We start from the raw sequence: 72,089 nt of genomic DNA on the forward strand, positions 1-72,089 counted from the left end.
TATTTTTCTAAACAATTTTCAAAACTAAACGAGATAACCACTTTGTATACATTCATACAAGAATCATTACAAAGTTAAATTCTCTTTTCAAAACAATTTTCCAAACAATTCACAAACACTTTTTTTAGACAAAAATAATATAAGTGATCGAGCAATTAAGAGCCCATGGATAACCATGGATACAAAGGGTGCTAACACCTTCCCTTTGTATAATGTACCTCCCGAACCCAAAATCTAAATTAAGGTCTTTCCTGTTCTTTTCCACCTTTCCTTATTGGATAAAAGAAAAGTCGGTGGCGACTCTTGCTAACCGCGACATTGCGATTAAAACCACAAAAAGTCCAGTTCACCGTATGACAGAACTGGCGACTCTGCTGGGGAATATTTAAAAAGAGAGGTTACCTTAAAAACAAGATCACTTATTCAATTTGTCTGATTTATTTTTAAGGGATTGCTTGGGTATGTTATGCTTGAGTGAAAGATCCTACACCCGGATCTAGTGTACCTTAGGTAAGTAGCAAGAGATCATCGCGACTGTCCGGCGTATACTGGAATGGTCAAAATGATGGCTACGGTTAATGTGGCACTTTGGATGTCCTGATGTTCCTCATGTTAGTTGAGGAAATATTTGGCATTCGCGTGGTGTCATAAAAGCATTAACCAGACCTTTAGAACCCTAATTGACTCATCCTGGCCATTAGAAAGTAGTGAGATAACTGGCTTCGGTTCCGACTGGAGTTGGTTGAGACTCGATACTACACTCTTTGAGATTGGACTTTAGGGAAGCTTCGGTCAACCACTTGGTGTTGCACTGAAGTGGACTTAAGGAAAGGTCAATGATTTGAGATCCTTCTAGAACCCGGTTACTATTCTAAGACAGGTTGAACCCACCAAACTTCAGTGGGGAGGGTACTTACCTATGGAACTCATGCAAGCCTTAAAACCTAGGAATGATTGTTGTATGACTTGCTTATGCTTGTTATTTGTTTAATATCATAATATCATAACATCATAACATCATAACATCATAACATCATAACATTATGACATTGCACTAATCACTTCGAGGACTTAGGGATTTAACTTGGCTCTATTTTGTAAGGCTATGGCTCCCAGGAAGACTATCCGGATAAATTTTGTAGTCATCTCTCCTCAACTCAAGGATTTAGTGTCAGAACTTCCTGATCAGGCTCAGTTCATCAAAAAGCATGGTTCTCTCCTCGATTTGGTTACCACTGGTTTCAAAGAAGATATGATGAGAGTCCTATTCCAGTTCTTCGATCCTAAACATCATTGCTTCACATTCCCAGATTATCAGTTGGTGCCCACATTAGAAGAATTTTCCCAGCTGCTTGGGATACCTATTCTTGATCAAATACCTTTTAGTGGTTTAGAAAAGATTCCGAGGTCCGAAAAAGTTGCCGCAGCTTTACACATGACAAAGTCAGATATTGAAGCTAATTGGGTAACAAGAAGTGGAGTTAAGGGTTTACTTGCCAAATTTCTGATGAATAAGGCCCGAGAATTCTTAAAAGTCATGAATGTCCATGCTTTCGAGGAGATTCTAGCATTACTAATCTATGGTTTGGTGTTATTCCCTAATCCAGATCAATTCATAGACATGAATGCTATTCAGATATTTCTCGCTCGTAACCCTGTGCCTACCTTGCTCGGCGACATTCTGCATTCCCTTCACACTCGTACTATGAAGAGGCAAGGGACTCTCATGTGCTGCATACCTTTATTATCCAGGTGGTTTATTTCGCACCTTCCTCAGTCAGTCTTGAAGAATGAGCAAAGTTTGAGATGGTCTCAAAGGATAATGTCGCTCTCCCACTCAGACATCCGTTGGTGTCCTCATTTCAAAGAAAACAATATCATCATTGACCGTTGTGGAGAATTCCCTAATGTACCACTCATGGGGATAAGAGGAGGTATTACTTATAATCCTGCTTTAGCCCTACGTCAGTTTGGTTGTGCTCGAAGAGATGGTCCACATGAAATAATTATACAAGGCACGGTGTTTGACTATGATAACGATTCCCAAGGTCTCCGTCAAAGATTTGTGCGAGCTTGGGGCATGGTGAAAAGAAGTACTTTAGGACAGAAAAACTCTATTCCTATGGAACCTTATCTCAGATGGGTCCGCACAAGAGCTCGTGAACTTGTCATGCCATATCTGGCAGTCGGACCACTGATTGTTGAACCAGAAGCTGAAGGAGGTACTCCTCAGATCGTTCCTTATCCAGATATGCCTACCGATGTTGAAGAGTTAAAGAAGTCCTGGATCCAGTTGAGAGAGGAAAGGGATACTTTTGAAGCCCAGTTCTGTGCTACAAGGAAGAAGGTGTTAGAGCTCACCGGCCAGCTTAATGAGGAACGAAGACTCAATACATATCTTCGCCCAAAAAGAAGCCGTCCCTGGGAGACCTGAGCTTTTATTGTATTTTACTTCTTATTATAATGAATATTAATCAAATATTATTAATAAAAGTGGCTTTCTTTTTTGGTAGTTTATGCAAAATTAAATTCCAAAAGTCCTTGAAAACATTTCATACATTGCATAGCATAACATGACATTGCATAACAGGTACTCTAAAGGATCAGTATTCTCACGGTTTTCCTTCAAACAGAAAAATGGACCTCGAACAAACTGTCAAAGATCTCCAGGCTCAGAATGCTCAACTCCAGGAGATGATCTTGAACTTATCCAAGGGGCAGGAGGAACTAAAGACTCTCTTGCTCAAGAAAAAAAAGGACAAGAAATCTGTGAGGCACATTAACCCGGGAAGAAGGCAGTTTACGAAGATCAATATGACTTTAGCACAAGCACTGCAGGGTATGCTAAAAGTAAATTTAATTACCCTCAGAGATCCTCCTGCAAAACCCAACACTACTTCTCCTCGTTATAATCCCAACGCCAGGTGTGCCTATCACTCCGATAGCCCCGGGCATGATACGAATGATTGCTGGTCGCTGAAGAACAAGATTCAGGATATGATCGACGCTGGGGAATTTGAATTTGATCCTCTGGATATTCCTAATGTCATCACTGCTCCTATGCCCGATCATGACAAGACTGTTAATGCTGTAGAAGATGTGAATAGCGATTGCAACTTGGATAATTGGAAGGCTGAAGACACTATTCCAACTTCCTTTAGTCAGGAGTAATTGTTTGTTGTTTATTCAATGTATCAAATTTGGTTAAATGTTTTGTCATTCTCATAAGCATATTCATATTCAATAAATCAATGGACTTTTTGCATTCAAATATTGCGCTCTTTATCTTTCCTGTCATTTTTCAAATAAGCTATGCTTTCTTGCACACACTCACGTAACAAATTGCGTATCCACATCCACTCTGGATCCTGTTGATAATAGTTCTGCTACTGTTCATTATGACTTCGAAAATCCGATCTACCAAGCCGAAGATGGAAGTGAGGAAGATTGTGAAGTACCTGAAGAACTTGCCAGACTGTTACTGAAAGAAGAAAGGACTATACAGCCGCATGAGGAGTCAATTGAAACTGTCGATCTTAGTACTAAAAGTAGACAAGAAAGAAGTCAGAAGCCTCTTGGGGCACTTGAATTACATTGCCCGGTTTATATCCTACTTGACTGCTACTTGCAAACCTATCTTCAAATTACTGAGGACAGTCAAGATATGATGAATGTCAGGAAACTTTTGATAAAATCAAGAAGTGTCTCCAAGAACCTCCAATTCTGACACCACCAGTTGAAGGAAGACCTCTAATCATGTATTTGACCGTGTTAGAAAATCCAATGAGGTGTGTTGGGGCAACATGACGAGTCTGGTCGAAAAGAGCATGCCATATACCGCCTTAGCAAAAGGTACCGACTGTGAAACAAGATACTCATAGCTCGAGAAAGCTTGCTGCGCTTTGGCTTGGGCTGCTCGCCGACTAAGACAGTACATGTTGAATCATACCACTTTATTGATTTCTAAGATGGGTTCTATCAAATATCTATTCGAGAAACTTGTTGTCTCCTGAAAGAGTTATCACTGATAATAGTGCTAATTTGAACAACAAGATGGTTACTACACTCTGCACGCGGTTCAAAATAAAACACTCTAATTCTTCTCCGTACCGGCCAAGGATGAACGGCACCGTGGAGGCTGCTAACAATGTCCAGAAGCTTATACAAAAGATGACAGTAATGTACAAAGACTGGCATGAGATGTTACCATTTGCTTTTCATGACTATCGCACTTCAGTACGCACTTCGACAAGGGCAGCTCCGTTCTCTTTAGTCTATGGAATGGAAGCCATCTTACCAGTGGAAGTTCAGATTCCCTCGCTAAGAATCATGAAAGAGGCGGGCTTAGATGAAGAGGAACAGATTCAGACTCGACTCGATCAGATAAATTTGATTGAAGAGACTCGCGGCTGTTTGTCATAGGCAGATATATCAGAAACGCATGACCCAGGCATTCAACGAAAGGGTCAAGCGACAAGTGTATCAAATTGGCGACTTGGTAATCAAGCGTATCATGCTACCGCAAACTGATCCCAGAGGCAAATGGACTCCCACGTACAAAGGGCCATTTGTAGTTAGGAAGGTATTCTCTGGTGGAGCCATGATACTTGCTACAGTGGATGGCGAAGATTTCCCGCATCCCGTGAACGCGGACATAGTTAAAAAATACTACGCATGAAAAAGACCCGCTAGATCGACGTATCTAGGCAAAAGTAAGGGCATCCCGGCGAACCAAAAGGGTTCGGGCAAAAATTAGGGATATATAAAAAAAAATGTACACCCGGCAAGTCGAAAACCTGAAAAGGTGGCTTGGGCAAAAAAGGGTATCCTGGTGGACTGAAAACCTGAAAAGGCGGTCCAGGCAAAAATTAGGGATTAAAGCGTATGACTATGTCCCGTTCTCAGTCAACTTTCATCCAAGTTCAAGGGACTAACCAAGCCAATCACTTCTATCCGACAGCAGGGGATGAGATGCTTGAAGACATAATGGCAGTAGTAGACTTAAAATCAATAGGACTTTTTCTGCATAGCTTTCTCTTTGTTTTTGACAATTTCCTCTTACTAGGATTTCTGTCTCCTTGTACACAATTTGCCTGTTTATAGGCCTTCTTTCAAAAATCAATACAACCCTCTTTCAAAAAAGATGCTTTTGTTTTTTACTTTTTCTGTTTTGGTTGCGTAAATGTCCATTGATTTAATTTGAATTAATATGTGCATTTGAATATGACCAATGTTTACCAAAATACATGCATAGAATAGCAATAGCAATTACTACCCTACTTCAGGATCAAGGAAAAGGTCTAATCATGCTTCCAATGAATCCACTACCAATTCTCTTCCCCCCAGCAAGCCTGTTTTTTTCCCCAGAAGAAGTTGGCAGTATTCCCCGGCACAGCCAGCTATTCCCCAACAGAGGTCGGCATCATCAGACAGATTGATCATCTCATCCATCCCCAGCCAGGCTCTGTTGAATATCTCTACCATCAGACAGAAATCAGAACCCCCAGCCGAGAGAGGGTCCTCAACACGAATATCTCCAATCAGTAAATGGGGATTTATTTTCCCCAGTAGAGTCCCCAAGCAGAACTTCTCATACGCATAACTCATTCATTGCATCATTTCACAGCATACGCATGCATACAACATTCGCATTTATTTTCGAAAGCATAAAACATCTCATGCATCATGACATGGCATAAAGCTAACTTTTCTTTGCAGGTTAATTATCCTCCTGATATAGTCAAAGTAAAAGGCTCATTCAGGCAGACGCCTTTATCAATCACAGACAAGATTCAGATACATATTCCAGATGCAATTCATGGGAACATTCATTCTGACAACACTTCGATATCCTCCTAGCGATGGCATCTTTAAGCCCATCCCAGACATTTATTGCAAGTACAACGTATACAGATACAGCCTAACATACGGTTCATTCTGATTCAGCTCAACATATGACTCCTTCAACTCAGATACGATCTAGCATACGATCCATTCTGACCTTCGACAACTCAGATACGATCTAGCATACGATCCATTCTGACCTTCGACAACTCAGATACGATCTAGCATACGATCCATTCTGACCTTCGACAACTCAGATACGATCTAGCGTACGATCCATTCTGACCTTCTTCAACTCAGATACGATCTAACAGACGATCCATTCTGACCCTCAACAACTCAGATACGATCTAGCGTACGATCCATTCTGACCTTCTTCAACTCAGATACGATCTAACAGACGATCCATTCTGACCCTCAACAACTCAGATACGATCTAGCGTACGATCCATTCTGACCTTCTTCAACTCAAGTACAGTCTAATGCACGACCAAGTTAGACCTTCATCTGACCAGATGCTACCTTCGGACAGGTACATTTCTGGATGGTAGTCCAGTATACGGCTACTCCCTTTCTCAGATGCTACCTTCGGACAGGTACATTTCTGAATGGTAGTCTAATATACGGCTACTCCCTTTCCCAGATGCTACCTTCGGACAGGTACATTTCTGGATGGTAGTCCAGTATACGGCTACTCCCTTTCCCAGATGCTACCTTCGGACAGGTACATTTCTGGATGGTAGTCCAGTATACGGCTACTCCCTTTCCCAGATGCTACCTTCGGACAGGTACATTTCTGGATGGTAGTCCAGTATACAGCTACTCCCTTACTCAGATGCTACCTTCGGACAGGTACATTTCTGAATGGTAGTCTAGTATGCGGCTACTCCCTTTCCCAGATGCTACCTTCGGACAGGTACATTTCTGGATGGTAGTCCAGTATACGGCTACTCCCTTTCCCAGATGCTACCTTCGGACAGGTACATTTCTGGATGGTAGTCTAGTATACGGCTACTCCCTTTCCCAGATGCTACCTTCGGACAGGTACATTTCTGGATGGTAGTCCAGTATACGGCTACTCCCTTTCCCAGATGCTACCTTCGGACAGGTACATTTCTGGATGGTAGTCTAGTATACGGCTACTCCCTTTCCCAGATGCTACCTTCGGACAGGTACATTTCTGGATGGTAGTCCAGTATACGGCTACTCCCTTTCTCAGATGCTACCTTCGGACAGGTACATTTCTGAATGGTAGTCTAGTATACGGCTACTCCCTTACTCAGATGCTACCTAGTGTACGGTACATTTCTGAAGTGTAGTCTAGTGTACGACTACTCCCTTTTACCATCAGATTCAGCCTACTGGACGGCTCATTCTGCAACTCAGATTCGATTTAATGTACGATCCATTCTGAGCTCCAGCAACTCCAATGCGGTCTAACGTACGACCCATTCGGATCCTCAACTACTCAGATGCTACCTAGTGTACGGTACATTTCTGAAGTGTAGTCTAGTGTACGACTACCCCTTTCATCATCAGATTCAGCCTAACGGACGACTCTCTCTTCAACTCAGATACGATCTAGCGTATGGTCCATTCTGATCCTTTATCCCCAACAGCATATGACACACTCCGACTCCCCAGCGAAGTCGGCAGCCTAATGGATGACTCATTATTCGGTCTAATGTACGACCCAGTGTGGCACCCATGTCTTCATATTGGCCTAATGTACGGCTCGATCTGAAGCTTTCGTCATCAAACCTCCCGGATGGCATCTTTAAGCCCATCTCCATCAAGACCAACTGTCGATCCTCAAGTGCAAATTTTTGGGGCATTCTAGTGTTCAATAATCTTCCACCTCCAGACCACGAATGGCATACACGCCATCCTAACTCTCTCGGTTCAAGAATATTGAACAGGGGCAGCTGTCATACCCCAAAATTTACCCATCATTTTTCCTGAAAAAAAAAAAAAAAAAACGAAAAAAAGAAAAAAAGAAAAAAAATTTAATTAATTAATTAATTAATTAATTAATTAATTAATTAAATAATTAAAATAAATAAATAAATAAAATATAACAAATTATTTTGGACTTGGGTCTCCCTCATTCCAAGCCCATTACCCACAAAATTAGTCTATAAATACTGAAGTTTCAGTAGAGGAAAAGGATTGGGAGTTAGACTTGGAGTTTACACTGGGAGATTCACTGGAGAAAGAAGGAAGAGAAGCAAAACACTCTGAGATTTCCTTGGAACAAAACCTTGAGGAAAAAGAAAGAGAGAGAACAGAGAAGGACGGATAGAAACTTTGGCATAGGAACCCTGCCAACCCGGAGAATTCAGAATAAAGAAACCCTGAAGGCAGCTCATCCGCCCCGAAGCCATCGCCGCCCAATTCCCGCCGCCTAACTCATTCCGATACCACAAGTGGTCAATCCCTTCAACCTTGAATTGGCAAACAGGTTTGCGTATCTCTATTGTTTATACTTTCAATTGGCCATATCTACACATATAATGCATCATGATTAAATGTTGATATATAATTTGCTTTTGTATGTGAATTTAAATATGTCTGAATACCCTGAATGTTTGACCATGCTGTTCCTGTGATAAAATGCCATAAAGTTCAAGGTTCCTAACATGGGGCTGTTTTTCTCAAAATTCAAAATCCGTGGCCGTTCGCCTGGCCTTCGCTAGGCGAGGCAGAGGCGAACGAGACAGTACCTGATTTTTCTAGTCTGTTTTTTTTATGTTTTTATCATAGCCATGCATTATTCATCCTATCCTATTTACTGTTGCGATATTTTTCCGGTGTAATCTTCGATTGCACCCTGATTTGGTATTCTGACATGTTTCTTTTTGAGCTTCGAAAAGGTTCACATATCCCAGGAAAAGGTTATTGGCTAGGTATTCCACTTTATTTGTGGGATACCCTTGTGGAGTTTTCACCCTAAATTACCTAATTAATTTTGATGTATTAATTTTAATGTATTAATTTTAATGTATTAATTTTAATGTATTAATTTTAATGTATTAATTTTAATGTATTAATTTTAATGTGGGAGAATTCCTCCTAATCACCTAATTAATTGTAAAACTTTGCCTTTGAATAAGTGATCTTGGACCTCTCTTTGTTGCCTTACGATTACGATATTACGGTCATGTCCCGCGAATGTGGGGATACCCTTAGCAAAGACCCTTCGGTTAAATCATCATAAAATAAATTATAGTCCCTCGGATGTTGCCTTCGAATATACAACTTTGTCCCTCGATGACCCTCCGATGTTGCCTACGATTAAATGATGATAGTCCCTTCGAATGCTAAGGTATCCTCATAACTGTTGCCTTCAATGACCAATCGATGACCCTACGATGACCCTTTTACATCCAAAGGATAAAACTACTTATTTCTCAATAATAAGGACAGTTTTACCCTCATAAGGATAGGAAATGCCCGTAAAGACCTTGGGTCGGTATAACTCTTAATTGCTGGCTCACAACTTAAAACACTTTTTCGCACCTCACACCTTTCAAAATACCTTTAGAAAATCACCACTTGGTATACATTCATACTAGAATCATTACCGAGTTATATTTTTCTAAACAATTTTCAAAACTAAACGAGATAACCACTTTGTATACATTCATACAAGAATCATTACAAAGTTAAATTCTCTTTTCAAAACAATTTTCCAAACAATTCACAAACACTTTTTTTAGACAAAAATAATATAAGTGATCGAGCAATTAAGAGCCCATGGATAACCATGGATACAAAGGGTGCTAACACCTTCCCTTTGTATAATGTACCTCCCGAACCCAAAATCTAAATTAAGGTCTTTCCTGTTCTTTTCCACCTTTCCTTATTGGATAAAAGAAAAGTCGGTGGCGACTCTTGCTAACCGCGACATTGCGATTAAAACCACAAAAAGTCCAGTTCACCGTATGACACATGCGTCGGATAATTCTTCTCATGAACCTTGAGTTGCCTTGAAGCATAAGCTACCACTTGCCCCTTTTGCATCAGAGCACCTCCCAAACCCAACAAAGAAGCATCGCAATACACCACGAAGGTTTCTAACGGATCCGGTAAAATCAAAACAGGAGCCGTAGTCAATCTTCTCTTAAGCTCTTGAAAATTCGCTTCACACTACGAAGTCCAAATGAAAGCTTGACCCTTCCTAGTCAACTGCGTCAACGGTAACGACAACTTAGAAAATCCCTCAATGAACTTCCTATAATAACCAGCCAAACCAAGGAAACTTCGAATCTCAGCAACAGACTTAGGAGCTTCCCACTGAGATACAACTTCGATCTTCGTAGGATCCACAGAAATTCCACCGCTCGAAATCACATGTCCAAGAAAACTTATTTCACTCAACCAAAATTCACATTTAGAGAGTTTAGCAAACAACTTCCTCTCTTTCAACACCGATAACACAACCTTCAAATGCTCTGCATGATCCTCTTCGCCCTTGGAATAAATCAATATATCATCGATGAACACAACTACAAACTTATCCAGATAATCATGAAAGATTCTATTCATATACTCCATAAATACACCAAGTGCATTCGTCACCCCAAAAGGCATCACGGAGTACTCGTAGTGACCGTACCTTGTCCTAAAAGCAGTCTTCTGAATATCCTCAGCCTTTACACAAATCTGATGATACCCAGACCTCAAATCAATTTTGCTAAACACACAAGCTCCAACCAGCTGATCCATCAGATCGTCAATCCTCGGGAGTGGATACTTGTTCTTAATCGTCACTTTATTCAGTTGTCTATAATCAACACATAATCTCATAGAACCTTCTTTCTTCTTGACCAATAGCACAGGTGCACCCCACGGCGACACACCAGGACGAATAAACTTCTTCTCGAGTAAGTCTTCAAGTTGACTCTTCAACTCTTTCAACCCAGAAGTGGACATTCGATAGGGAGCCATCGATACAGGACTAGTTCCAGGAACTAAATCAATCGAAAACTCGACCTCTCGTTCCGGCGGTAAATCACTTATATCTTCCGGAAATACCTCCGCAAATTCACAAACTATTGGCAGTTCTTCGATCGTCCTCTTCTCCCGAATATCCAAAGTTGCCAACAACATAAACAACTCGGCACCATCTTGCACCGATTCATCAACTTGCTTAGCAGACACACACCAATCTTCCTTAGCATCAACCTCAGGAAAATTAATCGTCTTCTCGAAACAGTTGATATACACCCGATTAACTTTTAACCAATTCATACCCAAAATCATGTCGAGTTGCTCTAACGGAAGACAAACTAAATCAATTCCAAAATCCCTACCAAATATACCCAACGGATAATTCAAACACACATAGGAAGTAGAAACAGAACCCATAACAGGTGTATCAATAATCATACTTCTACGCATATCAGATAATATGAGATTCAGCCTCTTAGCACAATCCAAAGAAATGAAAGAATGTGTTGCACCGGTATCAATAATGGCAATCAAAGGTGTACCATTAATAAAGCACGTACCTTGGATTAGTCTATCATCGGTAGTGGTCTCCGCACCAGACAATGCAAACACCTTTCCCTTCACTTGCTCCTTCTTCGGCTTATCACATTGCGAACTAATGTGACCTTTCTCACCACAGTTGAAACAAGTTACGTTCGAACCAACTCTACACTGGTTTGCTCTGTGACCAATCCTGCCACAATTGAAACACTTCCCAGAATCTCTACTACACTCCGTAGCACGATGGCCTTCCACACCACATTTGAAGCACTTAAGTGGAATAGAAGATACTCCCCCACTTGGCTTCTTGCCAACACTAGATTGTCTCCTCTTGTCATCATATGGTTTTCCCCGATCTTGGTTTTTCCCCTTCAGACTCTTGTAGACAGAAGCACTCTCCCTGCTATCCTCGTCATAAATTCGGCTCTTGTTAACCAATTCTGTAAAATGAGTAATCTGTTGGTAACCAATGGCCTTCTTGATATCATGTCTCAAGCCATTCACAAACTTCAAACATTTAGATCTCTCAGCATTAGCAGTATTGTAATGAGGACAATACTTGATAAGCTCCTGAAATCTAGCAGCATAATCAGCAACGGTACCATTTCCTTGCTTCAATTCAAGGAACTCCACCTCTTTCTTCCCACGACAATCTTCTGGGAAATAGTTCTCCAAGAAGGTATCACGGAAAAGAGTCCAAGTAACTTCAATGTTGTCTTCTTCGAACCTCTGAAGAGTGTTATTCCACCAATCTTCAGCTTCCTCCTCAAGCATATGGGTACCAAACTGCACTTTCTGAGCATCAGTACAGTTCATGACTCTGAAGATCTTCTCAATTGCTTTCAGCCAAGCTTGAGCTTTCTCAGGTGCATGCTCACCCTCAAAGACAGGAGGATTGTTCCGCTGGAATCTCCCCAAAGCACGGAACTCATCATCATCTCCCTTTTGGTTACCGACATTCGCATTCGCTTTATGGACATTCGCTTGATGGACATTCGCTTGATGGATCTGACCCATGGATTCAGTCAGCATCCTCAGCGCCTCAGCAATGGCATCGTCATTCCTGCCTACAACCATTGTCCTAAACAACCCGAAACATCAAACAAACAGTATCGATCGTGTCAGATACACAAATCAAATACCACGGAAAACCTACTACTATTGACCAACTGGTCGACCATGCTCTGATACCACTATTGTAACACCCCTTTTTCTACCCCAAATTATTTAGCATATAATCAGAGTAAATAAGCACGCATATAAACAAAAGGGCGTCACATCGACGTTTTCAAAATTTTAAACTTTCAAAAACCAACAATACACCTGGTCATTTAAAATAACACATTTCACTCATCATGAATATTCAAGCAATATGCGTTCGCAGCGGAAAATAAAGAATACTCATGTATTTCATAATATGATCCATGTCCCATACCATGGTCATCTCTCAATAATCACTTCAAATAAAATAAAACAATTAATGACATAAAGCATATCAAAATAAGATATGAGTTCAATACCACTAATCTACCCAGTGTTACATGACCAGAGCATTGACCCATTACCTAATTTCAAACTAAATACGGAAACTCTCCAGCTAATCTTGAGCGAGCTACCGTCCACCTACTCCAGAAATACTACTCTGTAGTATCTGCACGATACCCATGTAAAGGTAACATTCAAACAGAAAGGGTGAGAATTCAAATCATCATGAAATAGCATAATAAGGCACAATGAATTAAAACACAATTTAAGAATTCATCACACTTGGTATAATATTAACCAACAATCATCTCACATATTTCAAACGTACATCGCATCCACATCAATACATGCATTCAATGATCACATAACTATAGACGACTCAATGCAAAACAATGTGACTCTATGCATGTGGTACCTCAATGTGAACTCAAAGTTTCACCGCTTTCCGATTCAATATCTAGAACCCAAGCCACGCTTCCGATCCGGAAAAGACCAAAGCCCTACGTCTGTTTCCAATGAAGGATCACCGCTTAATACTACGCCTAATCCCAATTAGGATTAACGTCTGCTCATGTGAACCCACAGTTTCACCACTTCCACAATGAAGTCAACCATGCTATGAATGAATGCACACATACCAACACATATGTAATTAAGACCATCTATACCGTCTTAACATTCCACATATCACCATAACTCACAATTGGCACATATACACATCCATCACCATACATCATTCATGATTACATATACACATCCATTACCATAAATTATTCACAATTCAATAATGGGATACATACACATTCATCCAATATATTATTCACCAATATAGGCCAATCATCAAATATGTACACATAGATTTCCTTCCAAAACGCACACAACATTTAAATATCAATTTTCCGCTTTTCAAACAGTGTTAACCGGTTAACGCCCTGGGTTAATCGGTTAACGCAAAACAGAATGCGCTTCTTGGCAATTTTTAACAGTGTTAACCGGTTAACGCCCTGGGTTAACCGGTTAATGCAAGACAGAATGTAATTTTTTTAATATCGTAACAGTGTTAACCGGTTAACGCCCTGGGTTAACCGGTTAACGCAAAACAGAATGTTGTTCCTGCGCTAACACGAAACAGAATGCAGATTTCCCCGCATTTTTCATCGTTGGAGGACTTCCGGACCTCCGATTTCGATTCCGTAAAAAGCTACACGTTCAGAAAATTATGACTCATCCAAATATATATTCATTCACAGTTTTAGCATAATTTAATTATCACAATTCAAGAGTATTTATCAAGACCTAATAATTCCAAACCATGCCAATTAAGGATTTCAACCTAAAACATGTTCCTACCCATTGACCCAATCATACTAACCCACAATGATAAGGATTTCCCCCCTTACCTTGTCAATTTGATGGAAACCCTGACTCCTCTCGTTTTTCCTCTCCTCTTTCTCTATTGCTTTCAGTGCTCAAGTGAATTCTAATTCTTACTCCCTTCACTCTTACTATTTATAATAGTATTCTAGTTGGGCTTAAATCATCTAATTTAATCACTAGGTCCAATAATACCTAATATTTAAATACCTCTATTTAAATTTAAATAATTAACCACTCACTATGCAACCAAGTTAATTAATTAATTCAATTATTTAATTATTTCTCATATCCACTAGATAATGAATTAATACACCAATTAATTAATTAATAATCCACATAATTAAATTAAAATATCATAATAATAGTATAATAAATAAATACTTAAAATTTGGGCTGTTACAACTATTGGTAACGATACTCTTCCCTCTATATCTGATGTTTTATATGTAGAAGGATTAATGCATAATCTATTATCAATAAGTCAATTAAGTGATAACGGATATGATGTAATCTTCAATCAAAAAACATGTAAAGCCATAAATCAAAGCAACGGATCTGTCCTATTCACTGGCAAGAGGAAAAACAATATTTATAAAATAAATCTTTCTGATTTAAAAGAACAAAATGTGAAATGTCTAATGTCTGTTCACGAAGAGCAATGGGTATGGCATAGACGCTTGGGCCACATTAGCATGAGAAAGTTATCTCAGCTAAATAAACTCGAGTTAGTCAGAGGTCTACCTAAACTGAAGTTTTCTTCAGATGCTCTATGTGAAGCATGTCAGAAAGGAAAATTTTCAAAATCATCTTTTAAAAAGAAAAACATTGTTTCTACCTCTAAGCCTCTGGAACTTCTTCACATTGACTTATTTGGTCCTGTGAAAACAGCATCAGTTAATGGAAAGAAATATGGACTGGTCATTGTTGATGATTTTAGTCGCTGGACATGGGTAAAATTCTTAAAGCACAAGAGTGAGTCTCACTCTGTATTCACTAGCTTCTGTTCCAAAGTGCAAAACGAATTTGACTCTAAAATCATCAGAGTCAGAAGTGATCATGGTGGGGAATTTGAAAAAAAAAATTGAGGAATTATTTGACTCTAATGGAATATCCCATGATTTCTCCTGCCCTAGAACTCCACAACAAAATGGAGTTGTGGAAAGGAAGAATAGGACACTCCAAGAGATGGCCAGAACCATGATCAATGAAACAAATGTGGCTAAGCACTTTTGGACTGAAGCTGTAAATACAGCATGTTACATTCAGAATAGAATCTCCATAAGACCTATTCTGGAGAAGACTCCCTATGAACTGTGTAAAGGAAGAAAACCCAACATTTCTTATTTTCATCCTTTTGGATGTTCCTGTTTTATTTTAAATACTAAAGAACATTTGAACAAGTTTGATTCCAAAGCACAAAAAGGTATTATGTTAGGATACTCAGAACGCTCTAAAGGCTACAGAGTATACAATACAGAAACCAAAATTGTGGAAGAATCAATTCATGTCAGATTTGATGACAAGCTTGACCCTGAAAAGTCAAAGCTAGTTGAGAAACTTGCAGATCTGGAGATTACTCTTGCAGGTTCTGACGAGAAGATTAAAGCTCCTGAAGCAACTGCCACTCAAACCTCAGAAGGAACTAAATCCCCAACAATCCCAAAGAAAGCTAAAAGTCTCCTCAACATATCTGAAGAGTTGATTCTGGGAAACAAGGACGAACCTATCCGAACTAGGTCTACCTTCAAGACACCTGAAGAAACTCCTCTAGGACTAGTATCTCTGATCGAGCTCACTTCCTGTGATGAGGCACTTCAAGATAGTGACTGGGTTCTAGCCATGCAAGAAGAGCTAGATCAATTCACAAAGAACTATGTCTGGGATCTTGTTCCTAAACCCAAAGGCACTCACATTATCGGAACCAGATGGGTGTTCAGAAACAAGCTGAATGAGAAAGGAGAAGTTGTCAGAAACAAAGCTCGACTGGTGGCTCAAGGGTACAGTCAACAAGAAGGCATTGACTATAATGAAACTTTTTCCCCAGTCGCCAAGTTAGAATCTATTCGCTTACTTGTCTCATTCGCTATAAATCATTCTATCAAACTGTATCAAATGGATATCAAGAGCGCATTCCTTAATGGTTATATATCAGAAGAAGTGTATGTCAACCAACCCCCAGGTTTTGAAAATTCAAATTATCCAGAACACGTTTTTAAACTTAAGAAATCTTTATATGGACTAAAACAAGCTCCCAGAGCTTGGTATGAAAGATTAAGTAATTTTCTTCTAGAACATGATTTTACCAGAGGGAAAGTTGACTCTACACTCTTCTGTAAAAACATTAATAATGATCTCATGATATGCCAGATATACGTTGATGATATCATTTTTGGTTCAGCTAACGCCTTTGTATGTCAAGAATTCTCTGAGCTAATGCAGGCAGAATTCGAAATGAGCTTAATGCAAGAACTAAAGTTCTTTCTAGGAATTCAGATTAGTCAAACTTCAGAAGTCACCTACGTTCACCAAAGTAAATACATAAAAGACATTCTGAAGAAATTTGAAATGGTTGAATGCAAACCTGCAAAGACACCCATGCATCCAACCTGCATTCTTGAAAAAGAAGAAGTCAGTCAAAAGGTTTGTCAGAAGCTCTATCGTGGTATGATAGGCTCCCTTCTCTATCTGACTGCTACTCGTCCTGATATTCTATTTAGTGTTTGTCTCTGTGCCAGATTCCAATCAGATCCTAGAGAATCTCATTTAATAGCAGTTAAGAGAATACTCAGATATCTGAAAGGAACTCCTAACATGGGCCTGATGTATGAGAAAACATCAGAGTATAGACTTTCTGGTTTTTGTGATGCAGATTACGCAGGAGACAGAATGGAACGAAAAAGTACTTTTGGAAATTGTCAACTCTTGGGAAAGAATCTGATATCCTGGGCCAGCAAAAGACAATCAACCATAGCCTTGTCTACTGCAGAAGTGGAATACATCTCAACATCACTGTGCATTACTCAGATGCTCTGGATGAAGAATCAATTAGAGGATCTGCAAATCTTTGAGAGTAACATTCCTATCTTCTGTGATAATACTGCTGCCATTTGTTTAAGCAAGAATCCTATTTTACACTCCAGAGCTAAGCACATAGAAATAAAACATCATTTCATTAGAGACTATGTTCAGAAAGGGGTAGTAATATTGAAATTCATTGATACAGATCATCAATGGGCTGACATCTTTACTAAACCCTTAGCTGAAGATAGATTCCTCTTTATCTTAAAGAATCTGAACATTTAAAATTGCCCTGAATAAAATATGCCTCTGAGTTTGTAAAATAAGATTCTGATGTAAACAAAGTGGATTCTGCCTCTGACTCTGATACTCCTACCAAGTTAGAAGTTATCTGAGTTAGAAATCTCCAGGAACCAATCTTTTGGTATTCTTGAAGATCAGATAGAGCAAACACGTGGAGTACCTTACGTCTGACCTTGGAACTTCTAGACAGTTGTCTAGCAGTAATCAAGGAACAGTCTCTTGAGATCTCCTCGAGCAGTGTATTGACTGTTGGGATTAGACATCATTAATGAGCTGTAATCATTTTCCCTCTAAACGGTCTTACTTGGTTTTTGTGCTAAACTCTATTTTGTGTGTCGTTTTGCATGTGCCCTAATTTGGGTATTTAAACACCTCTATTCACACATGCACACTTTTCACTCTCATGCACTCATAACCTTCTGCAAGTTCAGTTCTCAACAACATTCATGGATTCCCAACAACAATCAGTCTACAACTTCTCTCAACAAATGGATTCGAACGAACAAGCTCCAAGTTCAAGCAACCCAAACCCAGCGGTTACCGGTGTCGTCTCAACTCCCATCTACAAAGAGCCTCACATTCTTGATCGTGAGCCTCACGTCAATTTGGCAACACCATTTGAGAAACTGGAGGTGTTATGTGAATCTTTGGTGGACTTTGACAACATGCGCAGAAATGGTATTGACCTCACTGAAGAACTCAGGAATCAAGGTTGGGGAAACTACTTCAAACGTCTGTATGGTCCAGTTCACACAAACTTAGTGAAGTAATTCTGGAGATTCGCTGATGCTGATGATCACTACATCGTCTCCTATGTTCTGGGAGTCAAAATGGTGATAACTGAGAAGTCCATTGCTGCTCTTCTGGGCATGGAGAAAGATGGAGGAAGAAGGATCTACAACATTAATCCTAGGGCAAAATATATGTCCCATGAGATTAATCCAACCATCTTCAAACAGAACGCTGAAGGCAACCACTCCAAGAACAAGGAGTTACATCAGAACCTTCGGGTCTGGCTGAAGATCATATTGGGCACCATCCATCATCGCCCAGCTTTAAACTCTTCAGACTACATCAACACAGACCAGAAGTGCATCCTGTACTGCATCCACAAGGGTCTGAAGCTCTGCCTTCCAGCACTCCTCTTCAAGTACCTCAGAGATTCTGTACGAGATACAAGAAACAACATGAATCCCAGAAACTACATTCCTCTGGGAAGGCTAATCTATCACGTTCTGATTGAAAGTCGTCTCGTGGATCACCTGATAACATTCAGACTCATGGAAGACGTGATGATCGACACTGGAAGAGCTCTAAACGCCAAAAATCTGAAGAGCATGGGGATTCTGGATCAAGTCAAGTTCAAACCTACTCCAGACACCTCCTGGGAGGCTCTCAAAGATCAGAGGAAGATCCCAAATGGACTCTATCTGTTCTCAAAGATCGACCCTCAAGAGGTAATCCTTTATTACTTAGATGATCTGAGGAAACAAGGAGTGGATATCTCAGACTTCAACATAAGCCAGCTGCCAGATGAGCCTCCAAACTTCATGAAGCGTCCATGAGGACCCTCTAAGAAGGCGAAGCAAGCTAAGAAGGCAAGACTAGGAGAATCCTCCAGATCAAGACCTCCAACACCTCTGCCTGGACCTTCTGGTAAGTCTGTTTCTCTTGCTCCTTTTGTACAAACTCATCACATTGCTTCTTCTATCCCTTAACCAACACATATCTATACAAACTCAGAAACTCCTCCCTCAACCACCAGAACATCTAACCAACCATCTCAGAAATTTAACCTTGCCATTACAATCTTACCTGTTTCTGAAGCAGAAATGATGAATGAAACCACCTCACCATCTTCATCTTCTTCTCCAGAATCACCCCCATACTACAACATTTCCACAGATACAAAACACTCTGACCCTTCATCTCCCACTCTGGCCCAGCTCCAAACTCGAACTCTGGCCTCACAACAGCCAACACAACCCACACCTGAACCAGAGGTCACTTCATCACCCACAGAACAACCAAACCCAACAACATCTGACCCTCAACCATCTGAAACAACTCACGCTGAAACTCAACCAAACAACTCTGACACACACCCACCAAATACATTCGCTGAACCACAAACTCCCACACTCAACCTAAGCCCTCCCACTTCTCCACCCCTAGCCTCTGAACATGAACACACCGTGCCAACCCTTGAGGAAGCAATCATGCTGTTTGGAGAAGCATCAGTTGACAAGGTCAAGTCTCTGACCATCAACTCTGGCATCAATGATGATCCTTCAACTATAAGGACACACTGGAACAGAGTTATTGGCTGGATGACCGCTGAAGCCTTCAAACTGAAGGGCCTCTCTGAGCAAGTCCAAAACGACTTCATCAGAGACGCTGAGTTAAGACTATAGGAGCGCCTAGCCAGAGCAGCTGAGGAGCGAGCCCGCAAGGAAGCAGAAGAGAAAACCATGCAAGAAGAAATACAAAGAATCAAGGAAGCTGAAGCTAAAGCTCTAGCTGCTGCTGAAGCTGAAGCCAAAGTTGCCGCTAAAGCTGAAGCTCGTCTTGCTGAAGAGTTTGCCAACAGGGTAGAACCGAATGCTCTGACTCAGGGGGAGTCCTCCACCTTTGTCCCTCTGGTTCTCAAAACACTTGAAGATCTTCAGAAAGAGCAGAAGGAAGTCCGAGCCAGATTGGATCAATAGGATTCAGTAAACGTCAACATTCAGAATCTGCTGACCCAGCTGCTCCAGAGGATGCCTCCACCTCCAAACCCTTAGGCACCTAGGACTTGTTTTTTTGTGTTCTTTTGCTTGTTGATTTACTTTCTGTGTTGTTTGCTTGTTGCTTTCTGTTGTTTGTTCTCGCTTCCTGTTGTTTGTTGACTGTGTTTCTAACATATGTGAATATATATCCTTTCCTTCATTTATCTAAGTCTTTTTGATTCTGACAAAAGGGGGGGGGGGAACTAAAAACAGCTCTGATGAAAACATATCTAAATCCTTTCAGTACTCTGCAAACATTGTTTAAATATTGGTTCTAATCCTTTTTGACTTAGAAATTTGCAGAAGAGTATCTAGAAACATCATCTCATGAAAGCTTCGGTAAGAACTTCTAAACTCCCAGACTTATCTCAGGGGGAGCTCACTTCTATATGATCTAAAACTCTTATCTATAAATGTTTCATCTCTAAAAATTAAGATTGTTTTGTCATCATCAAAAAGGGGGAGATTGTAAGAACAAAATTAGTTCTACAATAGAATTCTAGGATTTTGATGATAACAAAGGATGAAACCAAAAATGGCACCCTAATGAAAATTCTCTAAGTGTGCAGGACTCTGAACAGCAACAAAGGAATCTGATCGCTTTATCAGATACAAACTATGATCAGATACAAAGCACTAGAAGATCAGAAGCATTTAAGGAAGAAGTGCGCTTAAGAAGTTCTGACTCTGAGCAAAGCAAGACAGTAGGAAGAACCAGAAGCTCTAAACATCCACGGGTCTTAGTTCTGATGATCTGAAAGACCAGTACTCTAAGAAGCTCTGATGTAACCTCAACGTTATCTCCTTCTGACGCAGAACTCCGAGATAACAAAGACTCTGATGAAGATTCACTAAATCCAGAAAGAGTAACGGAAAGAATTTCTTCAAATGGAAAGGAAGTATTTTTAGAAAGAAATCATTCAGGGAGACAAATTGGTTATGGCAAGAAACACAGAAGTAATGACATTGAATGCTCATCAAAAACAAATATTTTGTCATCACTCCAACGGTCCTTCTCACTACTATATAAAGGACAGCATACCTCATTGAGAGACACAACAACGCACAGAAAAATTCTTTACATTCTCTCTCAGTTTTTCACGAGCTGCTGCTCATACGTGAAAACGCCTGTTTAAATATTCTGCTGTAATATTTGCTTACTCTTAGAAGCACTCTCTATTACAAATTTATTTTGCTGAATTATTTGTGTTCCTCAAGTGACTCTGCACAGTCTGTATACTTGGGAGGACTAAGAGATCTTTCTCTTAGACGTTTGGTTGTATTAATCTTTCAAGATTAGTGGATTAAGTCCTTTTTTAAGGCGAAATCACCTTGGCCGGGTGAACTGGAGTAGCTTTGTGTTATAAGCGAACCAGTATAAAATTCTGTGTGTTCTTACTTTTGAAAAAGCTTTTAATTTCTAAAACAATTCAACCCCCCCCCCCCCTTTCTTGTTTTTTCACCTTCAATATATTTCTTGTATTTTAGTACGCAAAGAAAATGAAATATAAGTAGTTAGGATTTGGGATAACATGAGTAACTCCGAACACCCTACTAGGTAGGCTTCTTAACAGATAGTTCAAGGATTTCTACCTATAAACCCACTCATAGGATAATTTCTACATTTTTTATAAGGTTCCCAAAGTCATGGACCATAATCGTATCAACGTCATGCAACAGGCTAGTCGATTTATGACCAGAGTGATGAAAGGTCTCTTTTGAGCGGGGTTTTCATGTTGGATGCAAAAAGGAGAGGCCCTTGGAGTCCAACATTACGCAACCTCCAAAGCAGAAACCGGTTCTAAGAGGGGCTTCTAGAGTCATGGACCCTTCATGAATCAACATCATGCAACAAACTAGTTGTCTTATAATGAGATCTACAAACAGGTCTACTCTAGGGGAGTCTTTATGCTAGACACGCAAGGAGTGACCCTTGGGGACTAACACTACACAACTTCCAATTCTAACTTATGTGTTCTCTCTTGTTTTTCCAAAGCTCAGGCGTAGAGCTTTCTTCATGATATCAAAACCCAAAACCCACACATAGATATATATACAAATATAAAAATGCGATAAAGCAGAGATAAAGAAAACATATAACAAAGAAGAAAAAAGAAGCAAACAAAACTAACACACATACGAAAGCCTAACTAAACTAGGGTTGACTCACTTAGGTATGTTCCTGTCCCTAGCAGAGTCTCCATTTGTCACATCTCGAAAAATGAGAACATGACCTCGCAAAATGCAATCGCACGCTCACGGGATGGACCAAAGAGAGTCGTCACCGAAACCTATTTATTCCCAAATAGGAAAAGGGGAAAATATCGATAAAACCCCTAAAAGAAAGGATAAGATATGATAAATGCAACCAATATCAGGCTTCGGTAGTCGGTTATGCAAAAGGAAGGTATTAACACCCCTCACATCCGTTGTACTCAACGAGAACCGTTTATTTAGTATCGAATTGAAAGTTAGCTTATGTTAGTTTCTAATCTTCTACTTATTTGGGATAGAAAAAGAGAGAATAGAAACGTTTTTGAATTTTATTAATGAGAAAGAACCTAAAAAGCTTTTTATTCTTAGGGGGTCAAATGACTAAAAATGATTTTTTTATTAATGGGTCTGACAAGATTTCGCAATCCCGCTCCTACGTATCTCCAGGTGCAATAGAGAATTAAAGGTTTACGTAGTTATGGATAGAAAAATGTTTGTTTGTTGGTCGATTTTAGCGAAAGCTATTTTGTATTAATCGACAAAAAATATTGTTTTACCCAAAACAGATGAGGAGCGGATGTATACATCACATCAAATAGATTTATAAATCAACATTCGGAAAAATGTCACTTATCTCAACTTAACAATTGTGTATGAAGCATTGCTTTGCATCATCTTAAGGCAAGATGTCTTTCTTTTTGAAAAGGGTTTTGAGATCGCACGACGGCGAGAAAAAAAAGTTTGATTGGTTGAATGTTTTTTATAGGTGAATGAAGAATGTTTGATGAGAACGAGACTTGAGCATCGGGATCAATCATTCGGGGTTCCACCGAAATACTAGATTCTAACGGTCCTTTTTCATTCAAATTAATTGAGAATATTTTGATGGACAACAAACGCTTGATAAGAATCAATTGTTCAAAGAGTTGCGCCGGAATGCTTGATCTCAACGACTCTTATTTTGTCCAAGTTAATTAAAGTGTTTTAAGAAACGAAAAAAAAGAATGAAATGATAACCCAAAACGCGTGGCTCGGGACTGATCATTTGAGGGTTCCTATTCCAACGTTCCTCTTCTTTCGTGTTCATTTTGAAAAAGTTTACTGCATAGTAAAAATGATTTGAGAATGGTGAGATTTTGAAAACTAAACTTGATATTGATCAAGAATTCATTGTAAGAAGGCCCAAGAGTAAGTCACAAGACCGAAATAAACCGAAATCGAAAGCAACTGAATTTAACTTTAAGCTAATTTAGAGTGGATTCATGTAAGAATTACTCTATAAGAAGCTGAGCAACTGAATCAATGCGTCCAAATGATTTTCAGAAGTTAAATTAGATTTAAACTCCGAAATTGCAACACAATAATTAACCAAACATCAACAACTCAATATAATTAATTACGGATAGTTCGAATCCAATTTAATTTATACAATAATACAATAAAACAAAATATTTACAAATACTCGTAATGCCATTTGAATCAAAACGTAAACCAACATAATGCAAGCATGGTTAATACTCTAAACTTATTTATATATATATATATATATATATATATATATATATATATATATATATATATATATATATATATATATATATATATATATATATATATATATATATATATATATATATATATATATATATAGATCAAACATATAAACAAAAATAATTATAACAAAAATAAATAAATCAATACAAATAAATATATACAAATATTTGTCAATTATAACAAAAATAAAAATAAGTAAATAAAGATAAACACAAAACAACAATATATCAAGATATCAACACAAACCAAAATCAAACATAAACAGTAATAAAATAACATATAGAAAATAATTACTATGCAGATGCGATCATGACTATCCGCGATGAGATTGTGAGGATTCACTTTCAACAAACAATAACGCATGGTTTTTTTCCAAGAAGCAAAGTTCTTATGCTGATACTTATTTCTCCTCTTGGTTTAATATAGTAATGAGAGAAATCATTATTTCACTCTTCTTTTCTATGTACCATTTTTCTTAAATGAATGCCATAAGATATCGTGAGAGAAAGAATTAGATTGAATGATCATGAGAGCAACATTTCCTTTATTTCTATTTTTTTTACCTTCTCTTCTTTCATTTTTCATCATTTGAGAGATAGAGTGTATCATAGTGTGTATTGGTGCCGCTGGTGATGTTTTTTTTGTGTGTCTAGTTTTTTTCTCTTCATCTCTAACTAAGTGTAAGTATATTTAGTGTGAACGTTAGGGTTTTATTAATTTTTTGAAAATTCAAAAATGTCCATTTATATTTTTTAAGTGTAAAATAAATTGAATAAAATTGCACTAGTTAAAATAATTAAAATTAATTCGAAATAAAAACATAGAAAATTATATATATTTATTTCGAATATTTTGACTAAAAAAATAAATAAACGGATTCAAAATGAATAAAAATCGAGCATAAAAATGTTCGAAAAATTAAAATGAATGCACTAAAATGACCAACACAAAATAAATTTCTCAGAAACATACAGGTCTTGAATAAACTTTAAAATAAAAAATGACTGGTTAAAAGGCCCAGACTGTTTAAAATGCGATTGAAAAAATTGTCGAAAAATAAATCGAGCATGTCAGTTTAAACTACGTGAACCATAAATTAATAGTATTGGCATGTGCAAGCTCGATTTTGAAATTTTCCACCTACTTATTTCACGTACATTTGATGATCAGTTCAATCGGTTTATCTGTAAATTCGAAAATTATTCTGGCTGACATTTTAGGTATTAGTAAGATGAAATGCATGCTATGATGTATAAATGATGTAGAAGTCAATATGATTGCATTGATGAATGCATTTGTTTATTGAATGAATGGCAAAACTGGGGTATGACACCTAGCAGCGACAAAGAGGATACTAAGGTATCTGAAAGAAACTATCGACTATGGCATTTTGTTTCTTGCAGCCGATGAAGGAAAAGAATGCAAGCTAGTGGGTTACACCGATTCAAGTTGGTGTAGTGATGTTGAGGATAGAAAATCCACAACTAGCTACGTGCTTATGCTAGGTGGTGCACCAGTTGCTTGAAGTTCAAGAAAGGAACTAGTAGTTACATTGTCGTCGTGTGAAGTAGAGTACATATCTGCTTCTCTTTGTGCATGTCAAGCAACATGGATGGTGAATTTGGTCGAAGAGATTACAGGAAAGAATCATGGAGCGATTACCATGAAGATCGACAACATGTATGTTATCAATTTGGCAAAGAATCTGATAGCGCATGGAAGAAGAAAACACATTGAAATGGGGCTCCATTATCTTCGAGAGCAAGTAGTAAAAGCGAAGCTGAACTTAGAAAACTGCAAAACTGAGAATCAGATTGTAGATATCATGACGAAAGGAGTGCAGGTTGAAGTATCTCATGACGAAAGGAGTGCAGGTCGAAGTATTAAAAAAGTTAACATTTATGATGAATGTAGATAACTTAGACACAATAAATTAGATGGTGTGTTGAATTGTTATTTATGGTGTCGAAGCATGTTGCTGTTGAAACACCCTATTGCCGAGTGTCGAGGAGTTAATCTCGACATTGATTTTTTTACTAAGGCCCAATTTTGTAGTATTAGCAGAATTATGTATTTTGGGCTTTACTTGAGGAGCAAACAATCCCAAAATCTATAAATAGGAAGTAACCCTTATTGATTGTAAGACAACACATAAACTTGCAGTTGCAAAGAATAAATCTCAGTTTGAGAGCAGAAAGTTACTCTGCATAAACTCTTCTTCTTCTCCTTCCCTTACTTTGATAAAACCCTAATTCACTTTCTTCCCCAATTTCTCATCTTTTATTTCTTTCTTCAATTATAAATTGTGCAGCAGAATTTTACATAGGTTTTGGTGAATTTACAACAATGACTCCCATGGACAACCTTTCTTACATATGACTTTCATCCTCTTATTATCATTTTTCTTAAATTTCAGGTTTCTACCTGAATGAATAACATATGTTCTAACCGCCTCTTTAAAGTCTTCCTTAGTAACAAAATAAGTCCCCAATTCCCACCTCTGATCCTCCATTTTTTTGAGCTTGAATGCTTGAAAGTCATCTTTTACAACCTCTTTATCTTCACTATCATACTCTTGGGGTAACTCATCATTATCATATTCCTCAATGTCACTCAAATCTCTAAAGCTTTCCTTTGGAACCTCACCTTCATTCACATCACCCATTGAACCATTACTTTCAACTACTTCTTCCACGTCCCTTTGTTTCCTTGGTCTCCCAACCTTGGCTTTCCCCTTCCCTTTTCCTTTTCCTTTGTCCCTCCTCTTTCCTTTACCTTTGCCCACCCCCTTTCCTTTTCCTCTTCCTTTGCCCTTCCCCTTTCCTTTTCCATCCATTTTATCAACAATAATTTCTTCACCAATTCATATAGCATCCTCATCAGAATCCTTAAAGTTCACATTTAAAGCAGTGTCATCTTCACTACCACCACTATCTTTTTAGTTACATTCCAGTCCCTCATCTTCATCTTCGTTACAAATAAGTCCCTCAACTACATAATCTTTTTGAACACGTACCAGATAAGATGTTCCATCCAATATACCAGTTTCTTGATCATATATCATACAATAAGTGGTTCCCTCCAATGTAATGTTCATTATTGCATCCTCAGACAAAGTGACCCCCTCAAAATTAACACCCTGACATGAATCTTTTTGGTCAATGCCTTCAGTGGTCCCATCCAAATTAACATCTTCACATGAAGATTCTTGGTCAACTGCATCTCTATCTTCTACATCAGTGGTCCCTCCTTCATCAAACTTGTCACCTAGATTATTCAAATATTCAAAAGTATCAAAATCATCAAAAGTTCCTTTTACACCATTATTCAAATCATCTAAGGTGTCATCTTCCAAATTGTCTTCTTCTACACTACTTGGTCCTACATTGTTTTCTAGAGACAATATTGACTCTTTCCCATAAACTGGACGCATGACATATAAATGCACATTCCCATTAATCAGTGCTATCAATTTCATTCTATTTATTCCTGCATCATCTTTCAACAAAACTAACTCATTAATATCCATTGCATCATAATACCACAAACTCTCCACTTTTGGGTATCCTAAATCTTTTAAACCATTAAGAACCTCAAAATAACTACAGAAATCAGGGTCAACTTGTCAAACCTCCTTTAACCCCTTGTAACCTTATCTGTTAAACTCAACAAACATACCCACATGATGGGTAACACACTCAAACCGATCATTCATGACCTAATCATACCAAATAATATAGAAATGAGTCTTTGAAGAAGGAGAAAACTAAATGTTTGTCTTTTAATATAGTAAACACATAATCGTACCTTAGATTGGAAATGAACAATGGTGAAAGTAGATAAGCATCATCTTCTTCGTCACTCCAACTATCGTCGTCTTCATCGCTCAAACTGTCGTTGTCTTCGTCGCTCTAAATCTTCTCATTCGCAGTTAGGGTTTCAGAGAATGAGAGAGTAGAATAATGACCTAGGGTTCGAAGCTGAATAATTTAGATAGAAAAATCTGTTTTTGTTGGTAGGTGAAGAGTTCATAAATGATATTTCTATTTTTGGACCTCATAACACATACTTTAAACTAAAATATATTTATTAATAATTTCAAAAACTAAAATATTATGCTATGTCAATAGTTCCAATATACCACGAGATTTTGCTAATGTTTTTCTAATAGAATTTAATAAAAGGGACTTATAAAATTAACGTAGATGTTTTACGGAGTGGAAGTATAAAGTTTTTGAAATAAGAGACTAAATAAGAATAATAAATTAAGATAAAAGACTAAAAAATGAATTAAACATAAATATTATTATTTGATTGGATAAGAATACCATTATCTAACTAATTTAATGATATCGGAGTATTTAATAAAAAAATATAGGTTGCATCCTTGTGAATGGTCCGTTTGATTTGAAGTTTGAAGGAGCACTCAGTGATTCGTGCCCAATTTATTTGTGGAATTTTAATTTTAATTTTTTCCGTTCAATCAAACTGATGTAAGATTCTCACTCACTCCCCAGTCTACTGTTGCGTCGTAGTCATATGCCTTTTCCTTCCCCAAACCAACCCCTTCCTTTCATTTATTTTTCTTCTTCTTTTTAAATCAACACTCTCATTCCTTCACTTTTCACTCTCTCCATTCCCTTACCATTTTCAGTTTGTTCGTTACAGTTACCGATAAAGTCTGTTATGGCGGAGCAACCGCATACTCTTCCGCCGTCAGTAGAGAAACTAGTTAAACAAATTTGCATCGAACAATCACTGCAATGTCAACTTGAACCTATAGCCAAACGACGCCTAGTTGCAATCGGAGAACAACTAGCTATTGATCTTCTTAAGCAAATTTCCAACTCTAAAATTCGAAACCTTAATGCTCTCATTATGTACATGCTTAAACAACCTCCTTACTCTCTCTCGCCTTCAATACCTCCTACTCCGTCACGTCCATCACCATCACGCCGGTCACCCTCACCATCGCCACTTCTAGCATTTCCTCCATCTTCCTCTTCCGGTGTTCTAACGGCGTTAGGAGAATTAGAGTTTCGAAAATCCTTTCTGCTACTAAGTTATGCTGGAAGGTACTAATAACTAAAACCTCTTCAAAGTTTATAGTTAGTTTTAATAATAAATTTTTTAATTTAATTTGTGTTTTTTTTTTGTTGGTGATGTTACAGAAGGAGTATTGAAGATGTTGTGACTGCTGATTATGTAAGAAGCTTGAAGGACTTGCCAATGAAAACTTTCGAGAATGAGATATGGGAAGCTGTGGGGAAAAAATTCGTTGATCGTCCTAGTGATCGCCAACTGGTAAAAAATCATCTTATTATCATGAATGTTAAACAGTTATGGTAGTTCTAGATTTTGGTTTAGTAATGCTAGTGCTTTGAAATTGAGTGAAATAGTGTTAGGGTAAAATGATGTTACCGGTCGTTAGTTGGTCCAGTGGTGATTGGCGCTGGAGTTGATAGAAAGAACTACGGTTCCATAACAATTTGGGTATAAGTATTGTCATGGATAAAACATTATGACAAAAGTTGATTTATGTAGCAGATCTCACTTAGGAGGATAAGACTTGATTGTTGTTGTTGTTGATTTATTATAAAATAAAATATGCTGGTAAATGATGTTGAATAGATTTTTTACTTTATTTGAAAAACTCTTTTCGTTTAAATCTCAAACCCACATAAATAGATTTTGTTTTAACACTAGCACTTCAGCTAGCATGCGGCCACCACTATAACATTCACGATCACGACCACCACTTTGATCACATATGACCCGGTTTTAACTTGTCATAATATTGAATATAGTGGCAGTAATGGCGTTATATATCGAGTAGTTGAATTTTAATAAGCATTATTTTCCAAGATACACGATTTGTACAAAATATTGTAAAATAGTAGCCGTAGAAACGTAATAAGCATAGACTGATGTTTCCACGATCCAGAATTTAAAATGCTGATATGAGTACTCTGGAACTCACTCAACATATTCTTTATTGTTGAATACAGTTTGAGTGGGTCAAATTGCTTCAATAATGGGTCACACCAAATAAAAAATGAGAACTATATGATTTAGTGAAACTCATGTGATTTTCAGCCTCTATGAGTGTGTTAACAAATTCGTGTTGGAGATTGTGTTGCAACTACTGCATATTACCCGATCTTGAAACTAGATTCTAGTTATCTACTTTTAGGAGTCTTTCTCAATACACGATGCCCATAAGTGTCTGTTTTGTATTCAATTTTGACAATCTCGTGTTGACTATTTATAGCAGCAAATATTAACTCTGGTTTCTCTCTGCAGTATAATGAATGGGATTCTGGCAGGACACCTATATACCAGTGCTATGTTTCTGCAAATGGGAGCTTGAGCTTCAAGGTTTGTATGTCTTTCTCTTCCTTTTGATTTGTGTACTGTGAAATTTTTGTCTTTGTCATTGTAACTGTTTCGCTATTCATTGCCTTTGATGCTATGAACACTTTTTATTTTATAGAAGTATAATAGTATTAACAATGATAATAATTAATGCATTAGAGTTATTGTCCTGAATCAATAAACTTTATTCAGAATTTTACACAGTCAATATTTTAATTGCTTATTCAACTGGCTATTTTGATACTAAATGAGGTTTATTTTATTTATTGCCTTTGGTTGAATTATTCAGGGCCCTATTTTGCAACACACGCGAACACACCTGCAGAAGTCTCTAGGTGATGACAATGTTTTGCTTGTTAAATTCGCTGATCCTCAGATTGCAAAGAAATCAAAAACCAGTGTTCAAGAAGCTGCCAATCACTATGGGAAGTTTGGAAAAGAAGGGATCCATGTTGGGCTTCGTTTGTATCGATTTTTTGGTAATCCTGTTACTTTCTAGTTTTAAATCGATTTTTTTAGTAATCCTGTTAATTGCTAGTTTTAAATTTTTTCTTAAGCCTTCTTAGGGTTTCTACTTTCTGTGATATTGAATCCATGTAATTTTTTTATCTGATTAAGATGTAAATAGTTTGGGAAAATTGTATTTTTCATTTAGTATGTGCAACATATGGTCTAGGCTGCAAGTTTACAACCCGTCCAATCTGCTATTGCATCTGTTTTCCTCCCATGTTGTGATTCATTATACTCTCTGCGGATTTCTCTGTAGTCTTACACTTGTATAGTAATTTTTTTAAACACATTTCTGAATTTTGCTTGCTCAATAATGTTCTTTAATTATATGTGATCCAAACTATCATGCATTGAGTTAATTTGTATGGAAGCTACAACTCTATTGTGTACTTTATATATAAGTTTACATTATCACAGTCTCAAATTTGAAAATATTGTTCAATTAGATATAGTTATAGGTTCTGTAGGATTGCGTGTACTTCCTCAAGTTAATTTTTATGACTTGGTGAATATGCATGTCTTCACTTCTCTCAACCTTGCGTTGCTATAGGGTCATTTCAGTCATTGGCTGCGAAAAGCATTCTTCAATCATCACATTGTCATGGTCTTGTGAGATGCTGTCTCTTGAGATGTTAACGAAACTACTAGTGACATAAATACATGTTTTTAAATTTTCTACCGATTGAACAGTTTTCAAAGATGGTGGAAAGGAAGAGAAGAAGAAGGATTCAACAACTTCATCAGTCAAATGTTATTTTATTAGGACAGAATCATATTGTTCTGCAGATGAGAGGGCATCTTACCTTTTGACAAATAAGACAATGTTTGAATCTAGATCTTTATTTATGCATGCACACATGTTACCTAGCGTTGACAAGTATATGGCTAGGTATGATATTTGTGTTGATCCTATCTTTTAGAGTTTCTTTATGTTTTCCTTCATCCACTTCCTCAAAATAGATTTGACCCCATGACTAACCTCATAGTTAATTAGGTTCTCTCTCATTCTATCAAAGACCTTTAAGCTTAATATTGACTTGGCAACTGTGAGTGTCCAAACAATACCAGATGTACAATGCCAGGTATAGTCAATATTTAAGTCACCTAATAAGGTTTTATAATTTATGTCACGCTTTCATCAAAATATTTTGATTTGTTGTAATTTCTTTTTGCTGGTTTAGGATGGAAATGGCATTCCTGTCTCTCATAATGAGAAACCATGTATTCTCACAGACGGAACTGGGTTCATCTCAGAAGATTTGGCGGTATGCTGCCCTAACAATGTTGCAGCAGGAACAAACTTGAATAATACATATATTAAGGTCTCTTTTCTCTCAATTTTTCTTTTACTTTTTCTTTTAGACAAAACTTCATAAGTTTTAGACATGATTATGATTATAACAAAACTTATTTAGACAAAACTTCATTTCATCATAATCATTTACCGGCTTCTTTTACTTTCTCTAACTAACTAAGTTTTCTTGATTCTCATGTTTATACTACTCTTTTGCAAGGATAAATTATGAGTTTTGTCTATTTGTTGAGATATGAATGTGATTTACAAAATATTGGTGGATAATTATGGTTAAACTTTGATAACCACATGCTCAACAAGTCACTCAGTTTAAATATTATGAGTTCGTAATATAAAACGATGGAGAAATAGAAGGGGATGTAAATTGTCGAATTAAAGCTGAGTGGCTGAAATGGAGGAGGACTTAAGGGGTTTTATGTGACACAAAGGCACCACTAAAGCTGAAGGAAATTTTTTATCGAACTGCAGTAAGACTTGCAATGTTGTATGGGACAAAATGTTGGACGGTTAAAAATCAACATGAGAATAAAGTAAGTGTAGTGGAGATGTGGATGTTGCGTTGAATGAGTGGTAAGACTAAACATGATAAGATTAGAAATGACAATATCAGAGAGAGTGTTGGTGTAACACCTATAGTAGAAAAGATAGTGGAAAATAGACTTAGGTGATTTTGGGATGTAGAGAGAAGACCTGTACATCCTGTGGTAAGGAGAGTAGATCAGATGGAGAGGAGTCAAACAGTTAGTTAGAAGTAGAGGAAAACGTAGAAAAACTATTAGAGAAGTTATTGAGAAAAATCTCGAGATTAACAATTTGGATATAAGTATAGTCCTTGATAAAACATTATGGTGGAAATTGATCCATGTAGCGGACCCCACTTAATGAGATAATGCTTGGTTGTTGGTAATCTTCATGTTCTTTTCTGTTCATATACAATTGCACATGATAAAAATGACGAAAATGATTCTTCTACTGTACCTGCTGTCTTTTATACACTCAGAATTATTATTGCTAATCAATATTTTTGGACAAAATGAGTTATTTATAAATGCTATGCTATCTTTGTTAGTAAACCACTTTTTTCTTTTATTTTGCTCCTAAATTTCTCTCTATAACTTAAATTTCAATTTGCATGTGGTCAGATATATTTCAATGAAATTTATGATCTAATTACTTTTTTTCTTTGCTTCTGCGCTATATGGCTTCTCTCAGGACATCTCCAATCTGGTTGAACTTGGGGATACGAGTAATGCTACGGGAGAAACAGCACTCAGCACACATCAGCCAGTAGATGCTTTGTTTTCTTTAGCCTGTTTCTTATTTCAGTTACATGTTCTATATGCATACATTTGGAATATGCATGGACATCACTATAATATAACTTTTTATTTTTCCTCATCCTATTGTTAAGCCACTGCTGATTCAGTGCCGTCTCTTTCACATGGGTTGTGCAATGAAGGGTACTCTTTTGGTTAACAAAAAGGTATAGAAGTACATTTTGGAAGACCTAGTTTATTTCTAAGTTTGTGTTGACTGGTTTTGAAGCTTTCATGGTTAAGTTTTAAAATAATTATTTGTATTTTGTCATTATTTCTTTGTATTATATGGACGTCATCCAATATAATTTAGGAGCTTGGAATTTAGTATGGCAAAATGGATAAGATTAGCAATATGTTTATTTAATAATTAACACTATAATTTTGGTGGTCATTAGAGAAGTATGTGAGAAGTTTTGTTGAACTGTATAATCTAACATTGAACACCATAATGCATATTGGTCTGTATTAGAGTAGTATCAGTAACTACTGAGGATTAGTTACTGTGCCAGCTGTCTCTGACAGCTGTAAGTCTTAACGCTGTCCAGTAGATTTTTCTTTCAAGTTTGGGAATTACATTGATATCACAGAATTCTGAAATCTTTAACCATTTCAAGAGTTGATAATTCAGAAAGTTTTCGTCGTTTTGTTAATAAGCTTCTTTTGGACTTGTTTGTATTTTAGTCATTTCTTATTTAGCTATGCAGCTATTGACTATGATATTGCATCTTCAAATCTTGAAGCTTCCTCCGAGAACAATACAGGTTCGGCCTTCAATGATCAAAGTTGAAACAGATCCGAGCCTTTCAAATACTCAGAGCTTAAATTCGCTGGAGGTGGTAACTACAAGGTATTTCATCTTTTCAATTTAGCCGGGTTGATATCATCCACTCTTGCGGCTAGGGTGTTAGTTGGGGGAATGTATTGATCATAATAATACTTGTTGACATGATGGATTAAATTGATGCCTATTGAAAGGTGGAGGCATAACTTTGTTTATAATTACATAACACATTCTAATATCTGTATATGGGCTTTCTAACCTTGATACAATATCTGTTTAATTACATAATCTAACACAACAAATCTGCCTTCCAAAAATGATATACCGTCACGAATAATTCGCGATGGATCACTTTAGTTTTACATTAACAGGAGCATATCATTGGGTAGACATATGCATTTTCAGGTTTCACCATGCATGGACCAATTGCTTGTGCCCTTTAGTCTGGCATACAACTCACATGGTTTACCCGGTTAAAGCAGGAATCTCATAAGAATAAAATGGAATAGAAGGCATTTTTTATTTATCAAGAACCATTAAAACCTTTTCACATTAGGTGAGATCAGATACTTTGGTCTGTTTTTATCATCCGGAGGGAAATTTATGTGGGGCTATAGTTCATTTACTTCTCTTAGTAGATACGTTATCATTGATACTGATCTGCTGATTCTAAGTTGCCTAACCAACTTGTTTAATGCTAAAAGTTGTTTGGAGCTAGACTAACCTTTTGTATTCATGAGTGCAGAATGTTTTTTTGTTTGAGAAACAAACTGATATGAAGCCTCCTCCATGTTTCAGCCACAAACCAAATAGAGCATATTTATCTAAAAATTTGATCGCACTTCTAAGCTACGGAGGAGTTCCAAATGAATTCTTCATGGATGTACTTAAGAGTAATTTAGAAGATTCCGACCATATCTATACCAATAAGCGTGCTGCTCTCAGAGGTAGTTTTCTTAAGTACTTCTAGTTACCAATTATTAATGCACACTGGTCATATTTAAGATAAGATGCTGTTTACTGGGTTGAGTTTAATTGTTCTACTACCTAAAATTCGTCAAAATCCCCCTTAACAGTGGCTTTCAATTGTTGATGCACTCGCAGCTTCTGTCAACCATGGTGAGATGGATGAATACAATGCAGCAGGAATGCTTTTATGTGGGATTCCTCTTGATGAACCATTTCTTCAGCATTATCTATCTAGGCTTGTAAAAGCCGAAAAAAACAAGCTCAGAGGAGGGAAAATATATTTAGAAGATTGTTTCTATGTGATGGGAACTGTTGATCCCACAGCAAACCATTGCCTGAAAGAGAATCAAGTTTGTATTATTCAGTAAGCATGAATATCCTATCCAGACTCCTCTCTTCCACCTGTCCCCATTCTGTTATGCTCCCTCTTCTCATTCCCTCCATGTGTGTCCTTTCAATCATATTCAACCATGTGTACTAGTTAGCTTTTATTATGAAAATGATGTTTGAAACTCAAACTATCAGGCCTGTGTTGAGTGTTGACTGGTTCAACCTTTTTTTTTCTTGGTAGTGAAAATGGCCAAATTACTGGAGATGTGCTGGTTTATCGAAATCCAGGTTTACATTTTGGGGACATTCACATAATGCAGGCCACACATGTGGATGGATTAGAATCTTATGTTGGCCATGGCAAATATGCGATTTTTTTCCCATGTGTTGGACCCCGCTCTGTAGCAGATGAGATAGCTGGAGGTGATTTTGACGGTGACATGTACTGGGTGTCAAAAAATCCTCAGGTTTCAATTTCAGTTTTAAAGCCTTCGTTGCATTTTTATTTGATCTATTATTAATATCGAAAGAATTGTGCTTTATATATATATATATGGCTGTTAATATTTTTCTCAAATCCATGAAGACATTATACTATATCTTCTTATTGAATAGTATTGTCTAGCTTCCCCGGAACCATTTTTAAAGGCGTAATATATTAAATTGAATATGGTCATCAAACTCGATCTGTTTAACTTAGAATATTTGCCATCTTATAAATAGAGTTCAATTCAAAAAGTATATACTTGAATTTGTATCTGATTAAAGATTATTTTAGAGCAAGTGGCAATGTGGATTGCAATGGGGAAAATGACATATTGACTGTATCTTTATCCACCTATTTTCACCAAATTGTTGCTCATAATTTTTCTTCACGTACTTTTACATTACATTGAATAATTATGTTGACATCACCTTGTATTTTTGTTGTCTGATGTTTTCTTTGGAAATACTTAAAGCTGGAATTCGTAATTAATTTTACATCAACCATTTATCTTTTGAAATGTTTCAGCTGTTGCAATATTTCAAGAAGAGTGACCCTTGGAAGGAAAGTTCACCATGCAATTCTGTAAGATTGAGTTCTAGTGTTAAAAAGCCAAGTGAGCTTTTAGCCGTGGAACTTGAGGAAGAACTTTTTAAACTATTTCTGGAAACTCGGTTTCAATCAAGGTGGGTGTTACATTGTATATAAAATTCCAAAACTGTATATGTCTTACCAAGATTAAAGTAATTGTCGTATATGTCAAATTGATAGTAAGAGTTTTCTCAGTTTTAATTTTATGACCCATACCCGAATTTTTTTCCCTTCTCTTTCCAGTAGCACAATAGGTATAGCAGCTGACAGTTGGATGGCACTCATGGATCGCCTTTTGATATTAAGAAATGATAGAACTAAAGAAAGGGAGCAGCGGCAAGTAACGGAAAATATACTTAAGTTGATTGATATATACTATGAGGCATTAGATGCTCCTAAGAAAGGCGGAGCAAAGGTTAGTTCTGTATTATTCTTCATTTGCAATACACTCTGCCTCTGTATTATTCTTCATTTACATTTACATTTACAATCATCCTAGGAAGCATTGACACGAAAACGTATACCGGACATGACACTGTTGACACCGTTAATAATTTGAAAAAATAAAATAATTGTATGTAACTACACATGTCGGTGTCAAACGGTAGACACACCTTCAATTTGAAAAGCCAGTGCTACATAGCCATCATCACCTCTGTCTACCTTGAGTAATTCTTAGGAGTCCACAAATTTGAGTACCACTTTACCTAACTTGAACTTTCAACAACAGATCCAAGTCCCAAATGATTTGACTGTAGAAATGTACCCACACTATATGGAAAGGGACAGATCATTCACTTCAACCTCGATCTTAGGTTCAATATACGACGAGGTTTGCAGATGGCAAACTACTGATACGTCGGGAAATGGTGAGCACTCTATTACGCCCGTGCTATGCTAATTAATTACCAATCCATTTTCAAGTGTTTTTGACCTTTTTCTTCTTATCCATGTGCCATCAGAAATTAGAAAACTTCCCTGTTTTGATGTTGAAATACCCATGCATTGTATGAAAAAGTGGGAAGCATTCTATAAGGAGTATAGGAAGGACATGAGTATTGCCCGCAGTGACGTATCTAAGTCCAAAGACGAAGAGGCTGCTCAAGTCATTAAGATCTATAAGCAGGTAAACGTTTTTTGGTTAAAAAAAGTTTAGTCCTTATAAATATGAAAGCGACTAACATATTCAAACCATATTTTTTCAAATTTTCTTTCACTAGACATTCCCATTTTTGAGATGCTGATTGGAATCTCTTTTTCAGAAATTTGATGATGATGCTAACATAGAGGATCTTTCGAAGAACATTAGTGATATTTATAATGAGGCTTTGGCTTTGTATCACGTTGCTTATGACTATGCTATTCAAGTAAAAGATGTCGCTAGATGTGGCTTTGTTTGGAAGGTTGCTGGTTCAGTTCTCATTAGGTTTTATGCAGAACAACAATATCAAAAGACTTTGATATGTAATCCATTTGTATTGCGTGAGATTTTTGGTTCATGAAATGCATTAACTTAAGTTAGCTGTATATATTATAATTTTCTTCAGGGGTGTAAGCGGATCATGAAAAATCAATTAAATCGATAATCCAAACAAAATCGAAAAAAAAAACAGATTGTGTTTGGTTTGGTTCAAAAATCTAACCAAACTAATAAAAACCAATGTGGTTTGGTTTAGTTTTCGGTTTTAATTTTTAGGAATCGACAAATTGATGAGCCGAACGGATGATTATAAATATCTATTTTATCTTTTATCTAGTCCATTATTAAGCTTTTAGATTTCTTCCCAACCTTCTAATGTCAAGTGCCAATTTCTTATTCCATAGTGAACTTAATTCTTAATGCAATAAAAATGAGGAATTTCTTAACACACCATAGATACTTCTTAGCCACCACATGAAATTATTTAAATGTCTCCAGTCTTGGAGATGCATTTCCGAACGCACTTATTTTTGAATAAACATTGAAATATTTCGGAGATGCATCGTTAGAATAATTTTAAACATTCAATACAACCAACTCAAAAACCATTTACATTTGAATTGTACTGGAGATGCATATCCGTGGATATTTCGGATATACATCTTTGGAATGTATCAGAACAGATATTTAATGCTATAAGTTGTTTATTTGTGTTAAGATGAAGAATAACGTATGATCGAAAAAAAATTGACGTATATAATAATAAGAGACTATTACTGCGTGTGTCAAAAATAAAATAGCAATACATGTCAATCGAGATCCAAAATGTAGTAAGATCGTCAAAATAAAGTACAAACTATAGTACTACAACAAAACAATAAGAGACTACTATTGTGTGTGTCTGACAACATCTCCTCTACCTCTTATGCCTGCTCTATCTCCTCGGCCATCAATCCCCCTGTCCTCTGGTGATGTCTCTGGTACAACAGTGCCCCATGTGCCTCTGCCATGATGACATCTAGGACCCACCTGACACCAGACCCATCAGGGAAGATACCCTTGTCAATGCCTGTCCTCGCAATCTCCACAATGAGACGACACTTAGGCAAAACATCATCAGTATGATCTAGCTGAGCCTGGTCCTCCTCTAGTATCTCCTGATGAGCTGGTCTCGGCGGATCTCCTAAAGTAGTATGCATCATGTATGGATGTGACATCTTGAAGAACCATCTGATGTACCCTTCGACATAGCTCCAGTCACTCACAGCTATGGTAGCCCATGCCTCCTCTGATACTAGATGACTCTCATAATCAAACATCTCCTCCATCTGTCTACGAGTAAAGGCAGGAGGAACAGAGATAACAGGTCGTTTGAGAATGGTCTGAGTGTAGCCGAATTGCCGCATGACGCGCTCGGGCAGATGAGGAGCAGTGATACGCGATTCGCAGGCCAACCATCTAGAGTATAGCACTATCTCGTCAAATGGTCGCATCTTACAGTGATCAACGTAGCTGTTGAAGTGCATGTCCTCAGCAACCAAACTATCAAGATATACTCTGAAAGGCTCGACCGTCTGGTTCCCTCTGAGCGGGATAAAAACAGTAGCATGCGACATAACCCCAGTGTACTCATGCACACTCGCTCAGCCAGCGATGCGCGGGAAGTGTTGGAGGATCCAAGCCTAAAATAAAAAAGTTTGGAACACACGAATCATCGACAATGGTTTTACAAATATGAAATGAAAATGCCAAAAAACATTCAAAGATCAAGAATTATTAACATTAATAGTGTCACGTTGCATGTGACCTGCTTTGTCTTCCACAAACAACCCTATCTCAACTTCAAATACAGGTGTCGCATCACGCGAAAAACCGGCGGGAAACAAGAACAACAGAGCCGCCACCGTGCGTTATTTATCCCAAAAGAGGGAAAGAAAACGCTCAGAGTAAACCTGGGAAGAACATGGTCTCGCGACCAGAGAGAATGGGATCGGGAGTCGGTTATGCGAAGGGAAGGTATTAGCACCCCTACGCATCCGTCGTACTCGACGGGATCCACGCACAATAGGAAGGAAAATGGTTGCTAAAACACTGCTCAAACACACACACACTGGCTGGAAGAGACACAAGAAAACAAACAAGACTGACTCGGCAGGATGTCGCATCCTGGGCCTACTTAGTCTATCAGGCATAGACATCAGAGTCGAAGTAGTTCGGACTGGGGAAACGACCCATGCTCGCTAGGATATCGCATCCTATGCATACGTATCTCCTCGGACGAGAGAAGAATCAGAGCATTCGTAGCTCGGCTGACACGCACACAAACAAACACACAAAGGCAAACGTGGAGCCTGAATGCCAATCACTGGACTTACATCAGCATCCGAACCTAAACACACACAAAGAGGCAAACGTGGAGCTTGAACGCCAATCACTGGACTTACATCAGCATCCGAACCAAAACACACGCACACTGGAACCCAAATGCCACTCAATGGACTTACATCAGCTTCCAAGCACACAACAAGACAAAACAAAGACACAGGCGCCCGGAGAGATCTGCTCATCTCCTGCCTACGTACCTCATCTGGTATGAGGATCAGGGCGACGTAGTTCCCCTACAGAGGGATAAAGGACTAGCCTAACCAGATAACAGAGGGAGACACAACTAGGGAGACTACGACTCGAGCCTAGATGTTATCATGCAAAATCATCCCTAAGTTAAGGTTTCTAGCTAACTGGCACAGGGAGCCAGCCTATCCTAATCATGACTCGCACAGGAAGCAAGCCACACACACACTTAACTTGCACAGGAAGCAAGCCAAGCAAAACCTAACTTGCACAGGAAGCAAGTCTAAACTATCCCTAACTTGCACAGGAAGCAAGTCAAACAAACATACAAGCACAGATAGCACACACTATACACAAGCAAGTGGCTCAAACAAGGGTTAGGTTTTAGTCGAGGGGTCATATCAACCTCAACAAACAAACCTCTGGAACTGGGTGGATGTGCTCTTAACCTTGCCATTGAGGGGCTAAGGTGAAGCAGATGAAAGGTGAGTGAAGATAAGACTTCACAACTCTTATCCCTGGCCTGGGAGAGCTTAAGACAAGAATGTGTGGGTTCAGAAAGTGGGAACCCTTCTACACATTTAAAACTGACTCAACTGTACGATTGTACAAGATCTTGGGTTTGTATCTGCAATGCATCAACACAGTGGTGTGAGCAAAGCAGATGACACACAGAATAGCAGGGGATAGGTTGCTTATCCCTTGGTTCTGCCAATTGCCTCTTCACTTAGGAGGTCTTTGACTCTGTACAAGGACAAATTAAACATCCACAAACATTGCCTCTTAAGGAGGACTTCAGACAGTTGCCTGGCCAAGTAACAGGCCAGGTCTTCCAGACTACATGAAGTTAGGAAGTTGTACCTCAATGCAAATTGCTTATACAAGCAAAGCAAAGCAAAAGTTCACAAGGAACTGAGCAACTAAAAGCACCTGAAATCAGTCAAGCACAGTTAGTATACAAGTCAAAGTTAAATCAAAATGAAACAGATATCAACCAGTCAACACAAACAAGCTAAGTGTGCAATGCACAAGGCTCAAGGCATGTGAGCCAAGCAACCTACAAAACAAAGAGGTTAGCTCATGATAATCAAATGAACTCAATCAAGTTGTAATGATCTCTTTGAAGCATTTGTAGCTTAACCTGAAAACATGAACTCAAACATAAGCCACAGGACCACTAGGACGAGCCTAGGGTCAAAAATCAATGAGAAAGTCAAAACAGCAAGCAATGTCCAATCAAGATCAAATTCAAACATTTAGGAAGCAAACCCAATTGGTTTCATGTTTATATCATGCATCATCATCATTTCATAAGCAAAAGAAGTCAAAGCATGGCAAATGAGAGCTCATAGAAGTCAACAGCAAGACTTAACTCAAAAGCAATCTCAAACATTTCCAAAAATCATCAAATAAATCATGATCAATCCTAACACATAGCATGGTAAGCATGTCAAATTTCATCACATTTGGACAAGTGGAAGGCAGTCAATAAAAATCAGAAAGTCAAAGCAATTTTGAACATGCTTAAGGAAGTCAACCAAACATGCATCAACTTGAAAAATTCATAAATCAGTGATGGTGTATGATAAATGAATGGGACTAAACCCATGGCAAAGCTTAAGATGTCTAGTTATCTCATGTAAAATTTCATGTCCACCTAATAAAGTATGAGAATTTCACAAATGAAATGGGGACATGTGTCACAAAAAGTCAACATAAGACCAAACAGGGGAGAAAATCCCAAACAATTAGGAAATGCCACAAATAATTCCAAAAAAAATCACATGTGAACTAGACATACAAGAGTAGGTTCATGCAAAAATTCACATCAATTGGAGGTCAAGAAGCATGGTATCAAAAATCATGAAGTTGCACATCAATGGTGTGACACAAATTGTCACACCCTAATTCAAAATTTCATAACTCAACAACCAGCAATGATAAATTCACAAACTCTACACCAAAATCACCATGAATGTGTCTAGTTTAAGCACAAAAAATTTGGGGGCCATTGGATAAAGCATCATCATTTCACAAATGTTTTGGCAAAGTGTACAAAATATGAGCACATGTCACAAACCCTAATACCAATTAAAATCCATTGATCACAAAATTCTGGAAAAATTATGATAAAAAAGTAGATATCATGATGAAGATAATGCAAAAATTCCCACTGGATTTGGAATTAAAATGAACAAGTTATGAATTTTGCAAAATTGATGATCAAAGTGAAATAATATGTGAAATTAAAATGAATTAATTGGAAATATTAAGACCGAGAATGGCAATTGGTAATTCCGGGGTCACTTAAATGAAACGGTGCGTAGCACCCCCTGGACGTGGCAAGCAATGATTCGTCATGGGCCATGGCACAGTAACAACAACATGCATAAACGTCCAAATGCAGAAAAACACGATTCAAAAGAAAAAATTCTGGGTTTCTAGGGTTTTAGCACTGTAGCTTCATCCTCATTCAAATCATGAAGAACAAAATCTCCAGAAATCATGGATACGCATACCAATCGAACAATCAAACCAAGCACAGTCAAAATATAACAATCATATGTCCTGGATCGAGCTAACAAAAGAGTAACAAGCACAAACATGTTTCATCATCAAACTTAAACATAGCATAACTTTCAAAATAGCCAACCATTTTCAGTGGTTCAAGTTCCAAAATGACCAGCATAAAAAGCTCTACACAAAGCATTGCATGATTTAGAGAAAAGAGCGACTTGAGTTCTTACTTGATTTTGAAGAAATCAACGAAACAGTGTTGTTTGTGTGTTGTAAGCTCAAGCAGATGAAGCTTGTGGTTTGAAATGATGAATGGAGAGTGGTTTGTGGCTCAACAACCCTTGGAAATGCTCAAATCGGATTCCACCATTGATGTGTGCTTGGTAAAACAGAACATGAAGATGCTGTTACAGCAGAAAAACGAAGCTTGCCATGGTCTCAAGATTGATGGTAGATGGTAAAACAAACAAGGTAGCTCGTGGTTCTTTGGAAGTTTTGGCCAGAAAAATGCAAAATGAGAAAATGAGATTTTTTGAGAGAATGAGTTTTCTGTTTTGAATGTGTGGCTGCTAGGGTTTCATTTAGCAGAAAAATGATGTTTAAATACTCTGTTTAAAAGTACAAATCACAATCCATGAAAAGGTGGGATGTAGTTGTTGAAAGATGTACTTTTGTCCAATTTTCAAGCAACTTGGGAATGGCTATATGTACTGCACGAAAATGACTTGGTTCATGTCACAAATGCATTTTCAGAACATGTTTGGTTGGTAGAATTGATTAGAAATGGTTAATTTTGAAACTCACTTTTGTACCACACTTGAAATTAATTCATGCAAGTCCAAAAATGCCATTTTGATTGGTGAAGTTTTGGTACATGAAAATTACATTTTTGGAAAGAGGAGGTCAAATGTGACTTGTTGGAAAAAACCTCACCAAATTTGGCCAAATGGTTTGAGAGATATGGCCTTTTGAAGTTCAAGAATTTTTGAAAATGAATTGATCATAACTTGCCAACCATACATGGGAATTGAGTGTTCTTGGACTTTTTGGAAATGGGAGAACAAGATCTTCAACTTTCATGTTGGGCAAAAATTCATTTGAAGCTTGTATCATGATGTAAGTTTGAGGATCAAGACTTTCCATTTTTGGTAAGTTTCAGTTACAGGTCCAGTTTCCATTTTTGGAAATTTCTGATCTGGCTTCAAATTCTTCCATGATGGTGTTTGACATGATATATGAGGACTATATGGACATGAATAAGCTCTCTCAAACCAAATCCCATCATCAAATCACTGATTAAATGGACAGTTGACCAACAGTTGACTTTTAGGGTTTCTGACTGACTGTGCATTGACTGATGACTTCTGAACATCCAATCCTTGACCAAAACACTTCAAATGGATCCCCAAGTCATGTGAACATGTTGGACCAACCCTAGGGCCTTGGCTCCTTGAGAATTGTGCTTGCTTGCTTGACTGACTGATCTCCTGACCAGTTTGACCTAATTTCTTGATTGGCTTGCACTTGAGGCAAATGGGACAATGCAATGCTATGCAATGGACCATGATATGCTATGACCTAATATGAGAATGTATGTACAATGATAGGTGCAAATTTGAGGTGCTTCAGCTGCCCCTATTCAATCAACTGGGAACCCGAATGGATGAGAGCGACTGCTGTCAGACTTTCAGGGTAAACAGGGATTGAATACCAAGAACCGTAGAAATTTGCACTCTGCCGGATATGATACAAGAAGAACCACGTCATTTACTGATGACGCCTGCAATTGACAACTTCAGAAAAGCGAAACCATTTACCGATGGTTAGAAACTGGTAACTTGATATTTATCGATATCAACTTCAGCAAGACCATTTACCGATGGCTGCTGGGAAACAACTCTGATGTAAAAGGAAGCAAAACCATTTACCAATGGTGGCTTCAAAGAAACTTGACATTTACCGATATCAAATTCAACTCGACCATTTACCGATGGCTACTGCAACTGGAGATCTGATATTTACCGATATCGAAGAAAACGGGGCCATTTACTGATGGCGGATAAAACTGGGCATTCAATATTTACCGATATCGAAGCATACGGGGCCATTTACCGATGGCGTCTCCACTTGGGGAGGAAAAAAAATCTTTGTGGTGTAATCAGACAAGACGTTTACCGACGACTTCTGGGGATCTTGATTTTATCAACAAGGAAACAAAGAATGACCAGACATTTACCGGTGACTGGGATGAGACTCGATGTTTACCGACATCGAAAGATGATGTTTACCGACATCAAAACAAATGACCAGACATTTACCGATGACCGGGGAACACTTCACTAAGGGAAAAAACAAATATTTGCAACTGGAAACCAGATAGGACATTTACCGATGACTCTACTGGGGATCTGTAGCTGGGGAATTATCAGACATTTACCGATGACTGAGGAAAAGACTCGATGTTTACCGACACCAACAATGATGACCAGACATTTACTGATGACTGGGGATAATACCCGATGTTTACAGACACCGAAACAATGGTGTTTACCGACACCAACAATGATGACCAGACATTTACTAATGACTGGGGAGAATACCCGATGTTTACAGACACCGAAACAATGGTGTTTACCGACACCAAAAATGATGACCAGACATTTACTGATGACTGGGGAGAATACCCGATGTTTACAGACACCGAAACAATGGTGTTTACCGACACCAAACATGATGATCAGACATTTACTGATGACTGGAGAGAATACCCGATGTTTACAGACACCGAAACAATGGTGTTTACCGACACCAAAAATGATGATCAGACATTTACTGATGACTGGAGAGAATACCCGATGTTTACAGACACCGAAACAATGGTGTTTACCGACACCAAAATGATGACCAGACATTTACTGATGACTGGGGAGAATACCCGATGTTTACAGACACCGAAACAATGGTGTTTACCGACACCAAACAAAGAAACACACGCGGGTGCTGGCATGACACTTACCGGTATCACAAAAACGACTTTTTAGATATGTCAAGGCAAGGTTGACCACTTGCTGGGGGTCTCACTGGGGAGAAACAAACTTTCTGTCACCAACGGGTGAGGTAATAAACCTTTGTGGGGATATCAGTCCTGAATGCTGTCAAGAGCAACTGTAGCAAACTTGCTGTGCTGATGTTGAAGGAAATGATCCGCCTCTGCCGGGGATACGGTCTGGTGAGGTTAACACATGAATGCATATGTTTGAATTTTTCTATGGCGTAATGCTCCATATTGAACGGAAATGCTACGCGGTTTTGAGGATGCAATGATTACTACATGCAAAATGCAAAATGGTGAAAAACTCCGGCTGCGGAGCCAAAACTGATCGGGTACTCCAACTCTGCGGGGAGACTCTGCAGGGAGAGCAACGACTTCTTACTCATGTTGGAGAAAAGCACTGCTGCTGGGGGGAAGGTAAACTCCGCTGGGGATATCCTTCAGTCCACAAATAGGATAAATGTTGGAGATAAATTTCAATGACCCTGCCTCACTCGGGGAGGAAATCGGCAAATACAGGCCTGCTGGGAATAGGCAATCCTTAGATCTGTTGGGGAATAGAAGGCACTATCCACAGACGTCTCCGCAGGGGAACATAGCTCTGATAGCTTCCAAACTTGCTTGGGGAGAATATCTGCTGAGGAAACGTCCTCACAGATGCCAATCTGAAAAACAGCACAACAAAATGCCCCCAGGGGATACATGGACAAGATACGCTCAAGTGTCCTCAACATTCAAAATGATTTTCAAATGTTTCATCTTTTTGCACGTTATTGTGTAGCCTTCATGTTCTTATATGCAATGCTTATCAAAAATTCGGACATTTTTGCAAACAAAAAAGTAAAAACAAAAACAAGAGAACCATTTATCTGAATAACGACTTTTATTGATTGAGAATGTGCCTGAAGAGGCAAATACATTGGGAAGCAATTCCTAGAAAGAGGTAATTGCGCACAAAAGGAAAAATCTATCCTAATGGCAATGTGAACACGGCATCCACTATTTCCCAATTCTGTTATAACTCACAGATCATCAGTTTTCCTCCCAACTCCTTGCTTTCTGAGAAGAATGACTGGACGGATCACATCTCTCGAGATGGCAGACGACAAAGCTTGATGAAGTACAGACAACTCAGACCGTAGTCTTCGCTTTAATCCCTCTTTTGGCTGGATCGCCCTTTCGGGTTTTCAATCCACCGGGATACCCATTTTTGCCTAAGCCGCCCTTGCGGGTTTTCGACTTACCGGGTGTACAAATTCTTTTCATTTTATCCCTAATTTTTGCCCGAACCTTTTCTTTCTGTTTTTTTTTTGGTTCGCCGGGATGCCCCTTTTTTGCCTGGACTCTTTTTTTTCCAGCGGGTCAATTTATGCGAAGTATTTTTTGACTACATCTGAGTTAACAGGAGACGGAAAGTCTTCACCATCCATAGTTGTAAGCATCAAGGCTCCGCCGGAGAATACCTTTTTCACAACATATGGACCTTCATAGTTAGGAGTCCACTTGCCCCTGGTATCTGCACCGGGAGGGAGGATCCTCTTCAAAACTAGATCACCGGTCTGATAGCTTCGAGGACGCACTTTCTGATCAAAGGCTCGCTTCATCCTTCGCTGATACAACTGTCCATGACATACAGCTGCTAGCCGTCTCTCTTCGATAAGGCTCAACTCGTTAAACCTTGTTCGAATCCACTCGGCTTCGTCCAGCTTGACATCCAATAAAACTCTCAGAGAAGGAATCTCCACTTCAACAGGTAGGACAACTTCCATACCATACACAAGGGAGTAAGGGGTTGCCCCGGTCGACGTACGTACTGAGGTACGGTACCCATGCAAAGCGAAAGGCAGCATCTCATGCCAATCCTTGTACGTAACGACCATCTTCTGCACAATCTTCTTGATATTCTTGTTCGCCGCTTCTACAGCACCATTCATCTTCGGTCTGTAAGGAGAAGAATTGTGATGTTCAATCTTGAAATCTTTACAAAGCTCTTTCATCATCTTGTTATTGAGATTCGAACCATTGTCAGTGATGATTCTCTCCGGAACTCCATAACGACAGATGATTTCTTTCTTGATGAACCGGGTAACCACTTGTTTGGTAACGTTAGCATAGGAAGCTGCTTCCACCCATTTGGTGAAATAGTCAATCGCTACCAAATGAAGCGATGTCCATTCGAAGCAGTAGGCTCAATCTTCCCAATCATATCAATGCCCCACATGGCAAACGGCCAAGGCGAATTCATGACATTCAGAGGGCTTGGTGGTACATGCACCTTATCAGCATAAATTTGACACTTATGGCACTTCCGAGCATACTTGAAACAATCGGATTCCATAGTCATCCAGTAATAACCCGCTCTCAACAATTTCTTAGCCATTGCATGTCCGCCGGCATGAGTACCGAAGGAACCTTCATGAACTTCCTGCATTAACATGTCTGCCTCGGGTCTGTCCACGCATCTGAGCAAGACCATGTCAAAGTTTCTCTTATACAGCACATCATCCTGATTCAAATAGAAGCTTCCAGCTAGCCTCCTCAGGGTTTTCTTGTCATTCTTCGACGCACCTTCAGGATACTCCTGAGTCTTGAGGAAGTTCTTGATGTCATAATACCACGGCTTCTCATCAATCACAACAGACTCGGCTGCAAACACATACGCAGGCCTCTCGAGTCGATTCACCGCAACATGTGGCACATGATTCCACCAATGAACTTTGATCATAGACGACAAAGTTGCCAAAGCATCAGCCATCTGATTCTCATCCCGGGGGACATGATACAACTTCACCTTCTTGAAGAACGTCAGTATTCTTCTGGTGTAATCTCTATACGGAATCAAATGCGGCTGATTCGTATTCCAATCTCCATTGACTTGATTGACCACTAGAGCGGAATCTCCATATATATCAAGAGTTTTGATCCTCAGATCAATGGCTTCTTCTATCCCCATGATACAAGCCTCATACTCAGCTTCGTTGTTGGTGACGTCAAACGTCAATCTGGCAGAAAAAGGTATATGAGCACCTTTAGGATTGATCAATACTGCCCCAACACCGTTACCGTTCATATTCACAGCCCCATCAAACATCAGTGTCCATTTGTCATCCGGATCCGGTCCTTCCTCGACAAGAGGCTCTTCGCAATCTTTCATCTTAAGATACATGATGTCTTCATCAGGGAATTCAAACATCATAGGCTGATAATCTTCAATCGGTTGCTCGGCGAGGTAGTCTGACAGAATACTACCTTTGATGGCCTTTTGTGACGTGTACTGAATATCATATTCTGTTAGAATCATCTGCCAACGAGCAACGCGTCCGGTGAGAGCCGGTTTCTCAAAGATGTACTTCACTGGATCCATCTTAGAAATCAATAAGGTAGTATGGTTCAACATATACTGCCTCAGTCGGCGAGCAGCCCAGGCCAAAGCACAGCAAGTTTTCTCGAGCAGTGAATATCTTGTTTCACAGTCGGTAAACTTTTTGCTAAGGTAGTATATGGCATGCTCTTTTCGACCAGACTCGTCATGCTGTCCCAATACACACCCCATCGAGTTCTCAGTCACTGACAGGTACATTATCAGAGGTCTCCCTGGAACTGGAGGTATAAGGATTGGAGGTTTCTGTAAATACTCCTTTATCTTGTCAAAAGCTTTCTGACAGTCATCATTCCACTTGATCGCTTGATTCTTTCTGAGCAGTTTGAAAATTGGTTCACACGTGGCAGTTAGGTGAGATATGAACCTTGCAATGTAGTTCAACCTCCCTAAAAACCCACGGACTTGCTTCTCCGTTTTTGGTTCAGGCATCTCTTGAATAGCTTTGACTTTTGCTGGATCAACCTCAATCCCTTTCTCACTGACAATGAAGCCTAAAAGCTTCCCTGATCTCACCCCAAACGTACACTTGTTCGGATTCAACCTCAGCTTGAACTTTCTCAACCGGTCAAACAGCTTCTGCAAATTAACCAGGTGCTCCTCTTCTGTCTGCGACTTCGCAATCATATCATCTACGTACACTTCAATTTCTTTGTGCATCATGTCATGAAAAAGAGTCGTCATTGCCCTCTGATAGGTAGCACCAGCATTCTTTAGCCCAAATGGCATCACCTTATAGCAGAACGTGCCCCAAGGTGTAATGAATGTCGTCTTTTCCATGTCCTCTGGCGCCATCTTGATCTGATTATATCCGGAGAAACCATCCATGAAAGAGAATACCGAGGATTGAGCCGTATTATCAACCAATACATCAATGTGAGGTAATGGGAAATCATCTTTCGGACTCGCTCTATTCAAATCCCGGTAATCGACACACATTCTGACTTTACCATCCTTCTTCGGCACAGGAACGATGTTGGCCACCCATGGGGGATAACTTGTAACAGCCAAAAAACCTGCATCCCACTGCTTCTGAACCTCTTCCTTGATCTTAGTTGCCATGTCAGGACTCGTTCTACGAAGCTTCTGCTTGACCGAAGGACATCCTTCTCTAAGAGGTAATCGATGCACCACAATGTCTGTATCTAACCCAGGCATATCTTGATATGACCAGGCGAATATCTCCACATATTCTCTCAGCATCTCAATCAGCCTCCTCTTGACAGAGTCCTCTAAAGCAGCCCCAATCTTGATTTCTCTTTTGGCGTCCTCAGTACCCAAATTAACAACCTCCAACTCCTCCTGATGAGGTTGGATGACCCTTTCCTCCTGCTTCAGCAATCTGACCAATTCTGCAGGGAGTTCACAGTCTTCCTCGCTCTCCTCTTCAGCTTGGTAGATGGGATTGTCGAAATCATACTGAGCCATAACAGAACTGTTCATAGTGAATGCCATAAGATCGCTTCTGCATGTTTAATGCTTTGTTTTAGAAAAAGAGTTCAATAAAGTCACAAAAAACAAAAACATTGCCATTTTTATTGTTTTTGAAAAAGGATGAAAACAAAAAATAGAAAGACAGGGATCACAAAGTTTGATTTCAAAAAAATGTCCTTCATTAATGATAATCATTAAAACATGATGAGGCCCTACAATGAATCACTACGCCTTGGGCAGATCGTAGGATTTTCATGCAAAATGAAAAAACAACAGAAAATTACTCTGTCAGAAGAGTAACTTGAACCACTTCTTCAGCCGTCCAGTTGTTGATAGACCCCCCTGGTGCACACGGGCGAACCCAGTTGTCCAGATCACAATCACTGTCACAGTCTTCACTACCGGTTGCAGAGACGTCGCCATGATTCATCAGCCCAGCGCTGGTAAAGGTACTCGGACCCGCTTGACCATTCTGCTCTGCTCGGAGAGGCTCATAACCAACGCCAAATTTGTCTTCTTTAACCGGCAAATCCACCGTCTTGCCCCAGCCTTCAGCTTTGCCAGAATCAACAACCTCCTTAGCCTGCTTGTAAGAAGTAATTGAAGCACCTGGCTTCCTCTGCTCAGCGTACGCCACTTTCTCAAGAGCCACAGTCTCAAACGCCTGGCATAAGGTTTCGTGGATCTCGCCATCCACCTCAACATATTTGAACGAGGATAGATGACTCACCAGAATCTCTTCTTCACCGCACACGGTCACAATCTGACCGTTCCAGACATACTTGAGCTTTTGATGGAGAGTCGACGAGACTGCCCCTGCTGCATGAATCCATGGACGCCCCAATAAACAACTATAGGCGGGCTGGATGTCCATAACATAGAAGATGATATCGAATACCTCAGGACCTATCTTCACAGGCAAGGTAACTTCCCCACACACAGAACGTTTGGAGCCGTCGAAAGCACGAACGATCAGGTCACTGGGAGTAAGCACAAACCCTTCCACATCAATCTTCTTCAGAATCTGCTTAGGCAACACATTCAGCGACGACCCGGTGTCTACCAATACGTGAGACAACACTGCCCCCTTGCACTCCATGGTGATGTGCAAGGCTTTGTTATGGTTTCGCCCTTCAGGCGGTAAGTCCAGGTTGGTGAATCCTACACCATGCCTGGTGCTCACATTGGCCATCACACCCTCCAGTTGATTGACAGAAATCTCCTGAGGCACGTAAGCCAGATTCAACATCTTCAGCAAGGCATTACGGTGTGCCTCAGAGCACAACAACAGTGAAAGTATAGAAATCTTGGACGGAGTTTGATTCAACTGATCTACAATCTTGTAGTCACTCTTCTTGATTATTTTCATAAACTCCTCCACGTCCTTCTCAAATGACCCCTCGGGCGCTTCCTTCTGGACAGGTTCTTCCTCAACCACAGCTTGCTTACCCTTTGCTTTGGCGAGAGCCTCAGCATTATTGTCCCTCAAAGGCTGCGGTGCGAACAGACGACCGCTTCTGGTAAAACCTCCTGGACCCCCTACATTATCCACAGCCGGACCAACAGTTGCAGGAACTCTATTCGGTAAACCAATTGTCACTGGAGTTTGATTCACTGGTCTCGTCTGACTTTCAGCCCTTCTGTAACTGCGGTGAGCATTATCATACTTCCACGGCACGGCTCTACTATTCTCAACAGCCCTTCTTCCAGACGCGACGATAGTAGTTGGAGCACTGATGGTTACAGGCACGGAAATGGTAACTGGGGTACCATTTGTTGCAGGTGCACTAACGACCCTTTGTCCACGTCCTTCAGACGGTTTAAAGTAAATGGTGATAGTTGACACTGTTCCACGATCTTTTACAGCCCTACTGAATTGCAAACAACCCTCATCCATCATACCCTGGATACCGGCCCTTAACTGGTCGCAACCATTCTCAGATTCTGCACAGCCCAAACAATCCTCATCACAGCCCGAGTAGACACCCCCATTCAGCAGACGGCCCTTCACAACTAGCAGAGAAGTCTGAACATCATCAACATTAACAACCAGATCTTCAGCTTCTTTCCCCTCAATATTGTTCACTCTATGCCCACCATGCTGAGGCATAGGGTTGTTTACGACGTTAGGCACTGGAGCGAAGTTGATTGCTTTGGCATCGATCAAATCTTGGACCTTGTGCTGGAGAGCCCGACACTTCTCAGTATGATGCCCTGGTGCCCCAGAGTGAAAGTCACAACGGACGTTGGCGTCGTACCCAGGAGGCAATACTGTAGGCGGAGCCATTGTACGCAACTCAACCAACCCCAACCTGAGTAGTTCGGGCAGCAGTTCGGCGTACGACATGGGTAGCGAATCAAAACGTCGATCAGGCATCCTTTGTCTGGGCTGATACGGACGTTGTTGTTGTTGTTGTGTTGTTGCGGTTGTTGAACTCTTTGTTGTTGTTGTTGACGAGGTTGAGGTGCCGGAATGGTCACTGCAGCACTGACAGCGTTGACTTCTGTTCTGATCTCTGCGGTGTTGAACAGCATTAGTTTCACCCTCTCTTCGACGAGGTGCCCCAGCAAACGGCTTCTTAGAAGAAGAGGAACCAGCATCTTGGATCTTCCCAGTTTTAATCAAGCTCTCAGTCCTCTCTCCACAAATGACAACATCAGAAAAACTACCGAATGGGCAGCTCCCCATCCGGTCCATAAACACACCCTGAAGAGTACCGATAAACATATCTGTCAACTCCCTCTCCAGCATAGGGGGTTGAACTCTAGCAGCCAGTTCACGCCACCTCTGGGCGTACTCCTTGAAGCTCTCATTGGATTTCTGACATAGACTCTGCAGCTGAGTCCGGCTCGGTGCCATGTCCATGTTGTGTTTGTATTGCCTCAAAAAGGCCTCACCCAGATCCCTCCAACAGCGGATAGAATCTCTCTTCAATTCCATGTACCAGTCCAAAGAAGCCCCAGATAGACTATCTTGGAAAAAATACATCCACATCTTTTCATCATCGGTATACGCAGAGATTTTTCGATAATTAGCCTGCACATGGGTGCGAGGGCAAGAAGTACCGTTGTATTTATCGAAGGACGGTGCTTTGAACTTGTAAGGGATTCTCAAACCTTCTACCAACCCCATATTGGTAACATCAAAACCGAGAGAATTCTGACATTCCATAGCTCTAATTTTCTCAGCAAGGGCATCAACTTTACGATCCCTCTCATCAACCCTTCCCAGAACGTCTTCGTCTTCACTGAGCAGAGAAAACATATCCTCTTGTCTGTCAACAATCGGAGCAGGATTACGGGCCGGGGCACGGACTACTCTGGCATTAGCGGCATCTGGAGCAATAGGTTGACCGTTGATTCGAATACCCCCCAACTCATCACCTACAGCATAGTTGTTGATGGGTACAGCAGCAGCAACATTATTATCATTGACCGGGCCTCCCTCTGGCGGAGCATGGTTGACCGGGGAATTGCAGCCTCTTGTCTCTGAACCATGGCTCGAAGTTCTTCTTGACCTTGTGCAACCCCTTGCATCATATTCATAAACTGGGCCATGTTAGCCTTCATCTCAGCCAACTCAGCTTGAACTTGATCCATACCTCTCTGTTGATTCAGTCTTGTTGAGTAGCGGTGCGGACGTTGATCAGCTATCCTGCCTGAACAGGAACCAAGAGTGAGAAGTCACGACCAAGAACACCTGTTATGCAAAATGATATGAGTATGGTGCTAATGATGCGTATGATGCACATGATATGTTCATTCCTCAGGCATTCAAAGAGCCTGAGTCATCCTCAAAAGATGGCAACCTGCAGCAAGAACAACATAGAAGCACAGAAACAACATACACAAGAGTGATGAGTACAAGGTGAAACCAACAACCTCATCTATATGAGTAACAGGATCATACAACAAAGTCGACAAAGAAAATCCAAACAATCGGAGTACAACAATGAATCCCATCCAACAAGCCTGGAGGTGATTCTCAACATACATATCAAAGATACAAGCTAAGACAAACGGCCTCCCGGAATGAGAGTCTTCAAGTACTGACACTGGTCTATCAACAGGTCACATTCTGAACATTCTGGCAAAAGAGTGATCTTCTCCTTCAGTTGTCGTCTAAGCTCTACCACTTCTCCTCCAAGGTGGTTCTCTGATGCCTGTCTCAAGTCTACTTCCTTCTTCAACTGGATGTCTTTATCTCTGAGTTGCTTCTCCAAGTCTCTGATCTTCTTCTGATAGCTGGCCTCAACCCTCTGCAGCCTCAAGCACTCCCGGTGTTCTGCATCTAACATGCTCTCCATCTCCTCGTAGGATCTCTTCTTGCTTCTCAGTCTGCTAGCATCTTCTTCTCGCACTCCTCTGAGTTGATGAGCCAAGTTCAACCTATCAGCTTTGGCTTTGTACAACTCCATCTGGGTATCTTGCTCCTTCTCTCTCAAACGGCGATTCTCCATCAGGGCTTGCTTGTAGTGCTCCGCAGGCACACTCTCAGCAAGGATCAAAGGTGGTTGCTCCTGCAACGGCTCCATCCTATCGTAGGGTAACAACAAAGTTTCTACTCTCTCCTTGACCCAATCAGTGTAATCAGGCATAGCAACGGCAAACTTCTTCCCTAAGACAGATCCATCCTTCATACCAATAGACTTCCAAGCTCTCCCTATCTGCTCCAATCTGGCCGGGTCACTTTGCTTCTCAAAATACACACTTTCAGCTACCTCAGCCTCAAGTGGTCTTCCTTTCATCACAAACACCAACTGGCGAAGAGAAAGAACCGGGTTGTAATTGATGCAACCCCTAGTCCCTACGAGTGGCACATTACGGAATCCTCCACAGCTCATAATGACGTTACGCACATCCATCCGGTAAGATTGCCACCTGATATCATAGGAGGTAAGAGACATAACCCTCTGAGTCCACTTATGCGTGCTCTGAGCATCCACAAAAGGTCCACTGACTGGCAGGAGAGACAAGAACCATTTGAGCAAAAGCGGGAGACAACACCTGATAGCCCCACCCTTACCATGCCTACTGTGAATAGCATAGTAAGTGTCAGCTAATAGAGTAGGAACTGGATTTCCTCCAATGAAAATACTGACTGCAGCATAGTCAACAAAATTGGGCATACTCGGAAACAGGACGATCCCATAGATCATGACGGCCAACTGAGCATGAAAGGCTTCCCAACTTCCCTTCTCTGCTTCTTCTCTAGCTACCCTCAACAGAAACTTCAAAGGCAATCCTACAACATCCCCACTGGACTTCCAACTATCACTGACTTCCTTGATACCCAAATGGAGAGCTCTGGCAACAACTCTGAAATCAACCTCCTTGGGCACATCCAAGAAAGGAACCTGATACCGGACCGGGACACTCAGCAGAATGGAGTATCCTCAAGAGTAGGCGCCAACTGATAATCTTGAAAGGTGAAACAATGAAGCTCTGGGTCGTAGAACTGTAGAAGAGTCTGCAACGGCACCGGATCGACTACCATCTTCAACAGTGTCAGAATATCTCCATACTGGTCAACAAACCCCTTCTGGTTACCACTGGTCATAAGGTTGCTCAACTCAATCAGAGACGTCAAAGGTTCACGGTGAAAGCTGTAGGAACAAGTCTTCCGCTTCAACTCTGGGACTGTTGCCATCTTTATCAGTGAACAAGCTCTGGAATGTACCTGAGAAATGATATGCATGCAGGGATTAGTTTTTTTTCTTTTTTCTTTTTCCCTTTTTTTTTGTATCTCTTTTTTTTATTGCGTTTCTTTTGAAAAATAAATATGCTATGATGCAAATGATGCAGACTGGACTGGTTGGCTATGTCTCTCAGAACACAGGATCAAAGCTTCGGCTTGAACTCGGAACCACAAATTCATCTGAGACCCCAAACTTCTGAACCAATAGTCACCAACAGGATCACAAGTCACCAACAAGTCACCAACAAGTCACCAACTGTACCTGTAATAATGATCATTCCCTCCCCACTCACGGGTGTCATCTAGGCCAGGGTAAGGTCGAGAGAAACGCAACATAAATAACCTTTCGCAGAACATCATCATATACACACCCGAAGTATGTAACGATAATATCCCACCAGGGTCTGAACTGCTCGTGATATCAATGTTCCGCTAAGTGGCGCAATACCACCCGCTTCCCATGAATCACTCTATTCCTAAGTATCCTAGATTTCACTCATGGCCTGGGTATTGGGCCTTTTACCTCATGTAACTCCCACCCCAACAGAGAGAAACAGACAACCAGCCAGATGAACAATGAATGAATGCAAACATTAATGCAAACAATAAATGCAAACAGTAAATGCAAATATATACAAATGAATGCAATAAATAACAGCACAAAGCAACCAAAGCCCTAACCTAGAGAGCGTTAGGAGAGACTCGCTTAGGGAAGATGGACCAGCATAGGTCAACTTCTCTTAGTCCCTAGCAGAGTCGCCAGCTGTCGCATCACGCGAAAAACCGGCGGGAAACAAGAACAACAGAGCCGCCACCGTGCGTTATTTATCCCAAAAGAGGGAAAGGAAACGCTCAGAGTAAACCTGGGAAGAACATGGTCTCGCGACCAGAGAGAATGGGATCGGGAGTCGGTTATGCGAAGGGAAGGTATTAGCACCCCTACGCATCCGTCGTACTCGACGGGATCCACGCACAATAGGAAGGAAAATGGTTGTTAAAACACTGCTCAAACACACACACACTGGCTGGAAGAGACACAAGAAAACAAACAAGACTGACTCGGCAGGATGTCGCATCCTGGGCCTACTTAGTCTATCAGGCATAGACATCAGAGTCGAAGTAGTTCGGACTGGGGAAACGACCCATGCTCGCTAGGATATCGCATCCTATGCATACGTATCTCCTCGGATGAGAGAAGAATCAGAGCATTCGTAGCTCGGCTGACACGCACACAAACAAACACACAAAGGCAAACGTGGAGCCTGAATGCCAATCACTGGACTTACATCAGCATCCGAACCTAAACACACACAAAGAGGCAAACGTGGAGCCTGAACGCCAATCACTGGACTTACATCAGCATCCGAACCAAAACACACGCACACTGGAACCCAAATGCCACTCGATGGACTTACATCAGCTTCCAAGCACACAACAAGACAAAACAAAGACACAGGCGCCCGGAGAGATCTGCTCATCTCCTGCCTACGTACCTCATCTGGTATGAGGATCAGGGCGACGTAGTTCCCCTACAGAGGGATAAAGGACTAGCCTAACCAGATAACAGAGGGAGACACAACTAGGGAGACTACGACTCGAGCCTAGATGTTATCATGCAAAATCATCCCTAAGTTAAGGTTTCTAGCTAACTGGCACAGGGAGCCAGCCTATCCTAATCATGACTCGCACAGGAAGCAAGCCACACACACACTTAACTTGCACAGGAAGCAAGCCAAGCAAAACCTAACTTGCACAGGAAGCAAGTCTAAACTATCCCTAACTTGCACAGGAAGCAAGTCAAACAAACATACAAGCACAGATAGCATACACTATACACAAGCAAGTGGCTCAAACAAGGGTTAGGTTTTAGTCGAGGGGTCATATCAACCTCAACAAACAAACCTCTGGAACTGGGTGGATGTGCTCTTAACCTTGCCATTGAGGGGCTAAGGTGAAGCAGATGAAAGGTGAGTGAAGATAAGACTTCACAACTCTTATCCCTGGCCTGGGAGAGCTTAAGACAAGAATGTGTGGGTTCAGAAAGTGGGAACCCTTCTACACATTTAAAACTGACTCAACTGTACGATTGTACAAGATCTTGGGTTTGTATCTGCAATGCATCAACACAGTGGTGTGAGCAAAGCAGATGACACACAGAATAGCAGGGGATAGGTTGCTTATCCCTTGGTTCTGCCAATTGCCTCTTCACTTAGGAGGTCTTTGACTCTGTACAAGGACAAATTAAACATCCACAAACATTGCCTCTTAAGGAGGACTTCAGACAGTTGCCTGGCCAAGTAACAGGCCAGGTCTTCCAGACTACATGAAGTTAGGAAGTTGTACCTCAATGCAAATTGCTTATACAAGCAAAGCAAAGCAAAAGTTCACAAGGAACTGAGCAACTAAAAGCACCTGAAATCAGTCAAGCACAGTTAGTATACAAGTCAAAGTTAAATCAAAATGAAACAGATATCAACCAGTCAACACAAACAAGCTAAGTGTGCAATGCACAAGGCTCAAGGCATGTGAGCCAAGCAACCTACAAAACAAAGAGGTTAGCTCATGATAATCAAATGAACTCAATCAAGTTGTAATGATCTCTTTGAAGCATTTGTAGCTTAACCTGAAAACATGAACTCAAACATAAGCCACAGGACCACTAGGACGAGCCTAGGGTCAAAAATCAATGAGAAAGTCAAAACAGCAAGCAATGTCCAATCAAGATCAAATTCAAACATTTAGGAAGCAAACCCAATTGGTTTCATGTTTATCATGCATCATCATCATTTCATAAGCAAAAGAAGTCAAAGCATGGCAAATGAGAGCTCATAGAAGTCAACAGCAAGACTTAACTCAAAAGCAATCTCAAACATTTCCAAAAATCATCAAATAAATCATGATCAATCCTAACACATAGCATGGTAAGCATGTCAAATTTCATCACATTTGGACAAGTGGAAGGCAGTCAATAAAATCAGAAAGTCAAAGCAATTTTGAACATGCTTAAGGAAGTCAACCAAACATGCATCAACTTGAAAAATTCATAAATCAGTGATGGTGTATGATAAATGAATGGGACTAAACCATGGCAAAGCTTAAGATGTCTAGTTATCTCATGTAAAATTTCATGTCCACCTAATAAAGTATGAGAATTTCACAAATGAAATGGGGACATGTGTCACAAAAAGTCAACATAAGACCAAACAGGGGAGAAAATCCCAAACAATTAGGAAATGCCACAAATAATTCCAAAAAAAATCACATGTGAACTAGACATACAAGAGTAGGTTCATGCAAAAATTCACATCAATTGGAGGTCAAGAAGCATGGTATCAAAAATCATGAAGTTGCACATCAATGGTGTGACACAAATTGTCACACCCTAATTCAAAATTTCATAACTCAACAACCAGCAATGATAAATTCACAAACTCTACACCAAAATCACCATGAATGTGTCTAGTTTAAGCACAAAAAATTTGGGGGCCATTGGATAAAGCATCATCATTTCACAAATGTTTTGGCAAAGTGTACAAAATATGAGCACATGTCACAAACCCTAATACCAATTAAAATCCATTGATCACAAAATTCTGGAAAAATTATGATAAAAAAGTAGATATCATGATGAAGATAATGCAAAAATTCCCACTGGATTTGGAATTAAAATGAACAAGTTATGAATTTTGCAAAATTGATGATCAAAGTGAAATAATATGTGAAATTAAAATGAATTAATTGGAAATATTAAGACCGAGAATGGCAATTGGTAATTCCGGGGTCACTTAAATGAAACGGTGCGTAGCACCCCTGGACGTGGCAAGCAATGATTCGTCATGGGCCATGGCACAGTAACAACAACATGCATAAACGTCCAAATGCAGAAAACACGATTCAAAAGAAAAAATTCTGGGTTTCTAGGGTTTTAGCACTGTAGCTTCATCCTCATTCAAATCATGAAGAACAAAATCTCCAGAAATCATGGATACGCATACCAATCGAACAATCAAACCAAGCACAGTCAAAATATAACAATCATATGTCCTGGATCGAGCTAACAAAAGAGTAACAAGCACAAACATGTTTCATCATCAAACTTAAACATAGCATAACTTTCAAAATAGCCAACCATTTTCAGTGGTTCAAGTTCCAAAATGACCAGCATAAAAAGCTCTACACAAAGCATTGCATGATTTAGAGAAAAGAGCGACTTGAGTTCTTACTTGATTTTGAAGAAATCAACGAAACAGTGTTGTTTGTGTGTTGTAAGCTCAAGCAGATGAAGCTTGTGGTTTGAAATGATGAATGGAGAGTGGTTTGTGGCTCAACAACCCTTGGAAATGCTCAAATCGGATTCCACCATTGATGTGTGCTTGGTAAAACAGAACATGAAGATGCTGTTACAGCAGAAAAACGAAGCTTGCCATGGTCTCAAGATTGATGGTAGATGGTAAAACAAACAAGGTAGCTCGTGGTTCTTTGGAAGTTTTGGCCAGAAAAATGCAAAATGAGAAAATGAGATTTTTTGAGAGAATGAGTTTTCTGTTTTGAATGTGTGGCTGCTAGGGTTTCATTTAGCAGAAAAATGATGTTTAAATACTCTGTTTAAAAGTACAAATCACAATCCATGAAAAGGTGGGATGTAGTTGTTGAAAGATGTACTTTTGTCCAATTTTCAAGCAACTTGGGAATGGCTATATGTACTGCACGAAAATGACTTGGTTCATGTCACAAATGCATTTTCAGAACATGTTGGTTGGTGGTAGAATTGATTAGAAATGGTTAATTTTGAAACTCACTTTTGTACCACACTTGAAATTAATTCATGCAAGTCCAAAAATGCCATTTTGATTGGTGAAGTTTTGGTACATGAAAATTACATTTTTGGAAAGAGGAGGTCAAATGTGACTTGTTGGAAAAAACCTCACCAAATTTGGCCAAATGGTTTGAGAGATATGGCCTTTTGAAGTTCAAGAATTTTTGAAAATGAATTGATCATAACTTGCCAACCATACATGGGAATTGAGTGTTCTTGGACTTTTTGGAAATGGGAGAACAAGATCTTCAACTTTCATGTTGGGCAAAAATTCATTTGAAGCTTGTATCATGATGTAAGTTTGAGGATCAAGACTTTCCATTTTTGGTAAGTTTCAGTTACAGGTCCAGTTTCCATTTTTGGAAATTTCTGATCTGGCTTCAAATTCTTCCATGATGGTGTTTGACATGATATATGAGGACTATATGGACATGAATAAGCTCTCTCAAACCAAATCCCATCATCAAATCACTGATTAAATGGACAGTTGACCAACAGTTGACTTTTAGGGTTTCTGACTGACTGTGCATTGACTGATGACTTCTGAACATCCAATCCTTGACCAAAACACTTCAAATGGATCCCCAAGTCATGTGAACATGTTGGACCAACCCTAGGGCCTTGGCTCCTTGAGAATTGTGCTTGCTTGCTTGACTGACTGATCTCCTGACCAGTTTGACCTAATTTCTTGATTGGCTTGCACTTGAGGCAAATGGGACAATGCAATGCTATGCAATGGACCATGATATGCTATGACCTAATATGAGAATGTATGTACAATGATAGGTGCAAATTTGAGGTGCTACAACAGGTAGACCAAACAAGCCGCCTCCCAGTTGTACTCATGGATCCGCTGGAGATCCACGAAGTACTGTAGGTAGGCAACGTCAGTATAAGTGGCATTCTTGTCCACAAAAATCAAAGTGCCAACCAAAAGCAGCAGGTATGCTCTCAATGCATGCGATCTGTGGACCGCCACCTGTTTAACATCACCATCATCCTGCTCTATTCTTTGGATCTCAGTCGCATAGATGTTCCTCAGAAAATCAAATCTAGCATGAGCACCCCTGGTCCTATTGTAGCACCTCAAATTTGCACCTATCATTGTACATACATTTTCATATTAGGTCATAGCATATCATGGTCCATTGCATAGCATTGCATTGCCTCTTTTGCCTCAAGTGCAAGCCAATCAAGAATTAGGTCAAACTGATCAGGAGATCAGTCAACCAAGCAAGCAAGTGTGTTTTTCATTGAGCCGAGGCCTTAGGGTTTTTCCAACAAGTTCACATGACTTGGAGGTCTATTTGAAGTGTTCATGTCAAGGGTTGAAGGCTCAGAGGTCATCAGTTCATACACAGACAGTCAAAAACCTTAGAAAGTCAACAGTCAGTCAAAGCAGTGGATGGTGGCCATTCTTGTGGAATTTGGGCACCATGATCAATAATCAAGAGTTCCATACAACTTGGGACATCATTTGAAGTCAAGTTCTCAAGGAATTAGGGTTCAGAAGTCGTCAGTCAATGCACAATCAGTCAGAAACCCTAAAAGTCAACTGTTGGTCAACTGTCCATTTAATCAGTGATTTGATGATTGGATTTGGTCTGAGAGAGTTTATTCATGTCCAAATAGTCTCCATACATCATGTCAAACACCATCATGGAAGAATTTGAAGCCAGATCAGAAATTTCCAAAAATGGAAACTGGACCTGTAACTGAAACCTGCCATAAATGGAAAGTCTTGATCCTCAAAATTATATCTTGATACAAGCCTCAAATGAATTTTTGCCCAACATGAAAGTTGAAGATCTTGTTCTCCCATTTCCAAAAAGTCCTAGAACTCTTAATTCCCATGTGTGGTTGGCAAGTTATGATCGAATCGATTTCAGAAAATCTTGAACTTCAGAAGGCCATATCTCTCAAACCGTTTGGCCAATTTTGGTGGGGTTTTTTCCTACAAGACACATTTGATCCCCTCTTTCCAAAAATATAAATTTCATGAGCCAAAACTTCACCAATCAAAATGGCATATTTTGACTTTTCTCATTTAAGTGCAAGTTTGACCAAGAGTTGACTTTTTGATATAAACATTTTTTTAACATTTGGCCAATTGGAACAGCTCAGAAATATCATTTAAAACATGTTTGCAAGCTCAATTATGCAGTACATGAAGCCATTCTTTAACTTGCTTGAAAATTGCAAAAGTACAATTTCACCATACTTGTCCATACCATCCACCATGCCTTGCCTTGTACTCTTAAAACAGAAATCTAAACCATCATTTGCTGTCATTTTGAAGCTTCATTTAGCAGCCTAAAACCACAGAAAAGAGGCCATACTAATTTGCTTGAAATTGGGGAAAAAGGACAAATGCACTTCCACTCCATACTTCTAACAATGCCTTGTACCATGACCATAACAGCTTTGATTATCATTTTCTTTTTCCTGTCATGAGGACATTAATAGCAGGCCAAACACATTGCAGCAGGGGATGATCTTATCCACTTTACTTTGGCATTAGAAGAAGGGCTGTCAAAAAGAATTCCCAAGAACCAAACCTTGCCAAACAAAAAGGAAATGTCCAATAGCATGGCCTAGTTTGAGAATACCTTAATATCATTTTCCTGTGATCACAAAACCAGCAAAAGCCAAAAGACTTCACTCAACCAAACTGCTCATCCTTGGCCATTTTGACCAAAAGCTGTCAAAAAAACTTCAAAAAAAGAAACAGACCCTGCTATTGGCATTGCATTTTTCTGTCAAACTCAAAAGAGCTGGCTTGGTTCAGTACCTTATCTATCCATCTTTCCATGACCATGCCTGGGACCTCCAACAACAGATTTTAGGGAGATTTTCTGTCATGAGGAACAAATGACAGCAGCACCAGCAAAAGCCAACCAACTCACTCATTCAAACTCTCTCACTTGGCATTTTGATAAAATTACAAAATCTGTCCCAGGAATTAAGAAGAGTTTGGCTTGGCTTTGCTTAAAGAAAACTGCATTCATCTTTTGCTTTAGCTTTTATGAGACTGTCTGCAAAACACCAAAGAACCAAGTGACAACCCTGCCTTGCCAACCAACAGCAGCAGACCAAGCCACCTTCACTTACTCCCTAAAAGATGGATTTTGCTTTGGCATCTTGAAGAAACCTGTCAAACTCCAAACACCTCTCACTCATTCTCCAAAACCTCATCCTTGCCATTTTACAAAGCCTGTCCCAAAACTCAATGAGCTTGAGCTTAGCCATGGCTGTTTTCACATTCCACTCGTCATTTTGAACCAACAGCTAGCCAACATAACCAGCTGCATATAGCATTCTAAAACCTTACCTTGCTATTCCTTTTGCATTTCAAACTTCCTGTCAAACACCACAGACCAAACCCTTGCCCCTATTTCTCTCATCTGTCCAAACTTCCAAAAGAGACCTGAGCCTAGCCTTGCTTTGCTTTTTCCTCCATCATTCATCATTTTGAACTCTGTTGGCAGCCACTTGATAGCAAAAAAACCAGAAAGCCTTCATCCTGAAAAACCTTCATTTTGTGCATTTCCAAAAGACTGTCCCAAACCAAAAGAACTTAAGCATGGCATTTTGTTGTTTCCATCATCCATTTCATCAAAATGAAACCTTGCTACAAACCACAACACAGCATAAGCACCTCACCCTAAAACTGCATTGACTTTTGCCTTGGCATTTTAGAATTCCCTGTCCCAAATACCAAAAGAGCCTAGCCATTTTCCTCACCATTTTCCTGTCCAAAACTAACCCTAAGATTGCAGCCACATAGAACAGCAAATGAGAAACACCATGTTCCTGTCATGAGAAAAAACTGCCAGCAGCATACACTCTCTCAAACTTGACCTGGCTATTGGCACTTGCATTTTCCAAAACCTGCTAGCAACATCCAAACAGCAGGAGAACTAAACCAACATTTCCTGTCACAGCAGACACACAAACCACAAACCCTTGGCTATTCCTCTCAAAAACCACATTTTCCAAAATCTGTCCAAGAGTACTTCCAAAAAAACCTAGCCTGGCCCAGCATTCCACCACCATCCAACAGCAAACATTAGCAACCTAGCAACCTTCATTTTCCACACTGTCAAACCCTGCATTGCATCTTCAAAAACCTGCTAACCAACAGATCAACCAAGAGGCCTAAATCATCCTGACTGCACTCACTCTTTGTTTTGCATCTCAATCTTCTGTCAAGAACCTCTAGGGACCAAACCCTGCAGCATCCAACAGCAGAAAATCATTCATCTTGTTTTGGCCAAACTCCAAAAACTGTCAACCAACACACTAGCAGGGGTTATGTTTATTTCATCTGTCATGTTAAAAACACACTAGCATCATCAAACCAACAAGAAATAGCATTTGGTTCTCTCATTCACTCAAAAATCACACCTTGACACTTTTTCATTTTTCAGTCCACAAACTCCAAACACCTTGACCTTGTTTTGTTGGTTCATCATCAAGGCACATCATGAGCACATTGCAATCACATTTTTCACACTTGGAAGCATTTGTTCTAGCACTGTTTTAGAAAAGGCCTCAGCCATGACAGTCCAAGATTGATGCCAAAAACAAGCCATCTCAAGCAAAGCTAACTTCTCAATCATCTGGGACCCTAAGGTGCAGCTGTTGCACTTCAATAACATCCAAAAGCATCTGTACACAACTGCCCTTTAAAAATAGGTATGGATTCGACCCTCCCCTTTTGTCAAATTGATACATGATTTTAAAAGGTCTTTCAATGCTGAGTTTAGTGATGCTTTCACTTTTTGAAATGGTTGCTTATGCATGAAGTTATTTGGAAAACAAGTTTGATGTCAAATTTGTCTTTTGCTCGATTCTTGGCTTGTGTAGTGTTTTAATGAAAAATGATGGTGGATTCATGTTGACCTTGCCATGCTGATCATTTCCATATATTCAATTTTGATTTTTGGGCAAGATTGTGAAATCATGATTTTTGAACATGAACCCTAATCCCCAAATGCATTTTGCCCAGTTTTTTTTGTCCATTTTCGTGCATGCATGGTTGGTTTCCCTCGTCCAATCAGAACATTTCAATTCTGCCCAAAACGACAGTGTTTGGATAAGTGAATCATGATATTACAACTTTGCCATTCTTGCTCCATTTATTTCATGTTAATTTCACATTTTGATATCCCATCTTACAAAAATCATAACTTGCTCATTTTTGATCCAATTTGAATGGGATTTTTTGTGTTGTCTTCATCATGATCTCTACTTTTTTATCATTATTTTTCCAGAATTTTTGGATGAGTGGTTTTTAATTGGCCTTAGGGTTTGTGACATGTGACCAAATTTTGTGCACTTTGCCAAATTAATTGGGAAATGATGAGAATGTATCCAATGGCTCCCAAATTTTTTTGTGCTTAAACTAGACACATTCATGGTGATTTTGGTGTAGAGTTTGTGAATTTATCATTTGTGGTTTGTGAGATATGATTTTTTGAATTAGGGTGTGACAATTTGTGTCACACCATTGATGTCCAACTTCATGATTTTCATTGCCATGCTTCCTTACCTCCAAATGACTTGATTTTTTTTGCATGAGCCTACTCTTGTATGTCTAGTTTACATGTGAATTTTCTTGGAATTATTTGTGGCATTTTCCATTTGTTTGAGATTTTTCTTCCCTGTTGACCAAAATGTTGACCTTGTGTGACACATGTTCCCATTTCATTTGTGAAATTCTCATACTTTATTAGATGGACATGAAATTTTACATGAGATAACTAGACATCCTCATCTTTGCCATGATTTTAGTCCCATTCATTTATCATACACCATCCCTGATTTATGATTTTTCTAAGTTGATGCATGTTTGGTTGACTTCATTGAGCATGTTCAAAATTGCTTTGACTTTCTGATTTTCATTGACTGCCTTCCACTTGTCCAAATGAGATGAAATTTTACATGCATACCATGCTATGTGTTAGGTTTGATCATGATTTATTTGGTGATTTTTGGAAATGTCTAAGATTGCTTTTGATTCAAGTCTTGCTGTTGACTTCTATGAGTTTCTGTTTGCCATGTTTTGACCTAAATGGTTCATGAAATGATGATGATGATTGATATGAGTGTGAATCCAATTGGTTGTGTTTCCTAATGGTTTGAACATGATTTTGGATACTTGCCCTTTGCTGTTTTGACTTTCTCATTCACTTTTGACCCTAGGCTTGCCCTAGTGGTCCTGTTACTCACCTTTGAGCTTGTGTTTTCAGGTTGATCATCAAATGGCCATTAAGACCAATTCTTTTGATTGAGCTTACTCAAGTATCATTGCCTAACCTCTTTGTTTTGTAGGTGGCTTGGCTCACATACCATAGGCCTTGTGCCTTGCACATCCTTGTGCCCCCTAATTGACTGTTGGTGTCCGTTTCTGTTTGTTTTGTTTGAAGTTGCGTACTAACATCTGCTTGACTGTTTCAGGTGCTTTAGTTGCTTAGTTCCTTGTGAACTTTTTGCTTTGCTTTGCTTGTATAAGCAAGTTGCATTGAGGTATGTCTCTTCTACTTCATGTAGTCTGGAAGACCTGGCCTGTTACCTGGCCTAGGCAAAATTAGGGATTTGGCAAGTAACTGCATCTTGACAAGACTGTGTTGTACATCTGTCATCCGTCAGGGATTCTCGATTCGTCGTCGACTGAAGCTCTGAATACATCGAAAATTCAGAATGGTAGAGGAAAGGTCATTATGTTCAATGTAGCCCTCTCCAATATATATCGCCAATTTCAAACTTGTACAGATCCATGGAGTCTCGCCCTTTGCAGACTACCATTCCATCACATCAATTGAGCTTTTATCCAATTATTTGCATTCTTATTTGTTTCAACTCAACAAACGTTTGGCATGTTTTAATTGATAAAGTATCATTGTTTTCAAAATAAACAAATTTTTCAAAATTGTTCTTAAACAAAGTGAACATTCACAATGATGGAAAGAATACTTAGGAGACCCACAGTGCTCTCCGGGGTGGTATGATTACCAACAGGTAAGACAATTGTTCGTATCTCGAGCATGACTGTATCTTTGTCCTGCAGAACCTCGTATGGTCTCTCCTCAGTGAAGTTGCCCGATGCAGTGTTGTTTGAAGTTGTTCATCTTCACGTTCCCGGCAGTACAGATTCTCCCTCCAAGTCCCTATTAGCCTATCGTGGGGCATCCCCAGTATAGTGATGTTTGAGCCTTATCATGGGGCATACCTGGGGCACGTTCTTTTATCTAACAATCCCGGCAGAGCCAAATCAGGGGCAAGGGATAGTTGAACGGTGAAAAGACAGTGAAGGATTACGACGACGATCCTGGAAAGTTAATCAAGAAGACTCTTCAAAGTCTGATGATTGGAAAGTATGTATGAATCCCAAGAGTTCAACCTCCGTGAAGTACGGACGAGTTGGGAATACAAGATGATGGAGCAGAAAAGTCCAGAAGAGTCTGGGAGTTCTTAAAAGTGGAAAGTCAACACTATGGGTGGATGATGGATACCAGTGTTCGACGAGTCGACCGACATCCCTGTCAAACAACTGTATCCCCCAGAGGATTGAGAGTGTGATCTCCCTGGTAGATTCGAGATCGTTGTCTCCTCAGCAAGCTGAAGGTCATCACATCCCCAGCCCAAGCCAGTATTGAAGCTATCAGAGCTATTTCCCCTGCAGAGATACCTGTGGACAGTACCTTCTTTCCCCAACAGATCTAAGGATTGCTTCCTCCCCAGCAGGCCTGTGCTTGCAGAGTTCCCCAGTTGAGAATCCCCGCTGAGCGCCTGGTAGTTATTTTCCCGGGAGTCCCCTAGTGGAGTTTATCAGTAGACTGTTGGTGTGTTCCCCAACAATTGGTTTTGTGATGCTATTATCTCCAGTATGGCCGTGAGTGCTTATCCTAAACAGGTTTGTGGGAATTCATCTCCAGTATGATATAACGTGTTATCATCCTCAACAGAGTTGTTACTCTCACCACTATGGTTGTTCTCTCCACCAGGATCGTTCTCCTCAGCAGAATGGTGTTGTTTTTCCTCAGCAAGTTCCCCGAGTGGAGCGGGTCTCATGAAATACTTCTCCAGCAGTGATTCTCCTACATATGGATTGGTTGGGTCGTCCCTAGTGGGTTAGCACTTATTTCTCCAGCAGAGTTCATCCTACCAGTGGATTGGACGGGTTTCTGTAGTAGACTGATATCTGTATCCCCAGCGGATTTGTGATTGTTTTCCAAGTCTGAAGCTGTCTTCCCAGCAGAGGTTGTGTTGATGGTTTTTTCCCCAGCAAAGGTTTGTCTTCCCCCAGCGGGATGGGAGTTGACATGGTTATAGGATCCCCAGCACAGTTCCTGGAGTTCCCGGTGTTGTCTCTAAAGGAGGCGTGTGTTTCTGCATTTATCATTTAGATAAGCATAGCATATCGCATCATTAGTGCATAGCATTTCCATAATCATGGGGCATTGTGTAAAGCAAGAAAAAACTCATGCATCAACATTGCAAGCATATCCATTAACCCTAGGGCGTGGCGACCAGCCAAGGTTGTTTGTTGGAAAGAGTTTAGCATCGCGCCATTGGATCGGCTTCAGGATTGGTTCATCAGCATGGTTGAGAGGTTGGTGTTTTCCCAACGAGTGACTCCTCAGTCGAGTGGGTATCCCCAGCAATGTTACTCCCCAATTGTTGGCATCTGCCAGCTTGGGTCTTTCTTCCTTAAGCAGATATGGGTGTGTCCGATCTCTCCGTGTAGAGTCTACCCCTTAAGCAGAAAGTGTCAATCTTTTCCTACCATTTCCCCACTGAGATACGTCCTCGTGGATGACGGTTGCTTCCTTCCCTCCCAACACACATTGGGATGGGTTTTCCCTATTGAGTTCTTTCCTCATTAGGATGAGTCTTGTTTCAGTCTGCCTTTTTGGATCGATCCTAAATTGGCTTCCTGTTGGCTGTCTCCTGTACTTCCCTGGGGCATAAATGAATAGTCGCTCACTAACCGACACTCATTCATCTTATCCTCGGCGGAATTTGTTTGGCTTCTACCACCAAACCGGTAGTTGTAAGTCCTATCTTTGTGGTTTTCTACCTACTAGCTGGTAGTTGTAAAATCCCACTTTCATCCCCTTGTTGGAGTTGACCGTTTGTGCTCATCCTATTGATGACTAGTTACTTTTCGTGGTTTTCTGCCTACAAACCGGTAGATGTAATCCCCTCTTTGTGGTATTAATGGTCTTGTCCCCTTTGGATACTTGCTTTGATCAAGCAGTATTGTCCCCATTGGGTCTTCCCCTTCCTTTTGGATACTTGCTCCGAGTTAGCAGCTTTATCCCCTGTTGATTGGTCATCTTTTGCATACCTAGTCTGGTACCCAGATGCCTTTCTTTTTGGGTCGATTATTCATTTAACAACCTACAACCCGGTTATGGATAATCTTCCATGCGAGTGTATTATCTATGTTTTGACGGCTATAGATAATATGTACTTATGATTTCCCGGTATTCAGACCGAAGGAGTTTCCGACGATCAGGTCGATGTACTCATGGCACAAGGCCAATTTTCCGGTATTCAGACCGAAGGAGTTTCCGACGATCAGGTCGATGTACTCATGGCACAAGGCCAATTTTCCGGTATTCAGACCGAAGGAGTTTCCGACGATCAGGTCGATGTACTCATGGCACAAGGCCAATTTTCCGGTATCCAGACCGAAGGAGTTTCCGACGATCAGGTCGATGTACTCATGGCACAAGGCCAATTTTCCGGTATTCAGACCGAAGGAGTTTCCGACGATCAGGTCGATGTACTCATGGCACGAGGCCAATTTTCCGGTATTCAGACCGAAGAAGTATTCTCCTCTCCGTTGGTGTCGATAAACGTCGAGTTTTTCCCAATCATCCGTTGATGATTTGGTTGTGTTCACTCTCCCCAGTAGAGTTTCCTCCTCTCCGTTGGTGTCGATAAACGTCGAGTTTTTCCTAGCCATCCGATGATGTCTAGTTGTACCCCTCTCCATGCAGAGTTACCTCTCCGTTGGTTTCGACAAACGTCGAGTTTTTTCCCGATCATCCGTTGATGATTTGGTTGTGTCCTCCTTCCCAAGTGAAGTATTCTCCTCTCCGTTGGTGTCGATAAACGTCGAGTTTTTCCCGATCATCCGTTGATGATTTGGTTGTGTCCTCCTTCCCAAGTGAAGTATTCTCCTCTCCGTTGGTGTCGATAAACGTCGAGTTTTTCCCGATCATCCGTTGATGATTTGGTTGTGTCCTCCTTCCCAAGTGAAGTATTCTCCTCTCCGTTGGTGTCGATAAACGTCGAGTTTTTCCCGATCATCCGTTGATGATTTGGTTGTGTCCTTCTTCCCAAGTGAAGTATTCTCCTCTCCGTTGGTGTCGATAAACGTCGAGTTTTTCCCGATCATCCGTTGATGATTTGGTTGTGTCCTCCTTCCCAAGTGAAGTATCCTCCTCTCCGTTGGT

The 72,089-nt window shown here is 39.8% G+C and overlaps 2 protein-coding genes across 2 annotated transcripts; one reads left to right on the top strand and one right to left on the bottom strand.

The window, feature by feature from the left end:
* Positions 1–26,994: 26,994 nt before the first annotated feature.
* Positions 26,995–27,585, bottom strand: LOC127092818 (uncharacterized). Its single transcript, XM_051031713.1, has one exon. It carries the CDS (start codon positions 27,583–27,585, stop codon positions 26,995–26,997), a length of 591 nt encoding a protein of 196 aa, XP_050887670.1.
* Positions 27,586–28,465: 880 nt separating this feature from the next.
* Positions 28,466–38,276, top strand: LOC127117693 (probable RNA-dependent RNA polymerase 5). The gene is made up of 18 exons (XM_051047788.1): positions 28,466–29,131; positions 29,228–29,360; positions 30,360–30,434; positions 30,721–30,910; positions 31,632–31,830; positions 31,936–32,023; positions 32,123–32,263; positions 33,469–33,543; positions 33,668–33,739; positions 34,316–34,422; positions 35,155–35,303; positions 35,461–35,689; positions 35,897–36,122; positions 36,668–36,825; positions 36,974–37,145; positions 37,461–37,599; positions 37,693–37,856; positions 37,993–38,276. Exons 1-18 carry the CDS (start codon positions 28,743–28,745, stop codon positions 38,230–38,232), a joined length of 2,946 nt encoding a protein of 981 aa, XP_050903745.1. The 5' UTR covers positions 28,466–28,742; the 3' UTR covers positions 38,233–38,276.
* The last annotated feature ends 33,813 nt before the right edge of the window (positions 38,277–72,089 follow it).

This window comes from Lathyrus oleraceus, chromosome 1 (genome assembly GCF_024323335.1).
Source record: "Lathyrus oleraceus cultivar Zhongwan6 chromosome 1, CAAS_Psat_ZW6_1.0, whole genome shotgun sequence".
NCBI classification, from domain to species: domain Eukaryota; kingdom Viridiplantae; phylum Streptophyta; class Magnoliopsida; order Fabales; family Fabaceae; genus Lathyrus; species Lathyrus oleraceus.

Bases quoted from the DNA above. Each gene is read 5' to 3' on its own strand.
- LOC127092818 (XM_051031713.1), bottom strand. From the start codon at position 27,585: ATGGATATTAATGAGTTAGTTTTGTTGAAAGATGATGCAGGAATAAAT.
- LOC127117693 (XM_051047788.1), top strand. From the start codon at position 28,743: ATGGCGGAGCAACCGCATACTCTTCCGCCGTCAGTAGAGAAACTAGTT. The intron at 29,361-30,359 runs GTAAAAAATCAT...TTCTCTCTGCAG, and splicing joins GTCCTAGTGATCGCCAACTG to TATAATGAATGGGATTCTGG. The intron at 36,826-36,973 runs GTGGGTGTTACA...TTCTCTTTCCAG, and splicing joins GAAACTCGGTTTCAATCAAG to TAGCACAATAGGTATAGCAG.